At 35.6% G+C, this 72,089-nt stretch overlaps 2 pseudogenes; one reads left to right on the top strand and one right to left on the bottom strand.

Annotated features, from left to right (window-relative positions):
* Positions 1 to 27,955: 27,955 nt before the first annotated feature.
* Positions 27,956 to 28,054, bottom strand: LOC138818249 (U6 spliceosomal RNA; annotated as a pseudogene).
* Positions 28,055 to 45,371: 17,317 nt separating this feature from the next.
* On the top strand, positions 45,372 to 45,468 carry LOC138818248 (U6 spliceosomal RNA; annotated as a pseudogene).
* Positions 45,469 to 72,089: the final 26,621 nt, after the last annotated feature.

Below are 72,089 nucleotides of genomic sequence, written 5' to 3'. Positions count from 1 at the left end.
TTTGTCTTTTTTGCACATACCTTTTGAGTTCATAGTTGCTCTATTTCAATTTCATCTTTATAAACTAATAAGAACATTGTTTAACTATCACTTGTTGTTTGCACACACCCAGTGTCTGTATCAAGGTACTTTGTCTATTTTAAACAATAGGGTAGTACTCACTCTCTGAGGAGAAAAGATCCACAGTATAACACTATGCCCATCTTAGAGGGAGTAGAATTTAAAGCATTTTGAGACAAACAGTGATATTAGTAGTGAAAGCCTCGGAAGATGGCGGAGGAGAAGCTGGCGGCTAAACAAGCTCTTGCATAGAAAGCAGTTTTAGAGTTCAAGTGAACAGTCCTAAGCCAGAGAATCACACCATATGTGCCATCACAGGACAGAGAGTTAGGCCAGAGAAGGAAAATCCAGGCAAGGAGAGAAATCTGAGCTCTTGCCACTGCTGCGGTGGCAGAACCCACCATACTTGAATCACAGAGAGTGCGAGACCAAGGAACCAGCACTGCGGGCAAGCGGATTCTACTCAAAACCAGCAAGAACCAACAAGGAGCGGACATCTTCATCCTGCAGTTCTCATACCAGAAACAACCCAGGAACCAAGACTCGGCATGAGTAGAAGCCTGACATCCTGACTCCTTCTCAGGGAGCAGAGGAGTTAAGGCCACCCCTCCCCACCCAGTACCGGAGATCTCCATCTTGGATACCGACAAAGCTCAACGGAGCTGCTAGCTCCAACTCAGGCCTTTGAATAAAATTAGTGTCATTTAGCAGGTCACAAGAACTTAAGCCGACCTGCCAGACTCAGCTACACCCAGGGAAAAGACACCCAGCTCGGGCACCAGCCCCAGGAGTGGCTTTCTTCAACAGGTAATCAGAGCCATAGGCTGCCCCTCCCTTTAGCAGCCTCGACAATCAATTGAAATTCAGTAAACAGAAACCCTGAGAATGGCTCCAGGCTGGGCTCTGTGAGTTTCTCACAAACTAGCCCCCAGGAAAAGCTACTGTTTGCTGAAAGGCCTCAATACTACCCAGAATCTAGCCTGAACACAGCATCTCCAAATTTGAGGAAAAAGCCATCTCCCTCTTTTGTGATATTCAAAGCAGATCCTACTCCCATTGAACTAGCCTAGGAGGAGGAACGCAAAATTCTGGGTAAAGCAGAGGATTTTTCTCCCTGTTCAAACAAACTGACTTAAGAAATCAACCAAGCCACAGGACCACAAGCAGAACAGAGACTCCAACAAAAGGCTGGTTACAGACAAAAGGGAGATACAGATTTTTCCCACCCCTCCCAAAAAAAAAGAAAGAATTATTTTGTCTTTTTTTTTTGCTACTTTTCATAATTTTTTTTCTTTTCTAAAACTTTTTTTAAAATTTTTAACATTTTTGGAAAAAATTGTTTCTAGTAACTTTTTTTTCCTCTTATAATTTTTATTTTAGGGATCCATGTGTGTGTGCGTTTTTCTTTCTTTTTTTTTTTAAATTTCTTTTTGATTTTTGTGTAGCTCTACTGAACTTCTGATCTTTTTATCTTCCTTTCTTATGCTTTTCACCTTTTCTTCTCTTTCGTTCTTCTTTATGTGATTTAATTGTCCTGCACATCCTCAGATAAACCGGAAGTTGACTATATACTCTACCCCAATTGTGTGCACACTTACTCCACAAATTTATTACTCAATTCAAAATCTTTAAGACTTAACTTCCTTAATAGCAGTACTACCTCTTTATACCTATATAATATTTTAAGTATTTTTATTTTTAACCTTTTCACATCTCCTTTATATCCCTCCCATAGTCTCATTATATTCATGTTCTCTGAATAGTTTGTTTTTGTTCTGCATAATATTATTAATTATTATTTTCTATTTTTTCTGGTCTCGTTTCTTTTCCCTTTCTCTTCTTTTTTTCTCTCTCTCTACTTCCATCCTATCCAACCTATTTCCTGCTTTGAGATTAGGACTTAGTTAAGATAACTCTCCCTGTGCCTTCCCAGATCACTTTTTTCATATTTTTTTACCCACATCTCTCCCTAACGCTAATAATTTCTGGTTTTCCAAATTCATCTTTGGGTTCTTAGCCCATTAATATATAGTTGTTTGATGTTGAATAGATTTATCTGTTGAACTAGATTGTATCTGCAGACTATTGACTGTGCAAATTCAGACTTTGGTTGATGCTTGCCTTAAAATAGCATTCTAGCACAAAACTGGTGTTATTTTCATCCCAAATGGGCTGAGTAAGCCGGAAAAACACAAGCAAAATGGCAAGTCCGGGTATCTCAATTCCCACTCATGATAATCAGGAGACAAAACAGATAATGAATAATCCAGAGGAGAGTTCCAAAATAGCTCCACAAACACTGCTGGCAAACTTGATAAATGAAAAGATTGAAAACACACAAAGGACTCTGTGTGAGAGTGATAGGGAGAGAGAGGAGGCAAAGAAAAGGTCAATGCAGGAAACGATTGAAAACCTACAAGGGACTCTGTATGAGCATGATAGGGAGAGAGAGGAGGCAATATAAAGGTTTATTCAGGAATATCATGAGCGTGAGGAAGCTACTCAAAAACTGATAAATGAATTGCGTGAGCAGCTTGAGAATATGCAAAGAGAAAGGCAGGAATGGCGTGAACAGGTTGAGAACACTCAAAGAGAACTACAGGAATGGCAAGAAAAGGAGTGGGAGGAAGTTAAGCAAAGAATAATATAGGAATTGAGACAGCAGGATGAGAATACACAAAGATCACTAAAGGCATTCATGGGATCCATTAACAAAGAGCTGAAGGAATTCAGGGAGACAACAAAGGAAATGCTGAATGGAAACCAACAGAAGGAACGGGAGTCCAAGGAAACAATAACCAATCAATTAAATGATTTCAGAATAAACCCTGAACACCAAATTAAGGAAGTAAAAAATTCATACCAGATCTAAAACAAAGCTTCAACAAAGAATTTGACCAATCAAAGGTGACCAATTACAAGGAAAAGAAATAAAAACAAAGTAGAAAGCCTTGACAGCAGGTTAGGCTGTGTAGAAGATAGAATTTCGGGGATTGAAGTCAGCCTAGATAATATAGAGAAAGAACATACAAAAATCCAAGACAAGTACAAGAAATATGACAGAACTATCCAAAACTTGAAATACACCATCAAAAGGCCTAATCTAAGGACAATGGGTATAGAGGAGCATATAGAAATAGAAGTTAATGGTCTAGGAAATTTGTTTAACAGGATCCTAGCAGAGAACTTTCCAAACATACAAAAAGACAGGCCTATTCAAATACATGAGGCTTTTAGAACTCCAAATAGACCAGACCAGAATAGGACATCCCATCTTCACATTATAATCCACACAGGATCAACTCAGACCAAGGAAAAGATCCTTAAATCTGTCAAGGAGAAAAGATTAACCACCTATAAAGGGAAACCAATTAGAATCACCTCAAATTTCTTAGCAGAGAAAATCAAATCCAGAAGAGCCTGGAATGATGTATGCCATGCCTTAAAAACAAACAACTATCAACCAAGAATACTGTACCCAGCTAAACTGTCCTTCATAACTGAAGGCCAAATAAAAATCTTCCATAGCAAAGAAAAATTGAAACAACACATGACCACCGAACCAGTCCTACAAAAGATTCTTAAAGATGTCCTACACATAGAAAACCAACAAGACCACAATAAAGACCAAGAAACTGCACCCAAATTGAGAATCCAACAACCATATGAAGAACCCAGATTTCGCAGCCCCCAAGAAGGTGGATAACATGACAGGAGCTCCGGTATAACTCTCAGTCCCATGTCTTAACATTAAGGATTTAACTCTCCAATTAAGCGACATAGACTATCTAGTTGGATTAAAAAACAAGATCCTTCTGTCTGCTGCCTTCAGGAGTCACATCTTGCCCATAAAAACAAACACATTTTCAATGTAAAAGGCTGGAGCAAAATCTATCAAGCAAACGGCCCTCATAAACAGGCGGGAGTGCCAATCCTAATATCAGCTAAAATAGACTTCAAATTAAAATTTTTGAAAAGAGATAAAAATGGTCGCTACAAACTAATTAAGGGATCTCTCCTTCAGGAGGATATTACCATTCCAAATATCTATTCTACAAACAATGGAGGACCCAAATTTATCCAAGAAACACTACTTTCCCTCAAATCCCACATAGATCCAAAGATATTAATAGTTGGAGATTTTAACACACCACTCTCCCCACTAGAGAGATCAACTCGGCAAAAACTCAACAGAGAAACCGCAGATCTAAACAGCTGCATAGATCAACTAGATTTAACAGACATCTACCGAATATTTTATCCAGCAGCAACAGAATACATGTTTTTCTCAGCAGCACATGGAACATTTTCTAAAATAGACCACATTTGGGCCACAAAGCAAACTTGTCCAGGATCAGAAACATTGAAGTTATCCCGTGCATTCTCTCTGACAACAAGGGAATAAAATTAGAACTCAACACCAAAAGCCACCAAAGAAAGTCTAGTAATACATGGAGGGTGAACAACACACTGCTGAATCACGAGTGGGTCATGGAAGAGATTGGAAAGGAAATTCAAATGTTCAATGCTATTCAACAAAAGTGAGCACACAAATTTCCAGCTCCTCTGGGACACAGCTAAGGCAGTACTCAGAGGCAAGTTTATAGCACTGAACTCCTACATCAACAAATTGGGGAGATCTGAAACCAAACATTTAATGACACCTCTAAACCCCCTTGCAAAAGGGCAGCAAGATAAACGCCAATCCAATAGATGGAATGAAATATTTAAAATTAAATCAGATTAAAAGAATTAGAATCCAAAAAATACTGTAGAAAGAATAAACAAAACAAAGAGTTGGTTCTTCGAAAAAATTAACAAAATTGACAGACACTCAGCAAATCTTATCAGAAAAAGAAGAGAACACACCCAAATAAATAAATTCAGAGATGAGGGTTAAACCATTTTTACAGGCCCATATCAAGCAATGAAATAGAAACAACAATAAGAGGCCTCCCAGCTAAGTAAAGTCCAGGACCAGATGGTTTTTCAGCGGAATTCTACAAGGCCTTCAAAGCAGAGCTCACACCAGTAATCCTCCATATCTTCAATGAAAATGAAGCCATCATAACCCTCACCCCAAACCAGTCAGGGACTCATCAAAGAAAGAGAACTATAGACTCATTTCTTTGATGAATATTGATGCAAATCTTCTCAATAAAATTTTGGCTAATCGACTTCAACAATTCATCAAAAAATACACACCACTATCAAACATGATTCATTTCAGGGATGCAAAGCTGGTCCAATATAGGCAAATCAATTAATATTATTCATCACATCAATAGGAGCAAGAATAAGTACCACATGATTATCTCAATAGATGCACAAATACTTTCGACAAGATCCAACACCCCTTTATGATGAAGGTTTTGGAAAAATTAGGAATCCATGAAACATTCATCAATACAATAAAGACTGTATATGACAAACCGACACCCAGCATTATACTTAATGGTGCAAAACTAAAGCCATTTCCTCTTAAATCAGGAACAAGACAAGGATGTCCACTCTCTCCACCACTCTTCAACCTAGTATTAGAATGTCTAGCTACAGCAATAAGACAAGATGGAAACATAAAAGCGATCCAAATAGGGAAAGAAGAAATAAAACTCCCTCTTTGCAGATGACATGATCTTGTATATAAAGAATCCCATAGACTCCACTCCCAAATTACTCAAACTGATTCAAAACTTTGGCAAAGTAGCACGGTATAAAATTAACCCTCAAAAATCAATGGCTTTTCTGTATGCCATCAATGAGAAAAGTGGGGCTGAAATTAGGAAAGCAACTCCATTTGTAATAGCCTCCCAAAAAATAAAATACTTAGGAATTAACTTAACCAAAGAAGTGAAGGACCTCTATGATGAAAACTTTAAAAAATTCAAAAAGGAAATCAAAACAGAACTTAGAAAATGGCAAAAACTCCCATGCTCCTGGATTGGAAAGATTAACATCGTGAAACTGGCAATACTTCCCAAGGCTATCTACAAATTCAATGCGATACCTATCAAAATTCCAACCTCATTTTTCAAGGAAATAGAAGAGTGAATCCAAAAAGTCATATGGAACAATAAAAGACCCCGAATAGCCAAAACGAGCCTCAATGGAAAGAACACTGCTGGAGGAATATCAATACCAAATTTCAAACTCTACTATAAAGCCATAGTAATCAAAACAGCTTGGTATTGGCATAAGAACAGACCTCAGGACCAATGGAATAGAATTGAAAATCCCGAAATGAACCTACAGACCTATAGCCATCTAATCTTTGATAAGGGTGCTAAAAAAATAGAATGGAAGAAAGACAGCCTCTTCAGTAAATGGTGCTGGCAAAATTGCTTAACTACTTGTAGAAAACTAAAGCTAGATCCTTATATATCACCTTGCACCAGAATCAACTCCAAATGGATCAAAGACCTCAGAGTCATGAAGACACTCTGAAAACATTACAGGTTGGAATAGGAGAAACCCTAGGTCTCCTTGGCCCAGGCCGAAATTTTCTTAATAGAGACCCTGTAAAAACAACAAATCACAGGAAGGTTGGGCTTATGGGATTGCATGAAGTTGCAGAGTTTCTGCATGGCAAAGGACATAGCTAGCAAGATCAATAGAAAGCCAACGGATTGGAAGAATATCTTCACTAGCCATACAATGGACAAGGGTCTCATATCTAAAATATACTGGGAACTCAAAAAATTAAATCCCCCAACAACAAATCCTCAAAGAAAAAATTGCCCATTAAATAAGTGGGCTAAAGACTTAAAGAGAAACTTCTTTGAAGAAGAAAGAAGGATGGCCAATAGACTCATGAAGAAATGCTCAACCTCCCTAGCCATAAAAGAAATGCAAATCAAAACAACATTGAGATACCACCTCACTCCAGTTAGAATGCCAAAAATCAAGAACTCTAATAACAATTGATGCTGGAGTGGATGTGGACAGAAGGGAATATTACTTCATTGTTGGTGGGAGTGTAACTTGTTCAACCACTTTGGAAAGTAGTATGGATGTTCCTCAAAAGACTCCACATACAGTTCCCCTATGAGCCAGCAGTCCCACTTTTGGGCATTTACCCAAATGTTTACAAACAAGACCACACTAAAGCTACCAGCACAACTATGTTTATTGCAGCATTATTTACCATAGCTAAGATCTGGAACCAACCCAGATGCCCCTCAGTACATGAATGGATCAAGAAAATGTGGTATATATACACAATGGAATTCTATGCCTCCATCAGAAAGAATGGCATTGCCCCATTAGTTAGGAAATGGAAAGACTTGGAAAAAATTATATTAAGTGAAGTAAGCCAAGCGCAAAGAAAGATAGGTCCCATGATTTCCCTTATTTGCAATATCTAGTATATGTATGAGTCAAGCAGAAAAGGTCAGATAAGGTGATGTTAGGAAAATGAAATTTACGATATGTATTTAAAATGTTTTTTCTTTCATGCATTTCTTTCTAAGGCAATGATAAAATTATTTCTTTGTTGCTTTGTAAGTCCCTCCCCCACAGTATAACCCCTGCTTTCACTGTATTTGATATAGGTATAATTGGTGGAGGGGAAGGAGAAAAACAAGTCATTTAATTAAGAATACAGGTGGACCTGTTGTAACAATGAGAAGTACAAGCTGTCATGTCAAAAATGAACTTTACAACTTGGGTGGGGGGAGGACTGGGTGAAGGGGAAGGGAGGATGGGAAGGGATGTGAAGGGTAAACAAAGGAGAAGGCTACAATGCTTGATAAGGACAGTACTCACTATCTTGCCCATGTAATTGTAACCCCTCTGTACAGTATTTTCACAATAAAAAAGTGAGTGTACATTAGAGAGACTGCAAAAATAACATTAGGGTTTTTACTGTCTCTACCTATTAATGTAATTTTATTTCTTGGTATTGAAACTCTCCTCTTGTTATTATTGTATATAATCCAATTCAGTTTATAACTGTATTCAATGTGGGAACTCTAGCTTCAAAGAATTCTAAAGTTTTTTTCCTTTTCAATAACCTTATCATTGTCAGGCTACATTGTGGTCATCATCATCATCTTTATCAAAATTATTATTAGCATCATAAGTGCTAATTAGTGAAAGTCTTATATGTCCCTATGATTTTGCTATTATTTTCTTTTGATTAGTATTTGTAATGTTAAAACTGTGCATGCATCCATATTAAAATTTTGAACAAATAAAGAAACAAGAAAACTAAACCATATCAAGAGGCTTGACTATGTGTTTATAATAAATTATGGAATAGATTTTTGAAGCATTGCTAATTCTTAACCAGTATGAATTAACTTCCTCTCTCCCCCTCATTACACACAAATATTTAAGAGTTTGGACCGAACTTTTTCAAGTAATACACTGTAAATATTATTACAATGTCATAAGTAGATATAAAATTCCGTTGAAAGTAAAAGCTCTACTTTCTATTTTAATATTAATCATTTTATTCTAGGAAACTTTTACAAAAATAGACTGTATATATTTGAAATATAAAAGTTCAAAAATAGTAGCAAAAATTTTTATAGAGAGTCTGTCTTCAGAAATATTTGTATATATAAATATTAATGTTATGTGTAGAATGACATATATTTTTAGAGATTGTCATCAGAAATATATACATATATCTAAATTTATGTGTCGAATGATGTACACTATAGCGAAACAAAAATCTTAAATTTTTTTTTAAATATAATTAAAATAAAAAAAATACATTACACCAAGTGCAAATGACTCACTCTTATAATTCGACCTATTCTGGGTAATGAGATCTTAGAAATGTGTTTGAAAGTGGCCAAGACAGAAAAGTTCTTGTTAGATTCTTATCTATAATTAACCACTAAAAACATGAATTAGCTCTGTGCCTCAAGTTGGAGATTGCTGTCCTTGAGCATAAAAAGTCTTAAGGATAATGCCCAGGCCTTTCAAACAACAACAACAACAACAACAACAAACTGTATCACATTAATTTCACAAAAGCATCTTTTAACTGCTGTGAACATTTCTTAGAAACATGAGTACATGCCCCTGGAAAATGTTAAATAAAACGTATAGAATATTAACGTCTATTTTAAAGACATGACTATTTAGATTGTTTAAGATATTTAGGAAATGATAAGGAATTAAGAATAATGATGGGTAGGTAATATATTGGGAGTGGTTTGTCATTCTATTTTATGATAGGAATATAATGATATTTATAATGGTTATATAAAATTACTCTTGCTTTATATTTGAATTATAATAAATGATAAACATTTTTAAATGTTTCCAATGTAAAGGAATATCAATTCTTATGTAATTTCAAAGCAACTGAGAAAATTATTCCAAGGCTGGTTTGCTCAAAGACTGTATTTCTTTTCTTGTTCTAGTTTTCATATATTCATAGAAATTAAAATTCCCAAAATTCAATGGATTTTGGCATTCAGGAACATCTTCATAGATACTAATATTGGAATCCCTTAAGTGGAATAGTTTATTTCATTTGTTACTTTCACAAATAAATCAAGATGATAGTGTATTTTGTTTCTTTTCACTGCTATTGGCTCTTATCTTGAGAATACTTTTTCCCTAGCAAAGTAGAGAAAAACAATTGGATTGACCAAGTAACATATGGCTTTCATAAGATGCAGATGCATAGATTTGTGTCTTCTGTCATTTGCCAAAAGTTTCTTCCAGAAAAGGTTATCAATTATTTATAAGTGTTGCTTAATTCCTAGGTATTCCAGTTATCACATACACTTTTTGACTGAGTTATCTCTGAATAAACTCAAAATAAACACAAAAAATACTCAAAATGAACGGAAATCATATTATTGTTTTAAATGTTGCAGTTTACAAAGTTTTTAAGCAAACACAGAAAATATCTTTTTAGGTATTCTGCATTTTGTGTGAAGTATTTTAACAAAAGTTTTTTTAGCTGACATGTAATTCACTTGAAATATATAATCTCCTTTTATTGTATGAATTTTAGTGCTTTGGAAGTGAATTGTACAATCACAGGTTTTCCAAGCCTAATTTTCACAAATTTGCTATTCTTCAAATAGAAATGCTCCAAATTTTAGAACAGAAATTAAAGTAGATATAAAATTCATTTACAGGAATTTGTTAGGCATACATCCTATATAGTGAGCCTTTTCAAAATTTGTTTTTTGGGATTAATTCCAGGGTCTCACACAAAGTATTCAAGTGCATTCTCAATGAACCACATTCCCTGTCCAAATAAGTTTTTTACTTCTCTTTAATACATACATAGACGTGTAATGGATAGAACCTATTCAATTCTCTTTGACCTTTTGAAAACTTGCTTGCTTTAATGATTGAAGTATTTTACAAATTCATTTGCTATGTGGAGTATATCAATTTCTCCACAAGTGTATTACTATATTTGTGTCATCTTTTTATAGTATGGTCCTACTAGTGAGCTTTCTCTTTATTTATTCTTGGATACTAAAGAGGAACTTATTTCATATGCTCCTACTATTTACATATGTTCTTTAAAGAAATATCCTATTTGGGGTAAAGTTATATGGAATTAGGAGATATAAAAATACTTGGACTCAGAATCATTGTAGCATTAACATTGTAGCATTAACAAATATGTGTCCTCTATCTGTTAGATATGTTTCACTTCTGTTATATTGTCCTTTGAATTGTGAAAGATTATAAGTTGATATTATCCAGTTCATTCTTGTTTTTCTTTACACACTAATGTTTTACATGTCATATTTTAGAAACTTTTACTGATCCTATGCCATGAATTTTTATGTTTAGGTTTTATATGTTTTTATATCTCACATTTAGTTTGCTAATCATTTTTATTTAAAATTTTTAAATTTTTGTATAAGGATTGAGGTAGTAGTATAAGAATTTTTTTTTAAAATCTAGGGAGTCAATAGTGCCACTACACCCATTTAAAATTCTATTTTTATTTCATAAAGTCATGGCATCCTTTTCAAAATCTATTGACCATAAATCAGTGATTTTTTATTGTGAAAATACCATACAGAGGGGTTAAAATTACACAACAGTATTAACCAAAGCATACTATTTGCCGAGGAGAATTTAAAAGGTGTAATTTTTTATAAAATTGAACTTTTAATCCAACAAAATGAATACCAGGAATCTATCACTTGGAAGATGTAAGGGGAAGTCAAAGGGAAGGAATAAAGAGAGTTATGGAGGAAGAGAGTGAAGACATAATATTCAATGCAGATAGTATGAAACTAGAAAACATGAAAGTGGGGTGAGGTTTGGATGAGTATGAGAAGGTTATGTAAAGATCCATTGTACTTATAAACTGATTTGTGGAATGGAAATTCTTTTGAACAACTATTTAATGAAAATATAGTTGAAAACAATGGAGACATCTGATCTTTAACTGCATTCTCTTAAACCATGAATCAATATAATAGTTTCCTCCTCAGAAATTTTCTTTGCAGGCATTTTCCTCATAATGTCAAAAAACTGACCAATGCAATGAATATCAATATATCACATTGCAAATTGTAAATAGACACAATATAAAAATCACAGTAAAAATGTTAGAATTCATCACATGATAAAATAACAGGTAGAAAGTATCAAATGCTGAATGATAGTTTTTCCAAGTACTTTACCTATGGTATCTAACTTAATCCTCACAATAATCCCATAAAGTGGAACAACTTCCATTTTTAATTCTCAGATGATATTATTGAAATCTTCAGAATTGGAATTACTAGTACAGCGTTGCACACATGGTAAGTGTTAGCCTGAGGCCCATCTCCCACTCTATCAAATAACCTCATTTTATTTTATGACTAAAATACCAGCACTTAGTCTACTAATTCTAGGAAAATTTCCCAGAATTATTGTGTACACTCTAATAATATTTGACTTTATCTTTGTTAGAAAATAGGTAGCTGTAATATGAAAACTCCAAGCTCATAATCAATTTAAACATCCCTGGTGAAAGGAACTGCTAAAGTATAACATTCTTGATTTATAGCTCAAAATAGTAGAAATCATATTCTGTCCCTTCACTCAACACTGCACTGCCTGGGGACCCCATCTCTGTTTAACACCCTCATACCGAAAGAGTGTCCTGCCCAATTCTCGATGGAAACAGATTGCAGGAGTTATGGACCAATAATTTCCACATTGTAGCTCACCTAGGTTGTTTACCATTATAAATATTTTGATTGCTTTTTATACACAACATTCTGAGGAAAATGTACTACATTAAAATGTTATTAAGGGCTGGGAAGGTGGCTCATTGGTAGAATACTTGCCTTGCATGCATGAGGCCCTGGGTTCGATTCCTCAGCAACACATAAATAGAAAAGCTGGAAGTGGAGTTTAGGCCCCACAACCAAAAAATAAAATAAAATAAAATGTTATTAAAGCAAGACTGATATAAAAATCATCTTTGACCCCAGATAAATATTTTACCTTTCATATACCCCAAAAATGCAGTCTGAACTATCATTAATGTCAGGAACAAGAGGTTAAAAATCATAGACCTAAGACCTAAGCATGAATTAAAGACTCTCAACCTTGTCAATACAATTGGTTTAAAAAGTCATCAATACTACTGCATTTTTAAAATTTTCTTATGAAATGAAGATTCAATTATAAACTATTAACACTTGAAAATAACTCATTTTCTTGGGAGTAGGACACAAAGCATAAGATTAATCCGAATCATTGTAAAGGACCTTTATACTACAAATTCACTCCCATAACTACAATGATATGAAAAATAAATGAAGTACAGAAACACAAAGGAAATAATTTAACTGCATCATCTACATTCAAAGGACTCTGTTAATAGAAAACAAAGTTAAACTAATAATTAGCTTACCAAATTCACTTACATTCTTTTATTCTATTTCATTTAGTTTCATAAAAACTGGATTTTTATAAGATTATGCATAAAAAGCCAATATACCCACTTACATTTTCAGATCTTTATATTTATTTCAGAAATGTCTTTAGCTCTATAGTCAATGAAATGAAATAATACTAAAATATTCAAAGGGTTTTCCGAAATTGCAAGACTCGCTCTGGGATGTTATTTATATTGGAAAAGATATTCAAAAAGCCTTATTTGTTAAGTTGAGATAGTTACTCCCACAAAAGAGCCATTTGCCCTTTGCATGTACAAAACAACTTCAGATACATCCACTATCTGGAGATGACTCATGCTTTTTGTTCGTTTGTTTTTGAAAGAAATATCTAACAAGCATATCAACAATACCGATTTTCAGTCACTATGATTGGATATTCAAACTTGATAAATATTGGGTTGATTACCTGTTAGTGTGAATAGATATGATCTTACAAAGATAGTTATTTTCAACAGAAAGCCAGAATGATTTTATCTACTTTGTGTTTCATGGGTATAACCAGAGAGCAATACCTATTTGGTCCAGTTGGACAAACTCACTCTATGAACATATGTTAAAAGTATAACAAAATTAAGAGGTCAAATACATATTTTGTACCGACAGTCATCATACAGCACTAATTTACTACCTAAATATGTCTGATTCTTCTCACCTAACATATAATAAGAGCTGAAAGCATTCTCTTTTATCTAACTTAATATGGTAAATCCTTTGATTCTGATGATATTATTTGACAAATAAAATGTACAAAAGAGTGGTCCAACTGAAATGACATGACAGAATACTGATAAAGAAAAACATTGCAACAAAGTTAACTCTTTTCAGCTTCACCCTGTCCACATTGGCAAGCAACATTGCAACAGCACATGCACACATAAACACATACACACATATGCACACATGTACATACACCTATACATACATGCTAAATTCAGGATTTATTGTACAAAAAAAGTTCAAATAAAAAATTTATGATTACTACAAATAATAATTTGCCTTACTGCAAAAAATACACAATCCAGTCACCACAGATGTTACATTTTACATGCCTATCCACATGTGACCACTTAATTTATATTTAATTACTTAATTAACGAATTAATTCAATTATTTGTTTGGTGCTAATACTAAGGCTGGAATTCAGGGCCTGTCTCTGTCCCAGAATGTGTTATTTTTTTTGTTTTAGTTTTCTCATAGATATCATTTTAATGCTTGTACCACAGCTCCAGTTCTAGCATTTGTTGGTTTCTTTCAAAGCAGAATCTAATGGACTTTTTTTTTTTTTGGTCTGGTTTCAAACCACAATCCTCAGACTTCATCTTTCTGATTAGCTAGGATTAATGACATGAGCCACCAGTGTGGCTTCTGCTTTTTTCTCTATAGTTATCTAATGCACATACATAGATAGTAATTAAAAAATGAGAGTATAGAAGCAAGATGTACATGATGATTTTGTCCTGTCAGAAATTCAAGTTAGTAATGTAAATTTCTTCTTAAGAACATACTCAAAAATACCATGATATAGTATAAGAGACCTCACAATTGGACAAATGAGCTTTAAGAGCTTTCTAATAGATCCATTATTTATTGGTACCCAACATTAGAAAAAAAATGTATAATGTAGTACTAAAATAGATGTCCTTTACATGAATGACTAGTTACATTCCATGTTTTTTTAAAGGCACTTGTTTTCATCTAAAAAAAATAGGCCTGTCTATTTTCTTCATGTGGTTTCAATGATTTAAGGTGCTTAATGAGAAATAAAAATGCATTAGTAGTTGTTTGCTATCAATTAAATCTCACTTTGTCTTTTTGGAGAATATAATGATCAAAGCAATAGTTGAGAATCAGCAAGCAATTGTTCAGATTCATGCTTCCAGTGCAAGTGGATCAACAGTAAGTAATGCTCAATACCATTTTCCACAAAGTTTTGTCACAGATACAATCGGCCTGCCTTCTCTAGCTGCTTTCCTAGCCTGGACCTTTTCTTTCATTGTGCAGGAAAAGTGTGATTCAACTGATTTCAGTCAGTTCTGTTCCTAGAATTATCAAGGATTTAGATTCTTGTCTGCAATAAGATTAAACCTACGTCTCTTCATGTAGGCTGTAAAAAATGTATTTACCAAATTCAAGTAAATATATAAATTCTATTTCCATCTTTTTCAAAACATAAAATTCTGTTTGCTCTATAAATTGATCAGAGGCATGCATTTGTGGCTATCTAGGTCATTGCACATCTGTCTCTCTTCTTCTCTCTTTAATGTTTCTCATAGATAATAGGATTGCTCTATAATGATTGTAATTTATTTTGCTTTTATATTTTTGGTTGCATCATTTTACTTTCTGCTCTGCCATTTCCCAAATGATTTATATAGAAGGCATTATTTCATCTTTTCTCATTCATAGAATAATCTGCACATGAAGACACTACTGGTCCTTATTTTCAGTCTGTATCTTTGAATACGGAGGAAAATCTTTCCTCTGCTATCCATCAATTCCCTACTCTCCAGTTAGAATAATTTCGAATAGTAAAAATGTAAAAAGGGAAAATAAATCATGATGAAAAAACAGATGCAGAAAAGTCACAGGATTTTTCTGAACAGTTCAACTAATGTGAACTATTAGGGAAATACATGGACGCCTCATTCCCACTGTCACTCAAAGTCTCTAGTTAGGCAATTCTTAGGAATATGAGGAACTTGATGAAAAAGTGAGGAATGGTATCAATTGCAAAAAAAATGTAGTAGGATCCATGCAAACTTCTTCTTTGGGCTGCTGAAAATAATCAGGTTATTACATTGTGGAGACTACTTTCCAAAAAGGCCACTCATGTGAATACTAGGGATGACGATGAGTATACCCATATTCATCAGGAAGCCTACAGTGGACACATAGACACTGTCCATTAGTTGTTGGCTCAAGCAGCAGATATTCATGCAATAACTGTAGATGGTTGGACAACCCTGGGCAGTGCTTATATGTGGAATAATACTAGAGTGGCTTTTTTCTTACTTCATCATGATGCAGATACCAATGGCCCCCTTGCATCTTGCTGCTGGGAATAGAGATAGCAAAGACATGTTGGATCTGCTTCTGTTGAACCATTATGTCAAATCAGGTCTGAAAAACAACTTGGAAGAAACTGTATTTGATATTGCCAAAAGGATAAGTATGTATCACTATCTCTTTGAAGTTTTGCAAGGCTGCAAAAATTGCTCTCCTAAGTCATGATGGTTCGGTTAAGTTTATTAAATTTCAAAAATGCCATTGCATTCTTTGTTTCCATATAAAATATTTTCACAATCCAAATAACAACAATAGCTTATTGTAACAATTAATGGATTCCATGGAAGTCTTCCAAGTGAATTGCCTGACTTTGATGTCAAAATGTATTCAAGAGTTAGTTGTATACATCTATAATGATTTCTGGAGAGTTTTGCTATTTTTATTGTAATTAAGTGGTTACATAATTTCCCTAATTTCACAGTATTGTGGAATAGTGATGCTCAGTTAAAGTCACAAACACATTCTAACATTTCTGGAGCAAATTGTCTATCACAGTCTATAACATTTATGAGTTCTATGAGCTTTGCGATACAGTTATTCCTTCCAAATTTGTTGGTATGTACATTTTTTTGTTTTGTATAACATCAGCTGTTCCTGTTTTCCCATGGGTTTCCTCCCTCCCATCCCTGCCATTAACTTGCTTAGTTCATTTTGGTCAATGTCCAGTGCAGCTGATGGATTTTTCCCTGATTCCCTCTAGTTCTATGTCGTCTTCCTGGTTCCCCTCCATTGTACACATATACAACATACATGTGATCAGCAGCATGGGGTTATTTAGTAGAGATTCGATCAGATTGTTTCTTAAGTCCTGTTAAGTTTGTCGTATTACCTAACATTTTGGTTTTAACATCCACTTATCAGGGAGACCATGTACTGTTTGTCTCTTTGCTCTTGGCCTACCTTGCTCAACATGATCACCTTCTAGCTCCATCCATTTCCCTGCAAATGCCATTATTTTGTCATTTCTAATGGCTGCATAGTATTCCATTGTGTACAGATACCACAATTTTGGGATCCATTCATCTGTGGTGGGACATCTGGGTCGTTTCCATATCCTGCTTATTACGAAAAGTATGGCAATAAACATGGAGGTGCATGTGTCCTTGTATACTGGTTGCTGTTGTTCAGGATGGATGCCTAGAAGTGCTATGCCTGGGTCATAAGGGAGGTCAATATTTAGCTTTCTTAGGACCCTCCAGACTGTTTTCCAAAGTGCTTGTATGAGTGTACATTCCCAACAGCAGTGTAGTAGGGTTCCTCTTTCTCCGCATACCCACCAGCATTTGTCATTGGCTGGCTTGAGGATGTCGGACATCCTGACTGGGGTAAGGTGGTATCTCATGGTTGTCTTTATTTACATTTCCTTCAAAACCAGGGATGGTGAACATTTCCTAATGTGTTTCTTTGCCATTTTTATCTCTTCTTCTGAGAAGTCTCTCTTTAGTTCCCTTGTCCATTTAGTAATTGGTTTGTTAGCTTTGGGAGGGATTATTTTCTTGAGTTACCTGTATATACTGGATGTTAACCCCTTGTTGGATATATTGCTGGTAAATATTTTTTCCCAATTAATTGGTTGTCTTTCTAGCTTGGTTGCGATAGTTTTAGCTTTGCAGAAGCTTTTTATTTTAAGGCAGTCCCATGTTGTCGTGTCTCACTCCAATTTGTTGTGACCCTGGGACGCTGTTCATGAAATTCTTTCCTGGGCCTATAAGTTCAAGTGTCTCTCCTACTCTGCCTGGAGAGGTTTCAGAGTTTCAGGTTTAATACTAAGGTCTTTAATCCATTTTGAGCTGATGTTGGTGTATGGTGATATGCTGGGGTCCACTTTTATTCTTCTGCATATGGCCACCCAGTTTTCCCAGCACTAGTGGTTGAAGAGGCTCTGTTTCTTCCATCGTCTGTCTTTGGTTCCTTTGTCAAATATCCGTTGACTGTAGGCATGTGGATTTATTTCTGGATCTTCTTTTCTATTCTATTGGTCTTCGGGTCTGTGTTTGTGCCAGTACCATGCTGTCTTTGTTATTATGGCTCTATAGTAGAGTTTGAAGTGCGACATGGATATAACTCCCATGTTGTCTTTATTTGCTAGAATAGTTTTGGATATTCTAGGTTTTTGTGGTTCCATTTGAATTTTTGGACTGTTTTCTGTCAGAGAAATACATCATTGGGATTTTAGTAGGAATTGCACTGAATTTGTATATTAATTTGGGCAGAATTGCCATTTTCACTATGTCTGCCTATCCAAGAGCATGGGAGGTCTTTCCATTTCCTAGTATCTTCTGTAATTTTTTTCTTTAATTTTTTATAGTTTTCATTAAATAGTTCTTTTACATCTTTGGTTAGGTTAATTTCTGAATATTTTATTTTGGGGGATGTTATTGTGAATGAGCTTGCTTTCCTTTATTTCCCTCTCTGCTTGTACATTGTCAGTATACAGGAATGCAACTGATTTTTGTGGGTTTATTTTGTATCCTGATACTTTGCCGAAGTGATTTATGATTTCTAAGAGTTTGGGGATGGAATTTTTGGAATTGTGAAGGTATAGTATGATGTCATCTGCAAAAAGGGATAGTTTAATTTCTTCTTTCCATATACAGATCTTTTAATGTCTTTTTCTTGCCTTATTGACCTGGCTAAGAGTTCCAGGGCTATATTGAACAGGAGTAGAGACAGTGGGCATCCTTGCCCCGTTCCTGATTTTAAGAGAATTGGTTGTAGCTTTTCCCCATTAAGTATAGTATTAGCTATTGATCTGTCGTAAATGGCTTTTAATGTTTTAAGAAATATTCCTTCTATTCTTTTGCCTCCAGAGCTTTTAGCATGAATGAATGTTGAATTTTATCAAAAACCTTTTCTGCATTTGTGGAGATAATCATGTGATTCTTGACCTTGGCTCTGTTGATGTGTTGGATTATATTTATTGACTTACGTATGTTAAACCTCCCTGAATCTCTGGGATGATGCCTACTTGGTTTTAGTGTATGGTTTTTTTTATGCGTTTCTGGATTCTGTTAGCTAGAATCTTGTTAATGACCTTTGCACCTGTGTTCCTCAAGGAAATTGGCCTGTAATTCTCCTTTTTGGTTGGGTCTTTGCCTGGTTTGGGGATGAATGTGATATTGGCTTCATAGAATGTGTTTGGGATAGCTCCTTCCTTCTCTGTTTCTCTGAAGAGCTTGAAGAGTATAGGTGTTAATTCTTCTTTAATGGTCGTATAGAATTCTGTTGCGAATCCATATGGTCCTGGGCTTTTTTTGTTGTTGGAAGACCTCTGATTGCTTCTTGTATCTCCTTGTAGGATATTGGCTTATTTAATTGATTTACTTCTTCTTTGCTCAATTTGGGAAACTTGTATTTCTCTGAAAATGCATCCATTTCTGCCAGGTTTTCTTTTTTTAGAGGATATAACTTTTCAAAGTAGTCTGTTAAAATTGTTTGGGCATCTTGGGTACGTGTTGTGATTTTTCCCGTGGCATCCCTAATCCTGTTAAAATGGATTTCCTCTCTTCTTTTGTAAATTAATCTTGCCAAATATCTATCAATTTTATTTATTTTTTCAACCAATTTTTGTTTAGTTAATTTTGGCTATGATTCTCCAATTCTCTATTTCAATAATCTCCGCTCTTAGTTTGGTTATCTGGCTCTGTTTAGTAACTTTAGGTTCCATTTTTTCATGTTTTTCTAGCTGTTTTAATTGCAACATGAGATTATTTACTTGGTCTCTCTCTATTTTCTTGATGTGGGCTCTGATGGCAATAAATTTGTCCATCAGGACTGCTTTTGCTGTGTCCCAAAAGGTTTTTGCGAGGTATTTTCATTTTCATTGAGTTGTAGGAATTTTTTAATTTCTTCTTTAATCACTTCCATTACCCAGGCATTGCTTTGAAGTGAGCTGTTCAATTTCCATGTATTTGAGTAATTTCTGCAGTATGTTTTGTTATTGAGAACTAACTTGATTCCACTATGGTCAGATAGGATACAGGGGATTATGTTATCCATTTGTATTTGCTTAAGTTTCTTGCATGAACTATGATATGGTCTATTTTGGAGAAAGTACCATGAGCTGCTGAGAAGAATGTGTACTGTGTTGTTTTAGGGTGAAATACTTGGTAAATATCAGTTCTGCTTGAAGTATGGCCTCATTAATTCGATAGCTTCTTTGCCAATACTCTGGTTGGTAGACCTGTCCTTTGGTGAGATTGGGGTGTTAAAAGTTTCCTAGTATTATCATATTGGATCTATTTTTTTCTGTAAGTTTGAGAGTATTTGCTTAACATATTTGGGTGCACCGATGTTTGGGGAATGATAGGTAGATGATGGTAATATCCTCCTCTTGTATTGTTCCCTGTATTAATATGTAGTGTCCATCCTTGTCTTTTTGTATTGATTTTAGTTTATTTTTTTTTACTGTTGATTGGATCTTATTTAATTTTTTATTGTAAAGATACTATACGGAGGGTTACAGTTACATGAGCAAGGTAATGAGTACACTTCCTATTGAGCATTGTTACCCCCTCTATTATTTTCCCCCTACCATCCCTTCCTTCCTTACTTCCCTGAGGTTCTTTCATTTTAGTTGTGATTAAGTGATTACATAACTTCCAAATTTCACAGTATTGTGAAATAATGATGCTCATTTAAAGTCATAAGTTCATTCTAACTTTCCTGGAGCAAATTGTCTATCACAGTTTATAACATATAACGGTGTACAGAATACAACATACATGTGATCCACAGTATGGGGATATTTAGTAGTGTTTCGACCAGATGAGTGGGAGTTCTTTGTTTCTTAAGTCCTGTTAAGTTTGTCGTATCACCTAACATTTTGGATTTAGCATCCACTTATCAGGGCGACCATGTACTGTTTGTCTCTTTGCTCTTGGCTTACCTTGCTCAACATGATCACCTTCTAGCTCCATCCATTTCCCTGCAAATGCCATTATTTTGTCATTTCTAATGGCTGCATAATATTCCATTGTTTTTAGATACCACAATTTTTGGATACATTCATCTGTGGTGCTGCATCTGGGTTGTTTCCATATCCTAGATATTGTGAACAGTGCTGCAATAAACATTGAGGTGCACGTGTCATTGTATATTGGTTCCTGTTGTTCAGGGTAGATGCCTAAAAGTGGTATGACTGGGTTATAAGGGAGATCAATCTTTATCTTTCTAAGGACCCTCCAGAATGCTTTCCAAAGTGGTTGTATAAGTGTACATTCCCACCAGCAGTGTAATAGGGTTCCTCTTTCTCCACATCCCCTCCAGCAATTGTCGTTGGCTGACTTGAGGATGTCGGACATTCTGACTGGGGTAAGGTGGTATCTCATGGTTGTCTTTATTGGCATTTCCTTCACCACCAGGGATGATGAACATTTTCTCATGTGTTTCTTTGCCATTTTTATTTCTTCCTCTGAGAAGTCCCTCTTTACTTCCCTTGCCCATTTAGTAATTGATTTGGTAGGTTTAGGAGGGATTAGTTTCTTGAGTTCCCTGTATATATTGGATGTTAACCCCTTGTTGGATATATTGCTGGTAAATATTTTTTCCCAATTAGTTATTTGTCTTTCTAGCTTGGTTGCAATAGATTTAGCTGTGCAGAAGCTTTTTATTTTAAAGTAGTTCCATTTGTTGAGTCTCTCTCCAATTTGTTGTGATCCTGGGACTCTGTTCAGGAAGTTCCTTCCTGTGCCTATTAGTTCAAGTGTCTCTCCTACTCTGTCCTGCAGTAGTTTCAGAGATTCAGTTTTAATGTTAAGATCTTTAATCTACTTTGAGTTGATGTTGGTACATGGTGATAGGCTGGGGTCCACTTTTAGTTTTCTGCATGTAGCAGCACAGTTTTCCCAGCACTAGTGGTTGAAGAGGCTGTGTTTCTTCCATTGTATATCTTGGGCTCCTTTGTCTAATATCAGCTGGTTGTAGGCCTGTGGATTTATTTCTGGATCTTCTATTCTGTTCCATTGGTCTTCTGGTCTGTTTTTGTGCCAGTACCATGCTCTCTTTGTTATTATAGCTCTGTAGTATAGTTTGAAGTGCAGCATGGATATCCCTCCCATTTTGTCTTTATTCCCTAGAATTGGTTTGGCTATTCTAGGTCTTTTGTTGTTCCATATGAATTTTTGGACTGTTTTCTGTTTTTTAGTGATGTAAGTCATTAGAATTTTAATAGGAATTGCATTGAATTTGTATATTAATTTTGGCAGTATTGCCATCTTCACTATATTAAGTTGGCCTATCCAAGAGCATGGGAGGTCTTTCCACTTCCTAGTGTCTTCTGAAATTTCTTTCTTTATCCTTTTATAGTTTTCATTAAATAGTTCTTTTACATCTTTGGTTAGGTTAATTCCTAAATATTTTATTTTGGGGGAGGTTATTGTGAATAGGGTTACTCACTTTATTTCCCTCTCTTCTTGTACATTGGCAGTGTACAGGAAGGCAGCTGATTTTTGTGGGTTTATTTTGTATCCTGCTACTTTGCCGAAGTGATTTATGATTTCTAAGAGTTTGGGGATGGAGTTTTTGGGATCATGAAAGTATAATATCATGTTGTCTGCAAAAAGGAATAGTTTAACCTCTTCTTTCCCTATGCGGATCCCTTTCATGTATTTTTCTTGCCTTATTGACCTGGCTAAGGGTTCCAGGATCCTTGCCTTCTTCCTGATTTTAGGAGAATTGGTTGTAGCTTTTCCCCATTAAGTATAATATTGGCTATTGGACTGTCACAAATGGTTTTATTGTTTTAATGATCCTTCTATTTCTGTTTTCTCCAGAGCCTTTAGCATGAATGAATGTTGAATTTTATCAAAGGCCTTTTCTGCATCTGTGGCGAAAATCATGTGATTATTGACCTTGGCTCTGTTGATGTGTTGGATTACATTTATTGACTTACAGAATAAAATAGGTCCCAATATGATAATACTAGGAGACGTCAACACACCGCTCTCACCAAAGGACAGACAAAGAAGCTACCAAATTAAGTGAGGCCATACATCCAGTGGAATTAACTGACATATACCAAGTATTTCACCATAAAACAACACAGTACACATTCTTCTCAGCAGCTCATGGAACTTTCTCCAAAATAGACCATATCATAGTTCATGCAAGAAACTTAAGCAAATACAAATGGATAACATAATCCCCTGTATCCTATCTGACCATAGTGGAATCAAGCCAGTTCTCAGTAACAAAGCATACCACAGAAATTTCTCTAATACATGCAAATTGAACAGCACACTCCTTAGCAATGCCTGGGTAATGGAAGAGATCAGAGAAGAAATACATTTCCTATAACTCAATGAAAATGAAAAAAACCTCACAAAGAAACTTGTGGGACACAGCAAAAGCAGTCCTGAGGGGCAAATTTATTGCCCTCCTTGCCCACATCAAGAAAATGGAGACAGACCAAGTAAATAATCTCATGTTGCAATTAAAACAGCTAGAAATACATTAAAAAAATGGAACCTAAAGTTACTAGACGGAGCCAGATAACCAAATTAAGAGCAGAGATTAACCAATTAGAAAATAAAAAAAAAATTACAGCAAAAATTAACCAAACAAAAAGCTGGTTCTTTGAAAAAATAAACAAAATTGATGGACTGTTTGCAAGAATAATTAAAAAAGGAAGAGAGGAAATCCATTTTAACAAGATTAAGGATGCCACGGGAAAAATCATAACACGTACCCAAGATATCCAAATAATCCTAATGGACTATTTTCAAAAATTAATCTCTAAAGGAAGAAAACCTGGCAGATATTAATGCATTTTTAGAGAAATCCAAGTTGTCCAAACTGAGCAAAGAAGAAACCTATTGAATAAGCCAATATCCTATGAGATACAGGATGCTATCAAAACCTTCCAACCAAAAAAGCCCAGGACCAGATGGATTCATAGCAGAATTCTATAAGACCTTTAAAGAAGAACTAATACCCACACTCCTCAAGCTCTTCAGAGAAACAGAGAAGGAGGGAGCTAACCCAAACTCATTCTACGAAGCCAATATCATACTCATCCCCAAACCAGGCAAAGACCCAACCAAAAAGGAGAATTACAGGCCAATTTCCTTGATGAACACAGGTGCAAAGATCCTTAACAAGATTCTAGCTAAAAGAATCCAGAAACACATTAAAAAAATCATACACTATGAGCAGTTAGGCTTCATCCCAGAGATGCAGGGATGGTTTGACATTGTAATGATTTTAATGACAAGTTTATTTTGTCAGATATAAGGATTGCTACGCCTGCTTTCTTACTAGGGGCATTTGATTGGTAGATCCTTTTCCAGCCCTTCACTCTGAATTTGTTTGCATGTTTGGCTTAGAGGTGGGTCTCCTGAAGGCAACAGATGGATGGGTCATGTTTTAGGATCCAAACTGCAGTTCTTTTTCTTTTGGTTGGTGAAGAAAGCCCGTTAATCTTAAGAGATAGTATAGAGAGATGCATTATAGTCACTGTTTTTCTTCTTTCCTTTCCTCTGTCCTTGCTCAGATAGACTTCTATTAATGCCTGTCTGGGTGCAGGTCCCTGTTCCTGGTTGCTTTTCTCAGGTTGTGTTCCACCTCTTAGTAGTCTTTGTAATGCTGGCTTAATGTTTATGTATTAATTTAGTTTTTCTTTGCTATCAAAAATTTTCAGTTCTCCATCGAATGTGAATGCTAACTTTTCTGAGTATATCAGTCTGGGTTGGCAGTTATTGGCTCTCAGGGCTCATGGGTACTTTCCCAGACCTTTCTTGCATTCAGTGTTTGTGTGGAGAGATCTGTAGTGATTCTAATATTTTTCCTATAGTAGTATAGCTCCTTCTTCAATTTTGCTGCATGCAAGATTGTTTCCTTATCATTCAGATCTATCATTTATTCTATAATATGTCTAGAAGTGTTTCTCCTGGGATCCTGCATGTTAGGTGTTCTATATGCTTCTGTTATGTGGGTAAGATGTTCTTTTTTGAGATGGGGAAAATTTTCACCGATTATCTTGTGGAATAGTTGTTGCATTCCCTTGCTTTGATATTCCTCACCTTCTTATATGAAGGTTGAATTTCGTGGCACTATCTGCTTGCCCTTGAATTTCCCTTTGGTATAATTTAAGTGATTTTTCCATATCTGTCATTTTTTTGTTTCAGTTGATGTACTGTGTCTTCTGTATTCCATTTTGTTCACTCTGTTAACTGTGGCTTCCATTGTGGTTTGCATGGAGGAAATGGACTCATTGTTGATTTCAATGGATTCAATGTTGGTTTTCAAAATACTAATCTCACCTCTTAATAAGGTGTGCACTGCCTCTATTTTGTCACTTATCTCATAGCTTAGTGAGGTGTGTGCTACCTCTATTTTTGCATGCATGTCCTGTTTGATGTCCTGCACCTCTTTTGGTATTTCGACCTGGTGTTCTTTCAAATTCTGGTCTATTTCTCACTTTATTTCTTGAGTCATTGCCTCCAGCATGTCTTGGATGTAGTGTTTGTCTTCCATTCCTGCTTTGCTCCCAGTGGGGCTCTCCCCTGGGTTGCTGCTGGCTTTTAGAGATAGCTTGCTATCCTAGCTGTTGATAAACCTTGTAATATTTCTCTGTGATTTTCTCATGGTTATTCAGGGATTATTGCAGACTAATCTGAAATTTTGTTTTGGTCAATAGGTGTCTGTCTTTGCTTGGTTACTGTTTCTGTGCTGGTAGAGAGAGTCTGTACCTGATCTCGGTTCTGTTGGTGGCCGACCTCCAGCTGCTGGTCTGATCCACACAGGATTCTCAGCTCTCTGCTGTAGATCACTGGCAGTTCCCGCCTTTACATGGGATGAGCAGCCTAGACTGCTCCTGTTTATTCCTACAGGTGTTCTTGGCAAGTTCGGATGTGCTGGATGTACTCTCCCAGATGCTGGAGTCTGCTATGGTCTCCTGATGTTTTGTTTTGTTTTATATTTTTGGCTATTTGTGGGCTTGAACTCTGGTCTTGGGTGCTGTCCCTCAGCTCTTCAGCTCAGGGCTGGAACCCTACCATTTGACCCATAGCACCACATCTGGCCCTTTATGCTTATGTTTTGCTGAGGAATCAGATCCAGGGCCTCTTGCAATCACTGTACTGCTGAGCACATTACCAGCCTGAGCTCCTGACTATTATCGGGTGCTGGAGGCCTGTGTTGTTCAATTCCTAGCCTAGAATACATGGGTCAGGTTCTTGTGGGGTTTGAGCTTCTCTTGTCCTGAACCCCCTGCATCTTTTGCTGTCACAGGCATGATTACCAGGAGTGCAGTTCCCTGTTTTTCTCCCCTCTGCTGAGGCGTATGCTCAGCTTCTGATTTCAGTTGGGAGGAGTTGGTTATGTTGCTCAGGCACCAGATCCCCAGGCCTGGTCCCAGACCCCAGCCTGGGCACACCTGTTGGACCTGTGCTGCTGTGTATCCCACCTAGATTATGCAGCTTGGAGTACACAGTTCAAATTTCTTCCACCGTTGGGTGTCTTGACCCAGTGGTGCTGTTCAAGGCTTGGGCGTTAACGCTTCCTTCCAGGGTCTCTCTTGTTCTAGCCTGGCCAGCTGAGTGTGATCCATGGGCTGGTGGAGCTCTTGAAAAGTTTCTAGTTTTAGTGGGTCCTGTGGTGCAGGTTTTGGGGTAGGGGTTCTGGGGATTCCCACAAGCTTTTGAGGAATACACTGTCTCCCTTGAGGAATACACTGTCCCCTGCAGGGTAATCACCCTGGAGCTAGTTGTTTCTGTGTGATGTAGGTTGTTGGTTGCCATTGCAGTCACAGTTCAATTGAGGTGGTTGTGGGATAGGCTGAGAGGTGGTGGCTCTGTGTGTTTCTTTTCTGTCAGTGCCTCCATTGACACTGTTTGGGTCCGCTCCACGGGATGGGCCTCCGGCCTCCACCCGAGGGGTGGGGAGGGCCTCTGTGCAGGTACTGATTGCTGGGGTTTGTCTCTGTTTGCGCTCTCTGGATCAGCACCAGTTCCTTTCAGTTCTGCTCTGGTGTTCTGTGGGCATCTCATGTATCTCTGAGGTTCCTGCCATGGGGCTGAGTGGCTTTGGTGGGATGGAGCCTCTCTGCTCCAATGGAGAGTGATGGGAAGGGGTGGGATCTTTGTGTAAGTTCCCTGCTCAGAGGATTCTTCATTCGTCAAGATCAGCCAGTCTGACACTGTTACCTCAGGGGTCTTTGGTGCGGGTGATCTGCAGACAACTCCCTGTGTCTCTGGGCCACCGGCAGCTCCCACCAGGCTGGGCTGGCCATGGCTTGGCACGCTGCTTTGTGGCCAATAGACGTTGGGGGAGGCGTCTTCAAGTTTCTCTGTTGTGAAATTCTTCTATTCAATTTCTGTTTTTCTCTGGATGTTGATTTTTGTTGTTGTTGTCGGTCTCTTGGGGAGATTAAACGTTGGAACTCAAACTATCTTTTTGGTTTTGGAGAGCTGTGGCATTCCCCTACTTCCCCGTCACCGTCTTGGACCCCCTCGAGTTTTTGCTTTTTTTATTCAGAAATAATTTTAATTTATCTGTTGAAATGAGTACTAAAGAAACTAAAGATATTTCTGGTGCTTATGTGAAAAATTATACTTTAAAATATTCTGTATTCTGTTTGTATAATGCCCATAATCTATTTTATTCTTTCCTAGATATAAGACTTTGAATTCTACATTGTTTTATAATATATAGGTTCATTAATAAATGTGTCCTTTCAGATTGCATTCCATACCAAAACAGTTTAAGATTCCTTTTTTACTAGGTCCTTATAGTATATTTCTTTGGAATAAAATGACAATGTTGTCTAATTTTAAAGTTTTATTATGATTATGCTATATAAAGGCCTTTCTAAGGTGAAGATTTAATACACTGATGTCAAACTTTTATTTATATGAATTACATATATTGTTACACTTGTAATTTTGTAATCAACTTTTTAATAATTGTTTTTCATTTCTTGCGTCTGAAGAATGAAAAATCTGGAATAATTCACAGATTTTCATATCATCCTTTGCAATTGCCATGTTAATCTCTGTATTGGTGTAATTTGGGTACATGTGCTGCTGAAGCATGTAATGTCCTCTAAATTTAGGTAGTTAATGATGCAATATTTATACAGGATTATATCCTTGGGTGCCTGTTTGTAACAAGGAAACCTTATTGTTCCTAACAATGCTACTGATCTTATTTCCCTAAAATTCTGTGTATAATGGAAAATAATTATATTGTTCAGTTTGTAATTTTTTTGTCAATGACTATTTTAAATCTTTTTCATTTTAGTTTAATCATACATTGAAGCATTTTTAGCTAGGTCCAAAGGGGATGGCTTTTTCAAGTACTTATTTATTCAACTGAGTTTGCTCTGTGTAGCTAACGGATTCAAAGTAAGCCTTGCTTAAGAGCTACTTCTAAACTTCTGCAGCTGAAATTTTCCCAAATGCGGTCTCATTGGCACAAACGTCTACCTGACACTTTACCCTTCTTCCATGTAGGATCAGACCAACCAGAATATCTTACCCTGATCGCGTAAATTGTCTTACTTGAACAAAATAAATCTTAGTTCCAAGGGATCATAGAAAAATGAATATTTCAGACAGAACTTTTCAGATTGGAAGGTTTTTATCAAAATATAATTGTTTATCATACCTACCATTTCAAAAGTAGCTAAAGCCAAGAAGGTGAAAAAATTGTTCATATGCATGATTACCTAATGTCCTGGCCTATCTACCTTCCAACCAGGCAGGAACTTAGACTACTGCCTTTCTATCACCAAATATTGTCATAGCTCCAGGAGAAGTCCATATGTTTCTCCTTGTTATTAGGCCTTAAATTGGTAATGTTTCCCCTTGCCTCCAGTCTGTAAATGTACAAAAGGTAAAGGTTTAAGTCTAACTCTATCAAACACTGAGGTAGAGAAAATGGAAAAATACTTTAAATCAGAGTTGCTTTTGATACCCTAACCAAAACAGAACAATGCAAAACATGTGCCATTTTTTTATATTATATATAGTTATATATTTTATATTTATATGTGCTGATTTTATATTTCACACAGTGAAACTTACTAGAATCAATTGATAATTTGACAAATAAAGTGATATTTATTTATTCCTATAAATATAATTGGAATATAAATAATTAGGTTTAGAATATATATTAGAATATAAAAAGTATCAATGCAATGTCTTCGGTATACACTTGCGATACCTTCTAATTGCTCATGGTCTTCTGAATTCACATTGTTAAAAATCAATGTTGTTTTACTCTAATCTATAAGAGATTTTACTCTGATGCTCTGTTTATTGTTTTAACTCACTGGTCCCAAACTGTTTTTCTACATATTTCTGATGCATTCCTACATATTATACTCCAATTGTCCTAATACGATATCTAATCTTCTATAGACCCATGGGTCCTAATATCTTATGGCTTAGTTACCTGCATCATCAGATAACAGGGGCAAGACTTCTCAACTAGGCTTATGCAACATGCCAGCAGACAGTAACTGAAAATCCATCTCAATTTCTCATTTCTTATATTTCAGGGCTCCAATTCCTTGAGAAACAAGAATTAGCAGCAAGCAATTGTGTAATGTAAGGCAACTTAAAATGAAAGATGAAGTCTCAAAATGGAGAGAAATTACTATATTTCAAACTGAATTTACAGATGACCAGCCCATATGAGTGAACAAGATCAGAAAGTGTCACAAGATTATTTTTAATACCCCTCCCCTAATGACTAACGTAATATTTCAGTCCAGCATTAGTCGGCCCAAAAAATAGTTCCTGGAAGGATAGATCCGTGATTGATCTACCATGGTCAGGAAAACGACTTAGAGGTTAAATGTAATTCAGCAAAACATTAATTGAGAAGATCGTTTGTGCTTCAAAACACTGGTACTTTAGTACAACTTCGTTCTCTTGTATAAAAATGTTGTCATTCTCAAACCAACCTACATTTAATCTCCTGAAAGTGTATTCCTTTTCAAATAAACTTTTTGAAATCACACTTACCAAAATAACATTTGATAAGTAGATGACACTTAGTGACATTACAAGTTTTTCAAGTGTAGGGAGCAAGTTACAATACAGTTGATTCATTTACCCAGCACTAATGTCAGACAGGTTCAACCATTCATTAAAGTCTAGAAATAGTACCACGCACCATTTGTGTTGCTCAGTAGGTGCCTTCCAGAAATTTGTTAAATAGGTCAGCCTCCCATATTTCAACCCTAAACATTAGCTAATAAAGTAAATTTCATCACTTAATAAGGGGCATTTTAAAAAGTCACAAATACTTGCCTTATCATATGCTGTTTTGTTTTCCCTCTGTCTAACACAGTAAGAAATATGTCTTTAAGTCTTGAATATGGGTACTCATTTGAGATGTGACAAAATATATCTTCTATTTCTATCATATACTTCTATAGTAGTATATGTTACTTTTCTTCTTTTTCCAAAACTTATATGTAGTAGAAAGTTTTATTCCATGTAAAATAAAATAATCACACATATTGTACAAAACCATTTATAAAAACTGGTAGTTAAGAATACATTCAAAGCCATTTTTAAACTTTCTTGTTGACTAATGATTAATCTTGAAATGGATGAGAATATAATCATGTATAGGTGTTTCAAGTCTCCAGTCTTGCAAATTGTTATTGCAGATGAATGAATTATGGAAATATAAGCTGACATTAGTTCAAGTATGTGCAGGACTGAAACTCCATGGAATGTATATAAACCTTTCAAATATTAACAGACAGTTTAACAGAATGACTATCAGGAAGTTGAAACCAGAGAGCCATAATAGTAAAGACATAGAATGAATGAAAAATGGAACAAGGGGCAAGTACAGCTAGAATACTCAATGTACACATTTGAGAAAGGAAGTGGTAAATCGGAAATAAATCTTGGAGAAGGGGTGGTTGAGAATGATAGAAGGTGTCACTGTGATCCAGGAGCAATGGATAATTAGGTGGACAAATTTAATTGTAAGACACTTGCACAACCTTTGGAAATTCAGTTAAAAAACACAAAAACACATAAAAATCACAACCAAACAGCAATCTGTAGGGAGTATGAATATGACCTCTCAAAAATTTTAAGCAGTTAATGGAGGAAAGTCTTAGTAAAAGCAAACAAAAATGTTCAAAGAGGATAGTTTGGCGTAGGGGAGGATTCTGAACAGATTTAAATAGATTATCTAAGGTTATAAATCACCTATATCTGCTGCAAATATTATCTTTCTGAACTTGATACTCCAGTCCTGAGCCACAATTGATAGCTTGGAAATATGTAATGGAAGAAACAAGATGAAGAACCCATTACTCCACTGTAGAGAAAGCAATCCTCTATTTTTTCTCTCATCTCTCTTCACTACATTTTATTCATACTTTTAGGTCAATTCATTTTGAATTACATTTTCCTTCTTTATTCTGGCAAAGTAATTGGTCAAATAATTCACTAAAAGTTATTTGCCACTTTTTTTGATTATGCTGTTTAATTGACTAAGCAAGTCCATTAAATTTTCCTCTTGCATTTTGTTGCCATGAAACAACATCTATGTTAATGAGGACAAATCTAATGTAAAAATTGTATCCAGAAAACCAGTCCAAGAAACTGTGATTACAAATACTTGGCTAACTTTTTTCTTTTTCCTTTACCTTGAAAGTCTTCTTGTGTCTAAATTGCCCAGAAAAATAGGTACTCCATCACTTTTTCTTTCAATCAATTCTAAACTCAAGGATATATTTTGCTAACAAGATGCTTAGAGGAAGCCAAAATATACTCCATTTTTTATTCTCACTTAAGACTCTCCTTAGATACCATATCAGGAACAGTGAAGTTTTTCTTTGCAAAACTTTTTCAATATATTATTTTTCTCTTGTTCTTGCATTTGCTCACCAAGATGTATGGAGAAGAATAGAGGTAAATCACCCATACCTTAGAAGACAGGTCTGTTACAAAAGGACAATGCTTCTGTGTCCTACTTCTATGCCCTCCTCTCAGCAATTTCCTGATTTCCAATTAAACACAGCTTCTTGGCTATTGAAGCCTCACCCACTGCTTCATCTTCATAGTTTCTCTTTTAAAACTCTTTTAAGGGTAGAGACCCAGCTATATACAACCAATCTGAAAAAGATCCCAAACCTCAAAATCTAAAGGAGTTTTATGACTCTTCAGGAGGACGATTGGGAGACCTAGGACCCCCCATGCCAATCGTTTGATCATCACATTCCTGCCTCGGTTTGTCCCCTTTCCTATTGGCCAATATTCGTCGCTGTAACTGATCTGGATATGACCAGGTGTCAGGAATGGTAGTGGTTACAGCCCCGTTCATTTTTTGTCTAGGAGACAACTCCTCTGCTACTTGCACTCTCAGCAATCACTGGCAACCCAATGACTCATATCCTTTTGCAGGTTTTGTACGTGTTCCTCCATTTATTGTTCTGGCTACTAATGACTCTCAGTTTTCCCAGGTTCAATTGATTCATCCGTGCACTAAAAGAGCAGTAGGATTGATCCTTGCAATCAGTGCGCAATCATCGCTACAGTGGCTTCAGCTACCACCGCCGCTATATTGCTGTCCCAAAGCGTGTCCACCGTGCAACAGATAAACCAGCTCATCCCTCAACTGTCATCCATAGAATTATAACATTTACAAGTTGCCAATCATCTTAAGGGAGGCCTCCTTGTGCTCCAACAACAAATAGACTTGCTCCAAGAACAGATTACGTTTCTTTGATTACAACAAGGAGGACTATGTAATGCTATGACTACTTCTGTCTGTCAGCTTTCCACTCCCGCACCCAATTTCACTGAACTTAGTAACTACATCAAAGTCCCTAAGTCCCTTAAGTAGTTAAACTTCAACCAAAACCTGCTGCATGATGTTACCCACCTAAACCAGACCACCATTCAGCTTATTCCCGCTGTCTCCCTTTTAGAAGATGTGCTTAAAAAGTTACAACAATGGTTTTCGCCATCCTCTCTGGTCATCTGGGGAGGCCGTGCACATGTAGGGCTTACTCTCTTAGGAATTATTAAATGCTTGCACTCCCGGCAAAAATGCCTCCAATGACGGGTCACCATAATGACGGTCCTTTTAAAAGAAAAGGGAAAATTTGTGGGTAGAGCCGGTCAGAACTGGTTGAGTCAGCTAGAGTAGCAGTTGAAGCACACTTCCTGCTCATAGAGACGGGACCCACAGGCACGTCTGCCTAGCTTTACAGCCATGAGCTGTCCATGCTCCCTACATGCCCCCAGGGGACCAATCAGTGTCTGTCACCAAGCAATGCCCATGATCAACTCCCCGCTAAGTAATTGGCTTGGAAGGACTCAGGAGGTTGGGAAAGCTGGGCCTATAAAATCCCAACCCTTGTGCAGAAATAAACCAGACCTGCTTAAGCCTGTTCTCCCAATGTGTGTTCCTTGAGTGCGTCGTTCACACTTACCTCCTGCCGGAGATCTAGCCCTACAATGTAGCAACGGGGGAGGCCTTATAGTCCTTCACCTTCATTAGACTTTTTTTGAAGCTAAGAATCTGTGATTAGTTGGAAATCAGGCAAGAGCTAAGAGGAGGACAGAGAAATAGGACATAGGAGCATTGTCCTTTTGTAAAAGACACTGTCATCCATGGTATGGGTGATTCAACTCTATTCTTCTCCATACATCTTGTTGAACAAATGCAAGATGAAGAGAAAAAAATAATCTATTGAAATAATTTTGCAAAGAATAACTTCACTGTTCCTGATATGGTATCTAAGGAGAGTCTTAAGAGAGAAGATAAAAGTGCAGTATTCTTCTGTTTCCTTTAAGCATCTTGTTATCAAAATATCTTTGAGGTTATAAGTGATTGATCCAAAAATTGGCAGAGTACTTATTTTTGAGGGCACTTTAGACACAAGAAGACTTTCAAGGTAAAAGAAAAAAGAAAAATGTATAGGTAAATATTTGTGATCACAGATTCTTGGACTGGTATTTTGGAGACAAAGTTTTACATTAGAGATTGTCCTCATTAACATTGATGCTGGGTTTCTGTGGCAACCAAATGCAAGGAGGAAGTTTAATGGACTCGCTTGGACAAGAAAACAGCATGATAAAAAAATGGCTTATAATATTTAGTGAATTATTTTGACCAATTACTTTGCCAGAACAAAGAAGGAAATATTTAATTCAAATCACTTGAATTAAACTTATGAATAAAAGTAGTCAATATAAATTAGAGAAAACGTAGAAGACTGTTTCCTCTCCAATGGAGTAATGGGTTATTGATCTTGTTTCTTCCATTCTATCTTCACAAGCTATCAAGTGTGGCTCAGGACTGGAATATCCAGTTCAGACCAAGAGAACTCGCAGAACAAAATATTTGCAGCATATGTAGGTGATTTATAACCTTAAACAATCTATTTAAATCTGTTAAAAATTCTCCTCTATGGGCTGGGAAGGTGGCTCAGTGGTAGAGCGCTTGCCTTGCATGCCTGAGGCCCTGGGTTCGGTTCCTCAGCACCACATAAGCAAAAAGAAAAAAAAAAAATTCTCCTCTACCCCAAATTGCTCATTTCGAACAGCTTTGTATGCTTTTCCCAAGATTGTCCTTCATTACCTATTTAAAATTTTGAGAGGTCATAATCGTACTCTATAGAGACTGCTGTTTGGTTGTGCTTTTTGTGTGTTTTTGTTTTTTGTTGTGTTTTTTCACTGAATTTCAAAAAGTTGTGAAAGTGTGTTACAAAAATGTCCATCTAATTGTCCAATGTTCCGGGATCAGAGTCATTCCTTCTATCATTCTCAACCAACCCCTTCTACAAGATTTATTTCCGATTTACCACTTCCTTTCTTACATGTGTATATTAAATATTCTAGCTGTACTTGCCCCTTGTTCCATTCTTCGTTCATTCTATAGCTTTATTATTATTCCTTTAATATTATTAATATTAATTCAATTTCCTGATAGTCATTCTGTTAAACTGTCTGTTAGTACTTTGAAAGGTTTATATACATTCCATGGAGTTTCAATTCTGCATATACTTGAACTGATGTCAGCTCATATTTCCATAATTCATTCATCTGAAGTAACAATTTGCAAAACTGGAGACATGAAGCACCTAGACATGATTTCATTGCCCTCCATTTGGAAGATTAATCTGTAGTCAACAAGAAAGTTTAAAAATGGCTTAGAATATATTCCTAAATACCAGTTTTTATAAATGGCTTTGTAGAGTGGTGTGTGATTATTTTATTTTACATGGCATAATATTTTCAACTACCTATAAGTATTGGCAAAAGAAGAAATCTAAAATTTACTACTGTAGAGGAAAATGATAGAAATAGAAGACAGATTGTATGTTTGTCAAATCTCTGATGAGTACCCATATTCAAGACTTAAAGTCATATTTCTTACTATATTAGACATATAGGGAAAACATAAAACACCATATGATAAGGCAACTATTCATGACTTTTTAAAATGTACTTATGTGATGAAATTTATTTATTAGCTAATGTTTTGGTTTGAAATATTGGAGGCTGATCTATTTAACAAATTTTCAAAGGCACCTACTGAAAAACACAAATGGTGGGGGGTACTATTCCTACACTTTAATGAATGGTTGAACCTGTTTGGCATTAGTGCTGGGTGAATAAATCAACTCTATTGAAACTTGCTCCCTACACTTGAAAGACTAGTAACCTCACTAAATATCATCACTTGTATAGTGTTATTTTGGCAAATGTGATTTTTAAAAGTTTATTTGAAAAAGAATATACTTTCAGCAGATTAAATGTAGGTTATCATTTGTTTGAGAATGACAACATTTTATACTACAGAACCAAGTTTACTGAAGTACCAGTGTTTTGAAGCACTAAGGATCTTCTCAATTAATGTTTTTTGAATTATATTTGACCTCTATTTCAAGTATTCCTAGCATTGGTAGACCAATTATGGATCTATCATTCAGGAACTATTTTTTTGCCTGCTGATACTGGACTGAAATCATTCATTAATCATTAGGAGAAGGGTATTACAAATAATCTTGTGACATTTGTGGTCTTTTTCACTCATATGGCATGGTCATCTGAAAACGGAAAGTTTGAATTACTGTACTTTCACATTTTGTGATTTCATCTTGCATTTTAAGTTGCCTTGCATTTCCCAATTGCTCACTGCTAATTCCTGCATTTCAAGGAATTGGGGCCCTGAAATATAAGAAATGAGAAATTGAGATGGGTCTTCAATTACTTTCTCTTGGCATGTTGCATGGGCATAGGTGGGAACTTCTGCCCTAGTTATCTGATGAGGCGGATAACTGGGACCTGGGATCCTAGGACCCATGGATCCTGTAGAAGAATAATACCTTTTAGACACCATATCAGCAAAATTTGAGTATAATCAGTAGGAATGCTTCAGAAATATGGAGAAGAGTTCCGGGAAGATGGCGGAGGAGAAGCTGGAATCTGAACAAGCTCTCGCATAGAAAGCAGTTTTAGAATTCCAGTGAACAGTCCTAAGCCAGAGAATCACACCAAGTGTGCCATCACAGGACAGAGAGTTAGACAAGAGAGGGGAAGCCAAGGAAACGCATCAGCTGCTGCTCCGGCGGCGGGGTCGCGGCAGCAACCACCGCCACGGAGTCATACCTGAGACACAGAGAGTCGGGACGAAGGAGCCAGACGCAGCGGACGAGCAGATTCTACTCAACACCAACAAGAACCGACAAGGAGCGAACATCTTCATCCTGCTGTTTGCAGACCAGAGACGACCCAGGATCCAAGACTCGGCGTGAGTACAAGCCCGACATCCTCACTCCTCAGGGAGCAGAGGAAGGAAGGCCACCCCTCCCCCCCCAGCACCGGTGATCTCCATCTTGGATACCGACAAAGCTCTGAGGAGCTGCTAGCTCCAGCTCAGCCCTTGGAATAAAACGAGTCATTTAGCAGGTCACAAGAACTTAACGGCGAAGTGACCTGCCAGACTCAGCTCCATCCAGGAAAAAGTCACCCAGCTCAGGCGCCAGCCATCGGAGTGCCTTGCCTCACTGGGTAACCAGAGCCAGAGGCTGCCCCTCCCTCTAGCAGCCACCACAATCAATTGAAAAACAGAAACCCTGAGAATGGCTCCAGGCTGGGCGCTGTGAGCTTTATCACAAAATAGCCCCAGGGAAAAGCTACTGTTTGTTGAAAGGCCTCAATTCTACCCAGAACCTAGCCTCATCACCACATCCCCCTCTTTTGTGACTCTCAAAGCAGACCACCCTCCCAGAAAACTAACCTGGGAGGGGGATCTCAAAATCTTGGGTAAAGCAGAGCATTTTTCTGCCTCTTCCAACCAACCGACTTAAGAAACAAATCAAGCCACAGGACCTCAAGCTGACCAGAGACTCCAACAAGAGACTGGTTGCAGACAAAAGGGAGATACAGGATTCTTCCCACTCCTCCCCCCCCAAAAAAAAAAATCAAAAGACTTTTTTTTCTTTTTTTTCTTTTTTTTTCTTCTTCTTCTTCTTCTTTTCTTTTTTTTGCTTGTTTTTTGTTTTTTGTTACCTTATATATATATATATATATATATATATATATATATATATAAATTTTTTTCCCTTCTAAAACTTTTATTAATCTTTAATTTTTGCCTCTTCTGAAAAAATAATTGTTTTCCAGTAACTTTTTTTTTTCTCATCTTATAATTTTTATTTTAGGAATACGTGAATGAGAGTTTTCCTTTCTTTTCTTGTCTTCTTTCTCTTTTTCTTTCTTTCTTAATTATCTTTTTGTTTTTTATCTAGCTCTACTGAACTTCTGATCTTTCCTTCTCCCTTTCCCATCCTTAAAGATTTTCACATCTCCTCTATGTCCCTCCCCTTCTCTCAACATATTCACATTCCTCTCTAAATAGACGGTCTTTTAACCTCTATAATAACATTAATTTTTACGTTTCTATTCTTTTTCTGGTCTCTCTTTATTCCCCTTTCTGTCTCTTCTTTTTTTCTCTCTCTCTACTTGCATCCTACCCAACCCATTTCCTGCACTGTGATTAGGACATAGTTAACTCTCCCTGTGCCTCCCCACACCAATCTATTCCCATTTTTTACCCACATCTCTCCCTAATCCTAATAATTTCTGGTTTTCCAAATTCTTTTCTGCGGTTCGAAGTCCTTTAACATATAGTCGTTTGATGTTGAATAGATGTATCTGTTGAACTAGATTGTATCTGTAGACTATTGACTGTACAAATGCAAACTTTGGTTGATGGTTGCCTTAAGATAGTGTTCTAGCACAAAACTGGTGCAATTTTATCTCAAATGGGCCGAGTAAGCCGGAAAAACACAAGAAAAATGGCAAATTCGGGTATCTCAATTCCCAACCTTGATAATCAGGGATTAGAACAGATAAAGAATAATCCAGAGGAGAGTTCCCAAATAGCTCTACAAACACTAATAGCAAACATGATAAATGAGAAGTTTGACAATGTACAAAGGACTCTGTATGAGCGTGATAGGGAGAGAGAGGAGGCATCCCAGAAGTTTATACAGGAATATCATAAGCGTGAGGAAGCTTCTCAAAAACTGATACAGGATTTGCGTGAACAACTTGAGAATACTCAAAGAGAAAGGGAGGAATGGCATGAGCAGGCAGAGAACACTAAAAGAGAACTGCAGGAATCCCACAGAAAGGAGGAAACTAATCAAAGAGTAATTCACGAATTAAGAGACCAGGTAGAGAATACACAAAGATCACTAAAGGCATTCATGGAATCCATTAACAAAGAGCTGAAGGAAGTCAGGGAGACCACAAAGGGAATGCTGAATGGAACCCAACAGAAGGAATGGCAGTCCAAAGAAACCATAACCAATCAACTAAGTGATTTGAGAACAAACACTGAACACCAAATTAAGGAAGTAAAGAAATTCATACAAGACCTAAAACAGAGCTTCAACAAAGAACTTGAAGCCATCAAAGCTGACCAATTAGAAGGAAAAGAGATAAAAAACAAAGTAGAGAGTCTTGACAGCAGGTTAGACCATGCAGAAGATCGAATCTCAGGGATTGAAGACAGCCTAGATATTATAGAGAAAGAACATACAACCATCCAAAACAAGTCCAAGAAATATGATAGGTCTATGCAACACCTGGAAGATACAATCAGAAGGCCCAATCTAAGGATAATGGGTGTAGAGGAGCACCTAGAAACTGAAGTTAATGGTCTAGGAAATTTGTTTAACAGGATCCTAGCAGAGAACGTCCCAAACATACAAAAAGATAGGCCTATTCAGATACAAGAAGCTTTTAGAACCCCAAATAGACCAGACCAGAATAGGACATCCCACCGTCACATTATAATCCACACAGGATCAACCCAGACCAAGGAAAAGATCCTTAAAGCTGTCAGGGAGAAAAGGTTAATCACCTATAAAGGGAAACCAATTAGAATTACCTCAGATTTCTCAGCAGAGACAATCAAAGCAAGAAGAGCCTGGAATGACGTATGCCATGCCCTAAAAACAAACAACTATCAACCAAGAATACTGTACCCAGCTAAACTCTCCTTCATAACTGAAGGCCAAATAAAAACCTTCCATAGCAAAGAAAAATTGAAACAATACATCTCCACCAAACCAGCCCTACAAAAGATTCTTAAAGATGTCCTACACATAGAAAACCAACAAGAACGCAACAAAGGCCAAGAAACTGCACCCAAACTGAGAATCCAAGAACCTTAGGAAGAACCCAGCTTTCACAGCCCCCAAGAAGGTGGATAACATGGCAGGAACTCCCAAATACCTCTCAGTCCTATCTCTTAACTTTAACGGACTGAACTCTCCAATTAAGCAACATAGACTGTCTAATTGGATTAAAAAACAAGACCCTTCTATCTGCTGCCTGCAGGAGTCACATCTTGCCCGTAAAAACAAACATATTTTCAAGGTTAAAGGCTGGAACAAAATCTACCAAGCAAACGGCCCTCATAAACAGGCGGGAGTTGCAATCCTAATATCAGATAAAATAGACTTCAAATTAAAATTCGTGAGAAGAGATAAAGAAGGTCGCTACATACTAATTAAAGGATCTCTCCTTCAGGAGGATATTACAATTCTAAATACCTATTCGCCAAACAATGGAGCACCCAAATTTATCAAAGAAACACTACTTTCCCTCAAATCCCATATAGATCCAAAGACATTAATTGTTGGGGATTTTAACACACCACTCTCCCCACTAGATAGTTCAACTCGGCAAAAACTCAACAGAGAAACCACAGATCTAAACAGATGCATAGATCAACTAGACTTAACAGACATTTACCGAACATTTCACCCAGCAGCATCAGAATACACGTTCTTCTCAGCAGCACATGGAACGTTTTCTAAAATAGATCACATTGTAGGCCACAAAGCAAACTTGTCTAAATTCAGAAACATTGAAGGTATACCCTGCATTCTCTCTGACCACAAGGGAATAAAATTAGAACTCAACACCAAAAGCCACCAAAGAAAGTCCGGTATCACATGGAGGCTGAACAACACAATGCTGAACCATGAGTGGGTCACGGAAGAGATTAGAAAGGAAATTCAAATGTTCATGCTATTCAACAAAAATGAACACACAAATTACCAGCTCCTCTGGGACACAGCAAAGGCAGTACTCAGAGGCAAGTTTATAGCTCTGAGCTCCTACATCAACAAATTGGAGAGATCGGAAACTAGCAATTTAATGACACATCTAAACCTCCTTGAAAAAGAGCAGCAAGATAAACCCCAATCCAGTAGACGGAAAGAAATAATCAAAATTAAATAAGAATTAAATGAATTAGAATCCAAAAAAACTATAGAAAGAATCAACAAAACAAAGAGTTGGTTCTTCGAAAAACTTAACAAAATTGACAGACCCTTAGCAAACCTTATCAGAAAAAGGAGAGAACACACCCAAATTAATAAACTCAGAGATGAGAATGGAAACATCACCAAGGAAACAACCAAGATTCAGAACATTATAAGGGAATACTTCTCAAAACTTTATGCTAATAAGTTTGAGAACTTGACAGAAATGGACTTTTTCCTAGCAAATATTGACATGCCAAAACTAAACCAAGATGAGTTAAACCAACTTAACAGGCCCATATCAAGAATTGAAATAGAAACAGCAATAAGAGACCTCCCAGCTAAGAAAAGTCCAGGACCAGATGGTTTTACAGCGGAATTTTACAAGGCCTTCAAAGCAGAGCTCACACCAACACTCCTCCAAGTCTTCAATGAAATTGAAAGAGAAAGCTCACTACCGAACACATTCTATGAAGCCATCTTAACCCTCATCCCAAAACCAGGCAGGGACTCATCAAAGAGAGAGAACTATAGACCCATTTCTTTGATGAACATTGATGCAAAACTTCTCAACAAAATTTTGGCCAATCGACTTCAACAATTCATCCAAAAAATCATACACCATGATCAAACAGGATTCATTTCAGGGATGCAAAGCTGGTTCAATATATGCAAATCAATTAATATTATTCATCACATCAACAAGATCAAGAATAAGAACCACATAGTTATCTCAATAGATGCAGAAAAAGCATTTGACAAGATCCAACACCCCTTTATGATGAAGGTTCTGGAAAAATTAGGAATCCATGGAACATTCCTCAATACAATAAAGGCTGTATATGACAAACCTACAGCCAGCATTATACTCAATTGTGAAAAACTAAAGCCATTTCCTCTTAACTCAGGAACAAGACAAGGATGCCCACTCTCTCCACTTCTCTTCAATCTAGTATTAGAATGCCTAACTACAGCAATAAGACAAGATGCAGACATAAAGGGGATCCAAATAGGGAAAGAAGAAATAAAACTCTCCCTCTTTGCAGATGACATGATCCTGTATTTAAAGAATCCCATAGACTCCACTCCCAAATTACTCAAGCTGATTCAAAACTTTGGCAAAGTAGCAGGGTATAAAATTAACCCCCAAAAATCAATGGCTTTTCTATATGCCAACAATGAGAAAAGTGTGGCTGAAATTAGGAAAGCAACTCCATTTGTAATAGCCCCACAAAAAATAAAATACCTAGGAATTAACTTAACCAAAGAAGTGAAGGACCTCTATGATGAAAACTTTAAAATCTTGAAAAAGGAAATCAACACAGAACTTAAAAAATGGCAAAACCTCCCAAGCTCCTGGATTGGCAAGATTAACATCATGAAAATGGCAATACTTCCCAAGGCTGTCTACAAATTCAACGCGATACCTATCAAAATTCCACCCTCATTCTTCAAGGAAATAGAGGAGGCAATCCAAAAATTCATATGGAACAATAAAAGACCCCTAATAACAAAAAGGCTCCTCAACGGAAAGAACACTGCTGGAGGAATATCAATACCAAATTTCAAACTCTACTATAAAGCCATAGTAATCAAAACAGCTTGGTATTGGCATAAGAACAGACCTCAGGACCAATGGAATAGAATTGAAAACCCAGAAATGAACCTACAGACCTATAGCCATCTAATCTTCGATAAGGAAGCTAAAACAATAGAATGGAAGAAAGACAGCCTCTTCAGTAAATGGTGCTGGCAAAATTGGTTAACTACATGTAGAAAACTAAAGCTAGATCCTTATATATCACCCTGCACCAGAATCAACTCCAAATGGATCAAAGACCTTGAACTCAAAGCAGACACTCTGAAAACATTACAGGATGGAATAGGAGAAACCCTAGGTCTCCTTGGCTTAGGTCGAAATTTTCTGAATAGAGACCCGGAAGCACAACAAATCAAAGAAAGGTTGGACAAATGGGATTGCATAAGATTGCAGAGCTTCTGCAGGGCAAATGACATAGCTGGCAAGATCAATATAAAGCCCACCGATTGGGAGAAGATCTTTACTAGCCATACAACGGACAAGGGTCTCATATCTAAAATATACTTGGAACTCAAAAAATTAAACCACCCAACAACAAATCCTCAAAGAAACAACTGCCCAATAAATAAGTGGGCAAAAGACTTAAAGAGAAGCTTCTCTGAAGAAGAAAGAAGGATGGCCAATAGACACATGAAGAAATGTTCAACATCCCTAGCCATAAAAGAAATGCAAATCAAAACAACATTGAGATTTCACCTCACTGCAGTTAGAACAGCAAAAATCAAGAACTCTAACAACAACAGATGCTGGAGGGGATGTGGACAGAAAGGAACCTTACTTCATTGTTGGTGGGAATGTAAACTTGTTCAACCACTTTGGAAAGCAGTATGGAGGTTCCTCAAAAGACTTCACATAGATCTCCCCTATGATCCAGCAATCCCACTTTTAGGCATTTACCCAAATGTTTACAAACAAGACCACACTAAAGCTACCACCACAACTATGTTTATTGCAGCATTATTTACCATAGCTAAGACATGGAACCAACCCAGATGCCCCTCAGTAGATGAATGGATCAAGAAAATGTGGTATATATACACAATGGAATTCTATGCCTCCATCAGAAAGAATGACATTTCCCCATTTGTTAGGAAGTGGAAAGGTTTGGAAAAAATTATATTAAGTGAAGTAAGCCAGGCCCAAAGAAGCATAGGACCCATGGTTTCCCTTATTTGCAATATCTGGTATAGGTATGAGTCAAGCGGAAAAGGTCAGATAATGTGATGTTAGGAAAATGAACCCTTAAATATGTATTTTAATGTTTTCGTTTCTTTCATGCATGTGTTTCTAACGCATTTATAAGATTATTTCTTTGTTGCTTTGTATGTCCCTCCCCCACAGTGTAACCCCCGCTTTCACTATATTTGATGTCAGTATAACATGTGGAGGAGATGGGGACAAACAAGTCGTTTAAGGATTCAGGTGGACCTGTTGCAACAATGAGAAGTACAAAATGTCATGTCAAAACCAGCTTTACAATGTCGTTGTGCGGGGGGAGGGGGGTATAATTGGGTGGGGGGAGGGGGGTAAAATTGGTTGGGGGGAGGGGGGAGGCGGGGAAGGGAAGTGAAGGGTAAACAAAGGAGGAGGCTGCAATGCTTGGTAAGAAATGTATGCATTATCCTGCCCATGTAATTGTAGCCCCTCTGTACAGTATGTTCTCAAATAAAATAAAATACAATTAAAAAAAAAAAGAAATATGGAGAAAAACAATTTGGGACCAGCGAGTTAAAACAATAAACAGAGCAGCAGAGTAAAATCCCTTATAGATTAGAGGAAAACAACATTTTTTTTTTACCATGTGAATTCAGAAGACCAAGAACACTTAGAAAGTATCACAAGTTTATACCGAAAACCTTGCATTGATACTTTTTTATATTCTAATATATATTCTACTCCTGATTATTTATATTCCAATCTATTTATTGGAATAATATAAATTAATTTATCAAATTATCAATTAATTCTAGTAAGATCCACTGTGTGAAATATAAAATCAACACATATACGTATAAAATATATAATTATCTATAAGAAAAAGTTTTGCATTGTTCTATTGTGGTTAGGGAATCAAAGGCAACTGTTTTAAAGCATTATTCCATTACCTCTACCTCATTGTTTGGTAGAATTAGAACTAAAGCTTTACCATTCGAGGATGTACAGCTTAGAGGCAAGAGGAAACACTGTGATTAAAAAACTACTAATTTAAGGCCTAATAACGAGGAGAAACATATGGACTTCTCCTGGAGCTATGGAATATATTTGGTGATAGAAAATCAGTGGTGTAACTTCCTGCCTGGTTGGATGGTAGTCAGGCCAGGACATTAGGTAATCATGCATATGAACAATATTTTCACCTTCTTGGCTTTAGTTACTTTTGAAATGGTAGGGTGCAATAAACAGTTATATTTTGAAAAAATACCTTCTAGTCCGAACAGTTCTGTCTGAACTGTTCGTCTCTCTATAATCCCTTGTAATTAAGATTATTTTTGCTCCAGTAAGACAATATATGCTGTCAGGGTAAGACATTCTGGTTGGGCTGTTCCTACATGAAGCAAGGGTAAAAGGTCAAGGAGACATTTGTGCCAGCAAGACCTCATTTGGGAAATTTTAAGCTGCAGAAGTTTAGAAGTAGCTCTAAGCAAGGCTTACTTTGAATCCATTAGCTCAACAAAGCTAAATCAGTTAATAAACAAGTACTTGAAAATCCATCACCTTTGCACCTATCTATAAAGGCTTCAAAGTATGATCAAATTTCAAATGAAAAAGACTTAAAGTAGTCATTTACAAAAACTTGCAAATGTGAGCAATCAAACAAACAACATAAGTTTTTTCCACATACACAGAATTTTAAAGAAATAAGATGAATAGCAATTTTGGGAACAATAAGGTTTCCTTGTTACAAATAGGCAACCAAGGATATATGCCTGTCTTAAGATTGCATCATTAATTACTTAAGTTTATAGGATACTACATGCTTCAGCAGCACGTCTAACCGAATTACAATACAGAGATTTATATGGCTCTTGCACAAGGATGATATGAAAATTTGTGAAGTATTCCATATTTTTCATTATTCAGATGCAAGAAATGAAAAACAGTTATTCAAAAGTTGATTACAAATATACAAGAGTAATAATATGTGTAATTCATAGAAATAAAAGTTAATTTGACATCAGTGTATTCAATCTTCACCGTTTTAGAAAGGCCTTTACATAGCATAACCTTTATAAAACTTTTGAAATAAGATAACATTGTCATTTTATCCCAAAGAAATAAAATTCTATAAGGACCTAGGAATTAAAAGAATCTTAAAATGTTTCTATATGGAATGCAATCTGAAAGAACACATGTATTAATGAACGTATGGATTATAAAACAATGTCAAATTCAAAGTATTATATATAGGAGCGAATGAAATATATTATGGACATTATACAAACAGAATACTAAATATTTTAAAATATACTTTTTCAGACAAGCACCAGAAATATCTTTAGTTTCTGTACTACTCATTTCAACAGATAAGTTAAAATTATTTCTGATTTAAAAAATCACAAACTCTATAGAAATCATTATAGATGTATACAAACAACTCGAATATATTTTGACATCAATGTCAGGCAATTCACTTGGAAGAATACCATGGAGTACATGAATTTTTAAAGTAAGGTATTGCTGTTGCTTTGTATTGTGAAAATATTTTCTATGGACACATAGGATGGACTGGCAATTTTGAAATTTAAGAAACTTAACTGATCCATTAGGACTTAGGAGAACAATTTGTACAGCTTTCCACAACTTCAAAGAGGTAGTGATACATACTTATCCTTTTGGCAATATCAAATGCAGTTTCTTCCAAGTTGTGCTTCAGACCTGGCTTGATATAATGGTTCAACAGAAGGAGATCCAGCGTATCTTTGCTATATCTATTCCCAGCAGCAAGATGCAGGGGGTCAAGAGGCCTTTAACTTGGCCATTGGTATCTGCATCATGATGAAATAAAGAAGCCACTCTGTTATTATTCCATGTATAAGTACTGTGCAGGGATGTCCAGCCATTCGCAGTTATTACATGAATATCTGCCTTGAGCCACCAACTCATGGACAATATCTAAGTGTCCACTGTAGGCGTCTCGATGAAGAGGGGTATACTCATCGTCATCCCTAGTAATCACATGAGTGGCCTTTTTGGAAAATAGTCTCTGCACTGTAGTAAGGCGATTATTTTCAGCAGAACAAAGAAGAAATTTGCTTGGATACTATTTCATTTTTTTCTTGCAATTGATACCATTTCTCACTTTTTCATCTTGTTCCTCAACTTCATCAGAATTGCCTAACCAGAGACTTTGAGTGCCAATGAGAATGAGCTCTCCATGTATTTCCCCAATAGTTCACATTGGATGAAATGGTCAGAAAAATCTGGTGAATTTTCTGCATCTGTTTTTTTCACTATTATTTATTTTCTCTTTTTTCATTTTTACTATTCTAAATTATTCGAACTGGAGAGGAGGGAATTGGTAGAGAGCAGAGGAAAGATTTTCCTCCGTATTTAAAGGTACAGACTGAAAATGAGGACCAGTGTTTTCTTCTTGTGCAGCTTATTCTAAGAATGAGAAAACAGGAAATAATGTATTCTATGTAAATAAATTGGGATATGGTAGAGCAGAAAGTGAAATGATGCAACCAAAAATATAAAAGCAAAATAAATTAGGATAATTGTGGAGCAATCATATTACCTATGAGAACCATGAAAGGGAGAGAGGGAGAGACAGATATGCAATGATCTAGCTAGCCACAAAATCCATCCCTCTCATCAAATTATAGAGCAAATAAATTCATTTTTTAAAAGAGATGGAAATACAATTTAAGATCAGATATCTCCATTGTTTTTAATTATATTCTTATTATCTTAAATACTTGTATAAGGGAATTTTCATTCAACATATCAGTTTTCTAAGTAAAATGGATCTTTATATAACTTTTCCACACCCTTCCAAACCTCGCCCCACTTTAATTTTTTCTAGTTTCATACTATCTGCATTGAATATTATACCTTCACTCTCTTCCTCCATATCTCTTTTTATTCCTTCCTTTTGACTTCCACTCACATATTCCAAGTGATAGTTTCCTGGTATTCATTTTGTTGGAGTAAAGTTCAATTTTATAAGAAATTACACCTTTGAAATACTCCTCTGCAAATAGCACGCTTTGGTTAATATTTTTGTGTAAACTTGTATAAATTTCTAGCTTCCAAATATGGCTCTGACTTAGTTCCATTAATATATTTTTAGATCTATCCTTTTCGTTGCAAATAATGTAAGAGTCTTCAAAATGGATGGGTTCAATCCAATTGTGTATATGTGCCACACTTTCTCTAATCATCACTCTGCCAAAGGGCATCTGGGCTGTTTCCTTAACTTGGCTACGGTGAATAGTGCAGCAGTGGACATGATTGTGAAAGTGATTTTACTGTTACATTTTGGAATAATTCATCACTTCCTTTGTGGGAGCAATACTCTATCCAGTTACCCAGAATAAGAACATCCTTCCCTTCATCTTCATCACATTGAATTGCAAGTCCTCAAAAACACACTTACCCATACAGGTCTCAATAAGCTAAAACACCACTGTGCCCATATTCTTTCAAAACATTTTTCTCATAATTGTACATATAATTTAGTGAGAACCTTCTATGTACTTTCCTAATGTGGGAATGAGGGACATGACAGAGTAAACGTAAGAAATATGCAACTTAATTAGCTATTATCATATTTAAAATCATGTTCAGCTCTAATTCATAGCCTCACATAATATTATTTTAATCTTTATTTGATTACTTCATCTAACCCGTAAATTAAATCAGGTGAGTTAAAAGCAAAGGCAAAAAGTGTGGTTTTATTTTGACACTCATGTGTGAGGTTGCACAACATGGGCAAATAGATGGATTGGAATTAATAGCTCTTATCCTTTTTGTTAACGTAGAGATGATTTTCCCAACCTGATTCTTGAATTCGTATTCCATTCAACAACAAGAAACATGTAATAATTTCCTTTGTTTTGCTCCTTATAAAATTTTTTCCATTTTATTTTATAATGGATGATTTCATAAATGTACTGTAGATACAAAAATATGTTAAAATATTTCTATCCATATGCATTGATATATACATACTCACATATATTATGCAGGTTATAATGATAATGTATAATTTCAGTAACTGTACAATTTACTAAATTATTAAAACTATCGACAGCTCATGCCTGTCATCCTGGTTACTCGGGAGGCTGAGATCTGACAATCATTGTTTGAAGCCATCCTGGGCAAGAATGTCCAGGAGCCTCTTATCACCAAACAACCAACAGAAAATCAGAATTGGAACTGTGGTTCAAATAGTATAGCGGTAGCCTTGAGAGAAAAATCTCAGGGACATCATCCAGGTTCTTAGTTTAAGAAGTACAATCTACCCAAATAAAATCTATTTAATTTACACCTGTGTAATTAAAGTATTTCCATCACCCAAATGCACAACCATGCTCATTTGCAAGGTAACTCTGTTTTGTGTGAAGTACCATAAAATATTTTCACTTAAGTTGAAAGCATTGGAATGTGGGTTCATTCTATCTCTCTCATGCATTTTTCCACTCAAATATTCAAATCTTACAATTATTCCAATTATTTAAAATCATAGCTTTTTACTTTCATACCCAAATATTAGAGTTTGAATTGAGTGTCTTGTGCCCCCTAAATGGGTGTTCTTACCACTTTGTTATGTCCCCAGCTCTAAATTATCCTGATTATTTTTCAGATCCTTGTGTATGACGTTGGGCTCAGTCCATGTTATGTTATTCTTCCTGGAATTTAGAATAACAGGTGCATGGCATTGTGTACTGATTTTTCTGTCCAGTCTGGGCTTTAACCTCTATCCTCAAGAGTAGACTCCCATGTAGTCAGGATTTTCATAAGTTTGTGATAGCTGATGTTGTTTTAAGTCTTTGCATTTCCTGCAGGTTCTTGACTACTAAATTAATTTGTTTTCTTGGGTTGTGTTGTTTCATTTGAATGTATGTGTTGAGTTGTTCCTCACTTGTCCTTTTGTTTCTTTCAATCAAGTTCTTACCTAAAGTGCTGAGAAACCAATTCTTCTTTTTCATGATAGTCAAGGTGAACATGATTTATTACAAAGCAATTTCAGTAATATTTAAACATCTTCATATCTATGGATGGTACATAAATGATAAGTGCTGCGATGGGTTTTTTTTTTCACAGCAGTCTTTGCCATGCACAGACAGATCATCATAAAATCTATGAAGATAATAAAACTACAGATGCAAGCAAAGAGAAGAAAAACCTATTATTAATTGTTTGACAGAGGCTTGCGTTTTAGTGAAAGAAATACGTTGCTTGATGCAAGATTTCACAAAATTGTATTTCTAGGGGGAAGCTAAACAACCATCTAATTCTACAGAATTGAGGGAGAAGAATCAAACTCCTGAATAGTTTACATATGGGTCAAATAAAAGCATGCTTCTAAAAAGAGAGTTGACTTTAGAGAAACGTGATGAGTTCTATGTAAATAGATGCTTAGCTGATTTTGTTAATTTGTAAACTAATACTGGGAAATAGGGTACAGCAAGGTAAAAAAAGAACTTCGCATTGAAATACTCATGTGTGTGTGTGTGTGTGTGTGTGTTTGTGTGTGTGTGTGTGTACATGCACGTGTATACACGCATGCTCATGTGCAAGTGCTAATTTATTCATTCATCATCCCTAAGATTCTGTGTCCAAGGATAGTGGTTTACCACTTGAGGCATTGTTCCACTTCTGGTTTTTTGGAGATAATCACATGTATTTTCATGATTGGACTGGCTTTGAATAGTGGTCTTCATATCTCAGCCTCCAGAGTAGCTAGCTAATCTTACTCAGCCTCCAAGTAGCTAGTTAAAATTGGGCCTGTCCTCTATACTTCACTGCTTTTTTATTCTTGTCCTGAGGTGTTCACATGCCTAAGTCATATATATGTCTAGTTGCTTTAAGAAATACTCTTATTGCTTGGCACCAGGGGCTCCCATCTGAACTCTTAACTACTGAGGAGGCTTGAGAACAGAACCCAGGCCAAAAGTTTAGTGGACTTCCTTCTCAATATATAGTTGGGTGCATTGGATCATTTCCACCATCCTGCACTATCTACATGTTAAGATTGGAAGGGCTGCCGAATCCAGGCCAGCCAAGTTAGGAAGCAAGACAATTTGGTGTGCACCCCTTATACCCTTGATAATGGGAAGGCTAAAAATTCAGATCAGATGCATGTTCTTTTGAAAGGGAACCCATATCCTAAAATTAACCAATGATATGACACCACTCTACAAAAACAATACCCAAATTGAACACAATTTCCCACAACCAAAATAAGCATATACTTTAACATGCAAAAACTTAGTACAATCTGCTCTTTGCTCTAATATCAGCTTCATCTAATTATCATATGATGTGACAGAATAGTTTCTTCATTAAACTGATTATATATTTTAAGAAACCTAGAAAATTCTTTCTCACATATTAAATCCAACGAATGGCAAATTGCCTCATTTCTTACCTATTTGGCTACTACTATAAGTTCATCTTATGATTATTATTAATAGTAATATATTCAGATTTATTAATTTACTATGTAACAGTTTTTAAACTTTTGGCTTCTCTGCTGAAGTCGAAGTATTTAAATAGTATCATCAAATTATATTACTTGGGTACTTAGGGCAGTTTTTTAAAAAGTTTTAAACCAATGGTTTCTAGTAATTCTGTTTTTTTTTGGGGGGGGGTGTCGGATCATGGGACCTGAATTCTGGGCCTGGGCGCTGTTCCTCAAGGCTAGTTCAAGGCTAGCACTCGACCACTTGATCCACAGTGCCACTTCCAGTTTTTTTTTCTGTTTATGTGATGCTGAGGAATTGAACCCAGGGCCTCAAACATGCAAAGCAAAAGTTCTACCACTGAGCCACCTTCTTAGCTCTCTATGAATTCTTAATTGGTATATTATTTAGTTTATTTTTAATTTTAATTTAATTTAATTGTAAAGGTAATTTACAGAGGGGATACAGTTATCTAAATAAAGTAATGAGTACATTTATTATGGAAGGAACATATTTATCGCTTCCATTGATTTTTTTGCACACTCAAAAAAAAAACTACTGATGCTGTTCCTGTTGATATTGACCAATGGGTACTTTTCTTTCTTCATGCATTTTTTATTATAAACTTGATATACAGAGGGCTTACAGTTATTTAAGTCAACTAAAGAGTACACTTCATTTTATTTTCTAAATTTTGAATTTAATTATTTTCTTTTGTTTCTTTAGGGTTATTCTTTTTTCAGAGTTATAGGATTAGTTAATTTAGTTTTGCATAATTTTAACATATGTAAATTATTCAGAGATATATTTTTTGCTTTCAAAACAGTTAACATGTGAATATTTAAAAAATATTTTCTTAAATTTTATATGGTTGATGAATTTAAATAAATTTAATTTCTTAAAGTTCTAAACATATTTGTTCAGGTAATGAATACTGTATTTTCAAGAAGCACATACTTTATTAAAAAAGGCTGCACTACATGGTCACTTTTTGGAAATATTTATAGTTGAATTAAAAAAAAAAAACTGAGCTGGAAGCCGGGCGCTGGTGGCTCACGCCTGTAATCCTAGCTACGCAGGAGGCTGAGATCTGAGGATCTCGGTTCAAAGCCAGCCCGGGCACGAAGAGACCGTGAGACTCCTATCTCCAATAAAAACCACCAGAAAACCGGAAGTGGTGCTGTAGCTCAAATGGTAGAGCGCTCGCCTTGAGCTGAAGAGCTGAGGGACAGCGCCCAGGCCCAGAGTTCAAGCCCCACGGCCGACCAAAAAAAAAAAAAAAAAAAAAAAAAACTGAGCTGGGCATAGTGATTTGTGGTTTCCTTTTTCTAACTATGGTGGGAAGTGTAAATAGGGTTTGTAATTTGGGAAAGACTGGGAAACTTTGAGACCTTATAAAATTTCCAGAGTGAAATGATTAGAGATATAGCTATGCCTAGCAAGATATAGAGCACCTGGTTATCATATACTAAATCTTGAGTTAAAACACCAGTAACATCAATCTTTTATCAAAATAAAAGTATACATGTTTCAAAATGTTTATTATTTAAAACTTGTTTGCAAATTTCTCATGTCTTTTATTTCTTAATTTTAAATTTACTTAATCTATAAGAATCCAAGTATCTTGTGACTGTTTTATTTCTACTAAACTTTTAATAGTATGAGCAATATTATGATTTCATATATTAAAATACTTTTACTGTTTGTGATAATTTTCCCTGTTTAATATGATAATAACAATATTCCAAATGTGTGTATGTGCTATGTGTGTGTGTGTGTGTTTATGTGGGTTTTGTGTGTGTGTGCTTTGTGTGTACTTTGTAATGCTTGGGAGATCACACAATTGCTTCACATATGTTAGGCCAAAGTTTTATTACTGAACTATACTGTCTAGTTATAATACAAATTGTGTTTTAAGTTATGACTTTTTAAAATTTTCATTCCTAGTATGCTTTTCCAAAATTATATATGATAAAATGTGATCCATCTTCTATCCACATTAGCAATTGTTAGTTTTATTCTTTCTCTTATTTCTTTGGAAATGAATTATATTCCTATTACAACTTTTTTACATTGTAACAGCTCTATACAATGCTTTGTTTTCTATTTTATTTTTTCCATGTTATCTGACTTTCAGTCCAAACTATCAGGTGGATTAAAAAGAAACTTGATTCAGGACACTTTATTTTTCTCCTTCTCTTCTCTGAAATCTTTCTGTTTTTTGAAACAATACCAATGACATACAGCTCCTATGTGATCCACCATTCTTCCCTATCTCTCTCTCTTCTGCAGTACAGCTCAAGTCGTTATCATTCAGCTTTATTATGCTATAATGTTATCTAAATTTTAACTCATTCCTAAATTAATTTTAGTTGTTTGAGCAATCTCTAAAGACATTTATCTATATATAATATCAGGGGTTTGTGTTTCCACAAGGTGCAAAATATGAGTGACTATCAAACATCCAGATATCTCTGGAGTATATTGGTCCACCTGCTCAATAATCCCGTATGTAAATTCAAGGAATTCATAACAATCTTGTAAAATGGTGTAGCTTGAGCCTTCATACAAGCTTTGAATTGTATTACCATGTTTAGTGAAGATAACCTAGTTCTATTATAAGAACAGACGCATAGAAGAAGGTAACAGATTTTTCAAAAATTAATTCTTAGTTTTATGTTCCACAGATTTTGAAAAGGATGCCATGAGACTTTATGAAATAAAAACAGAATCTTAAATGGTTGTATTGGCACTAATGCCTCTCTAGATTTAAAGAATGATCTTAGAATATTACCTCAATCCTTTTTTTGTGTGTATGTATGTCGGTCATGGGGTTTGAACTCTGGGCTTGGGAGTTGTCCATGTGCTCTTCAGCTCAAGGTGAGCACTCTACCGCTTGAGCAACAGCAAAACTGCCAGTTTTCTAGTGGTTTATTGGAGATAAGAGTCTCATGGACTTTCCTGCCCAGGATAGCTTTAAACCACCATCCTCAGATCTCAGCCTCCTCAGTAGCTAGGATTACAGGCTTGAGCCACCAGCACCTCGCCTACCTCAAACCTTACAAAGAATGATTATCAAACTAAATGTGAGATGTAAAAACCTGTAAAACATAAATGTAAAAATTCATGACATCGGATTAGTAAAGGTTTCTAAAAATTTGACATGGAAAACATTAGTAGCTAAAGAGAAGCAAGAACTGGATTATATCAAGTGATAACCTTTCATAATTCCAAGGACACTATAACAGAAACGAAACCATATCCAACAGATAGAGGGCATATATTTGTTAATGCTACAATATTAATGCTACAGTGATTCTGAAACTTAAGTGTTTTTTGGGAGGGGTCCGGTTGTGGGGCCTGAACTCTGGGCCTGGGCGCTGTCCTTCAGCTCTTCAGCTCAAGGCTAGCAATCTACCACTTGAGCCACAGAGCAACTTCCTGCTTTTTTTTTGCTTATGTGATGCTAAGGAATTGAACCCAGGGCCTCAGGCATGCAAGGCATCGCTCTACCACTGAGCCACCTTCCCAGCCCCTGAAACTTAATTATTTTTATATCTTCTAATTCTATAAATTTTTTTCCTGGATAGTATATTTTATTAAATAACATATGCAGATTAATAGTCAATAGGAGGGGCATATGAAATAAGCTCCTTTTTAGTGTCTAAGAAATAATAAAAACTCACTAATAAGTCCATAATATTAAAAGAGGACACAAAATATAGTAATGCATTTGTGGAGAAATTGATATACTTCTGATAGTGATCAATTTGTATAATACTACAATCATTTTAGCAAATAAGATTTCAAGTCTTCAAAAGGTGAAAGAGAATTTTATAGGATCCAGGCATTACACTTCTATGAATGTATTAAACAGAAGTAAAAAAACTTTTTTGGATAGAGAATGTAGTTAATTGACAGTGAACTTGAATAGTATGTGTGAGACCCTGGAAATGATCCGCAAAAAAAGTTTTTGAAAAGACACACTACAGAGGATGTATGCTGGGCAAATTCCTGTAACTGAATTTTATATCTATTTTTAATGTCTGTTCTAAAATATACAGCATTTCTATTTGAAGGAATGTAAGTTTGTGAAAATCGGGCTTTGAAAACCTATGAAGGCACAATTCACTTCCAAAGCACTAAAATGTATACAATAAAAGGAGATAATATATTGTAAGTGAATTGCAAGTCAGGAAAAAAAAACTATTGTTAAACTTCTTCACACAAAATGCAGAATAGCTAAAAAGATGTTTTGGTGTTGGCTAAAAACTCATTGTAAACTACTGCATTTAAAACAAAGATGTGATTTCTGTTTATTTTGAGGGTATTTTGTCCGTTTGGGTTTATACAGAGATAACTCAATCCAAAAGTATATGTGATAACTGGAATACCTAGGAATTATGCATCAATTCTAAGTAATTTTTTATTATTTTTATTGTGAAAATACTGTACAGATGGGTTACAATTACATGGGCAAGATAATGAGTACATTTCTTATCAAGCATTGTAGCCTCCCCCTTTGTTTCCCCTTCCCATCCCTTCCCATCCTCCCCCTGTCCCCCACCAAATCCTCCCTGCTCCCCCGCCAAAGTTGTAAAGTTCATTTTTCGACATAACGACTTGTACATCTCATTGTTGAAATGAGTCCACCTGTATCCCTATTGTTTTCCCATGGTTTCCCTTATTTGCAATATCTAGTATATGTCTGATTCAAGCAGAAAAGGTCAGATAAGTTGATGTTAGGGAAATGAACCCGAAGGTAGGTATTCAAATGTTTTCTTTTCTTTCATGCGATTGTTTCTAACACATTTATGATTTTTTTTTGTTGCTTTGTATGTCCCTCCCCCACAGTATAACCCCTGCTTTCACTGTATTTGATGTCAGTATAATTGTGGAGGGGAAGGGGTAAAACTTCTAAGTAATTGAGAAACTTTTCTGGAAGAAACTTAGCAAATGACAAAAGACACAAATCTATGCATCTGCATTTTATGAAAGTCATATGTTACATGCTCAATCCAATTACTTATCTCTAGTTTTCTAGGAAAAACGTATTCTCAAGATAAGAGCCAAAAGCAGTGAAAATAACAAAATACACAATCATCTTGATTTATTTGTGAAAGTAACAAATGAAATAAAATAATTCCACTGAAGGGACTCCAATATTAGTGTATGTGAAGATATTCCTAAATGCCAATATCCATTAAATTTTTGGAATTTTAATTTCTACTAACATAGGAAAACTAGAACAAGAAAACAAATATAGACTTAGAGTGAACCAGCCTTGAAATCATTTTCTCAATTGCTTTGTATGTCCCTCCCCCACAGTATAACCCCTGCTTTCACTATATTTGATGTCAGTATAACTTATGGAGGAGATGGGGGAAAACCAGTTGTTTAAGGATACAAGTGGACCTGTTGCAACAATGAGAAGTACAAATTGTCATGTACAAAACGAGCTTTACAACGTCGGTGCAGGAGGGGGTGGGGGGGAAGGAGAAGGATTGGGATTGGGGTGGAGGGGGAAGCTGGGAAGGGATGTGAAGGGTAAACCAAAGGAGGAGGCTGCAATGCTTGGTAAGAAATGTATGCATTATCCTGCCCATGTAATTGTAACCCCTCTGAACAGTATGTTAACAAATAAAATTAAATTAAATTTAAAAAAAAGTATTGACACTCCTTTGCTTTGGAAATCATTTAACAATATTTATCACTTATGATAATTCAAATACCAAGCAAGAGTAATTTTATATAATCATTATAAATATCATTTTATTACTATTGTAAAATAGAATAAAAAAATCAGTCCCAATATATGACGTATCTATCATTATTCTTAACTTCTAATCATTACCTAAATATTTTAAACAATCTAAATAATCATGTCTTTAACATGGACGTAAATGTTCTATACATTTTTACTTAACATTTTCCAGGGGTATGTATTCATGTTTCTAAGAAATGTTCACAGCGGTTAAAAGATGCTTTTGTGAAATTAATGTGCTACATTTTTTGTTGTGGGTGTTGTTTTTAGTGGTTAATTGAAGATAAGAATCTAACAAGTAATTTTCTGTCTGGGCTAGTTTCGGAAACAATTCTAAGATCTCAGCACCCAGAATAGCTCTTATTATAAGGGTGAGTTACCGGCACTTGATTTCATGAAGTTTTTTTTTTTTTTTAATTTTAATTATATTTTGAGATACTTGTTTCACTATAATATATATCATTCTACACATAAATTTAGATATATGTATATATTTCTGAGGACAAATAATCTCTAAAAATATACTATTCTACACATAACATTTATATATAGAGAGAGAAGACAGATATAGACAGAGAAAGAGAGAGAAGACAGATTCGCTCTAAAAATTTTATGCTACTATTTTTGACCTTTTTCATTTCAAAGATATAAAGTCTATTTTTCTAAAAGTTTCCTAGAATAAAATAACTAATATTTCAATAGAAAGTAGAGTTTATTACTTTCAAGGGAATTTTAGATATACACATGATATTATAGTAACATTTACAGTATATTACTTGAAAAGGTTCTGTAGTTAGGGGAAGAGAAGAAGTTAATTCATACTGATTAGGAAATTGCAATGCTTCAAAAAATCTATTCCATAATTTGTTATAAGCACATAGTCAAACTACCTGATATGGTTTAGGGTTTTTTTTATTTGTTCAAAATTTCAATATGGATTCATGCACAGTGGTAACATTAAAATTATTAATCAAAAGACAAATAATAAAATCATAGACACATATCCAACATTCAATAATTAGCACTTATGTTGCTAATAATAATTTTGATGGGGAGGCTGATGACCACAGTGTAGCCTGATAATGACGATGTTGTGATTGAAAAGGAAAAAAAAATACGTAGATATCTTTGAAGCTGGATTTCCCACATTGAATGCATAGTTATAAACAGCGTGGGATTACATACAAAAGAATAAGAGGAGGAGGGCTGGGAAGGTGGCTCAGTGGCAGTGTGCTGGCCTTGTCTACATGAGGCTCTGGGTTTGATTCCTCAGAACCACATAAGCAGAAAAAGCGGGAAGTGGCACTGTGGCTCAAGTGGTAGAGTGCATTAAGCTGAAGAGCTGAGGGACAATGCCAGGCCAAGAGTCCAGGCCCCATGACGAACCAAACCAAACAAAACAAAACAGAATAACAAAAGGAGAGTTTGAATATCAAGAATTACAATCACATAAACAGGTACAGACAGTAAAAACCCTAATGTTATTCCAGCAGTCTTTCTAATGTATATACACTCACTGTTCTTGGTGGTATTATTTTCTTATAAATAAAATCATTTATTTCCACATTTTGATGGACTAAGATGTAGGTTTCAACTTAGTGTGATGATTAGTTCAAATAACATTCTCATATAGATACCATTCAATAACCAATGTTTTCAAATGATATATTAAGAGTATGTTCTTCATTACAGTTGTAAGTACATGACACAATTTACATAATACTACTTACATATCTGCAGTTACCATAAAAGGACACAAGTTGCAGAGCCAGGAGTTAAAATTTATTTTTATTTCTGCATGAAACTATTTCTGACTTTATAACAACAAACTGAATTTGACTCTTTCCTTATTGGTAAGCTAAGGTTGAAAATGTAAGGACTGTTTACTTTCTTTTTCCTTGCTCTAGAAGTCAAAAAATATATTCTTCAATATTTCTGGCAGATTACATCCATTAAATGTAAGACCAACATTCAATGTTGTGAGTAATTAATGGTACTAGAATTTTTGTCTGAGTTCTTCGCTCTGTGTGCTTACAAGGAGACTCATTGGGTGATGGAGAGGACCAATATGAAAAGACTAGGGAGAAATGCATACTTAGTAAACAGTTGTTTTAGGACTGAGTGACTGGTGATGAGTATTTGCAATAGGCTGGTGTGTCAGGGTCATAAAAAGAAGTACATAGAAATTACATTAGTGACAGAAACTGAGAAAATCTTGGTCATTCATCTTATCTAATGGATGGAGGTAGAGTAAGAGGAAATCTAAAGTTTTTCCACATCTCTGTCTCCTAACTCTGTTAGTTACATTCTTGGTGATAAGGATGGATTTAGATGGATTTATCTTGGTGATAAAGATGGATTTAGAGGAAAAAACTCTCTGATAGTTCTAAGATTTATGTTAAACAGATGCAAAGATAGGTCTGTTTGGACATCATCAAAATATTCATAACAATGAATATGAAAAATAATAAAATCAGGGACATTATTAAAGGGAAGAGGAAAAGGAATGTTCTGAGGAAAGTGTGAAGAATGTGAGTACCAGAGTGGAAAAGATTGGAGGAAAGTGATAAATAAGGAAACAAAAAAGGAATAAACACAGATTTACAGAAGAAAAGGAAGGAAAGAATTTTCAGGAAGATATTGAAGGAAACCTACTATTTGGATTTGAAAAGTAAAAGGGCATAGACAAGTTCAATAAGAACAGTGTTTTGGTGAAAGTTATATTGATAAAATGTTGAGATGTGAATATGAGGACAAAATTCTGGATAGATTAATTCAACAGATCCTGTTGATTCTAAATGTTGGGAACAAATGCTTTAATCCTGACCTTAGAAATATTATACAGATATAACTGTCATGAACTTTTCTTAGTGGTATTATGTGAATATTTTTGAAAACTTTATTTAGCTAGGAGATTATAGATTGAACTACAGCACAAAAAAGCCTAATTTCTCCTACAGTTCCAATTAGTGACCCATCTATGCATATCAGTTTGGGATTTTATTGAAATATATTTAGATATGTTTGGATATCTTATCAGCCTACTCATTATAAATGTAGGACAAATAACACCAAGTATTAGGTTGAACATACAGCTTTAATGATGTGACTGAAGACTCCTGGAATTGATTTCTCTTTAGAATAGAAAATGCCTCAATAGCAATTGACACATCATAATTGCCATATACACTATCGAAATCTAAATCTTGTTAGGTATATCTCCATGCTGAAATAACACTGTCAACCAACCTGACACAAATTCTTATATGTAGGAAAATGTTCTTATAAACTTCAAGCTTTTATTGAATGGAAAAATTCAGACATTACTCTCACCACTATGATTAAATGCCTAACAAGATAAGACCTTTTGCTTTAATGCTTTTCTTTCACTTTCTCATACACATTGTCAAGTAGTGAAGAATTCTGATTTAACAATAAGACAATCGTGACTTGTATTAACACAACATCTAGGATCTAATGTTAATTTGGATGCTTACTAATTAGCTCCAAATTTTGTGGATATTTAAATTTCTCCTGGGTAAACTAATGAACTCCATGAAAATGTCCCTAAGGAGCCTTTCAATTCTAATATCACTGTCTCAAAATGCTTTAAATTCTACATTCTTTAATGTGGGCATAGGGTTATTTTGTGGAACTTTTCTCCTCAGAGAGTGAATATTACCGTATTGCTTAACATGGACAAAGTACCTTCTAGACTGGGCGTGTACAAACAAGAAGTGGTAGTTGAACAATGTTCTTAGCAGTTTGTACAGATGAAATGGAAATAGATCAACTATGAACTCAAAAGGAATGTGCAAAGAAGACAAAGGTACAAAGTAGAATTTGCCAAGAAAAGCTAAAGTATAATTTCAAATAATGTGCTCAGGTGTGAGGGTCTGTTCAAAGTACAAGTTCAGACAATGTAGTTGGATATCTTGGGCGGAAAACTGCTTTAAACTGTTCTGGGATAATTGTACAAGTAGAAGCCCCTAATTCTGACTCTAATCAGCCACAACATCATCAATTTACCAAGTGCAAAGTGAGAAAAAGAGGGCTGATCACAGTTAGTGTTGAAACAATGGCAATAACATAACTTTTCTTGTAAGTGTTCATTTATTTTGGAGCAGTTAAGTAGGGGAAAGCCAAGTAAATATTTTGCATGTACCTAAATTAAGTGGGACATATTATATTGGTATCTCTTTAACTTGGAAGTTATAGATTATGTCTTTTTGTACTCTAACTTGGGATAATGATCTGCTGTCAGTTATTTTATTCTCTTACCATTTTTTTGCCCTTCAATTTACATAATTATTATTTCAAGAGACATAATTGAGCTTGCATTTCTAAATTCTTCAAATTTATCTGAACTACTTCATACTTCTGACAGCCTCCTATATCTTTCTCAAGGGAAACATTTTTTCACTACCATTTTTATCCTACATGATATTGGATATCTTCCTGGCTAATTCGTGCAAGATATACATCAGGCTCATCCTATATCTCAACATTTGTACCTCCATAAAATACTATCTTACCTAGAAATCATGATATTAGTATATCTGTTGAGGCAGCATCTGTCATTTTTGAATGGCATTAAGTGATACTTACATGCAATCATGTTTTAAAACAATATGCTAATCAGTAGATGAATAAATTGACAAAATATGGTTATATATGTACGGTGTACTTCTATGCTTTCTATTCATAAGGAAATGGAAAAACATGGAAAAATCCTACTAAAAAAATAAGCAAGAAACAAAGAAACAGATTTTATGGTTTCCCTCATTTGTAATAACTAGGAAATATCTGATAGTCTTAGCAGATGAGCAGAAAGAATCAATAGCTATGTATAAATGATCATATAAAATGATGCTGAGAGGTTTTTCTTTGTGGTTGTTGTTTTTAATGTACTATGTGATTTCTTTTTTCTTTTGTGTTTTCCCCTATGGTTTGTCCATTGTTGTATTTGGATTCAATATCCAAATACAATACAATTGTATTGTATATATATTTATCTTCATTTGGCAAGGGAAGCAGAACAATAAAATGGCGAGACTAAGGACAAAAGGCAAACCATTGCAATAGCAATAGTCACAGGACAATATGTTGGAAATTTACATTACAATTTGTGAGTGGTATTGGGATGAAGGAAAAGTGTGAGAAAAATGAGGGAGGGGGTAAAAATTTCGACATGTTATATATTCAATAGCTTACAATTACTGCAACCCCGTCTATATATCACCTTGACAATAAAATTAAGCTAAAAAATGAGCTACATAAAATATAATTTCACTGTATTGGTATAGTAAATATTATTTTATGTTTATTACCTTTAAAAAATGAACATTTTGGTTGCTAATTTGAATTACCTCTTTCTTTATCAGACATCAATTGGAATGTTATCAAACTATACAGTATTTTCAGAATATACTTGGCATTATTTGGAATAAAACATTATTTTTAGTTTTGTCTCATATTAAAACAGAAAACCGTTCAATTCTATGGAAACTCCTAACTTTGAAAACTTACTAATTGTTAAGAGGAGAGAATATATCTGTTCCTCAACATTCCTATGACTACTAACTACTCATTTTCAAATTCTGAACATGCCATACCAGAGACATTCAAAAGAGTACCTGTTTGTACTTTATTTAATTCTGCAATAGATGCAGTTTTCATTGAGGCATTACATATTTAAAAGTCAACAGAAAAAATAGACACATTCTTGTAGAGGATAAAACTATGAAGTAACTATAATAATTAATTTCTTTTTTTTATGGTAAGTCGTGGGGCTTGAAATCTGGGCTTGGGCACTGTCCCTGCACTCTGCAGCTCAAGGTGAACTCTCTACCACTTGAGCCACAGTGCCACTTCCAATAAAAATTCTGTAAGGGTAAACTTTTGTTCATCAGATTAACTATTATTTCTATGACAATCAATCCCAAGTTTTTATGCCATAAAGTCATCCTAGCCCAACAGTTTCCAACTTGTAAGGTGCACATTAAAATTCCCTAAATTCACATCATGACTAGTTTATCAATATTGTGAAAAAAATACTACACTTTTGCTAATGTGATGCCCTTCCTATTGTGGAAAGAATAATACACTTAACTTTGCTACATCATTTTCCCAACAGTGGTATTCTTGAGATCAGAACACTTGCAAATAGAATTTATTTTTATTTTATATTTATTTTACTATATATATATATATTATCTATCATAGATATTCAGGAGGTCTGTATATCTTAATATTAAGATTTGAAGATTATGGTTGAAAGCCCACCCAGGCAGGAAAGTTCCTTGGATTCTTATCTCCAATAAACTCATAAGGAAAAGCCAGACCAAAGTGGCACTGAGGTTCAAGTGGTAGAGCAGTAGCCTTGAGCAAAAACAGGCTCAGGGACAGTGCCCAAGCCAGGGGTTAAGCCCTAGGACAAACCAAACAACAAAAACAAAATTTAAAAACCCCTCAAACACAGCACTTTTCTCATTGTATACAGAGGTACATAATTAAGAAATTACTTCCTGTGCTATGTAAAGGTAGAAAAAAATGTCACATAATTACTCTCTTCATACGATGTTACACCAAAGTCTCAAAAGATTGCTCTTTTCCTATATTTATGAATTAATATCATCAATTTGTTGACAATTTGTCTAGATTATTCACATCATCATTTTACAAATGAACTGTTGGAATTATCTATTAACTAAGTTCTTATTATACCTCACTTGAAAGACTACTCTAGTCAATTAGAATGCCAGAATCATTTGTGAATTTGTAAATTAAATCTTTTATTTGAAAAGAATTTTGAAGTATCCTATAGAATATTAAATTACAAACAAAAATTATCTATTTTAAATCTAATTCTAATTTAGGCAAGTCTACAATGTCCTATATTAAATGAACTTTCCTATTTCTCCAGGCTTTGACTTTTGTAATTCTTCATCATTTCTTTGGAATCTAACAGAATGATGCTTACATTTTCAAATTTTTGGTTGGGAATCATGAGCTCTTTTGCAACTAGAAATGTTATGTAATTAAGACAACATTTAAAACACAACTGAGGATTATATTTGAGTTGCATTTCTATAGGAAACTTGAATTCTCAAAACATAATGACAAAATTAGCCCAAATTTCCAACTGTGTCTTTCTTTCTTGTTTATTTTTTATTCCTTTCTTGGTTGGTTTTATTGAGACAAAATTATATTCTGCTACTTAGCCAAAGTTTCATATCAGCTCAAGTAACTTGGGAGTGGAGTCCATTTAATACAAGATCATGACATCTTCATGATTTTTTTCTTTTTTAAAATTTATTATTTTTTCTTGTGAAAATACTGTACAGAGGGCTTAAAATTACCTGTGCAAGACAATGAGTACATTTCTTGTCAAGCATTTTAGCCTCCTATTTTGTTTCTCCTATCCATCCCTTCCCATCCTCCCCCAACGCCTCCACCCAATCCTCCTCACCCCACCAAAGTTGCAAAGTTCGATTTCGACATAATGACTTGTACATCTTATTGTTGCAATGAGTCCACCTGTATCCCTATTTAAACGATTTGTTTTTGCCCTTCCCCTCCAGAAATTATACCAACATCAATACAGTTAAAGCAGGGGTTATACCATGGGGGAGGGACATACAAAGCAACAAAGAAATAATCTTATAAATGTATTAGAAACAAGCCCATGAAAGAAAAAAAAACATTTGAATACATATCTTAGGGTTCATTTCCCTAATATCAACTTATCTGACCTATTCTGCTTGACTCAGACATATTCTAGTTACTGCAAATAAAGACCATGGGAGCTAGGTTTCTTTGGGTATGGCTTATTTAACTTACTATATTTTTTCCAAGTCTTTCCATTTCCGAACAAATGGGGCAATGTCATTCTTTCTGATGGAGGAATAGAATTCCATTATGTATATATACCACATTTTCTTGATCTATTCATCTACTGAGGGGCATCTGGGTTGGTTCCATATCTTAGCTATGGTAAATAATGATGCAATAAACAAAGGCGTGCTGGGAGCTTTAGTGTGGTCTTGTTTGTATTTCTTACAGGGACGCAATAATTTCAGGACATTGATTTAATTAATAGTTTATTAAGGATGAAAACAATAATATTAATTATATGGAAGCATAATAAATACCCAAGAATTGTTAGGAATGTGGTCTATATTACTGAATAATGGATAGACACCTCTGGCACACTATAAATATATATATTTTTATTAGCATACTACGATGTGCGTGCCAATCTGTTCTTATTTTGTCAACCAAAGGGGCTCAATCTCAGGTCCTGGGAAATGCCTGTCAGCTCAGTTTGTCCCAGGATGGCATGTTGACACTCAATCATTCATGAATTTGGCCCTGTAGGCCATGAGTTCATATGCCTGCACTCCCAAACAATGAATTGTGGAGTACAAAACAGATGGTGACACTTGTTTTCCTTTCTGTGAACATACTGCGTGTCAGGTATGAAGTGGAATACATATGCAGTCCTATATCCTATGTAATCAATGTAATCAATATTCTATGTGCCATACTATTCAATAAAATAACTGGTTACTACATGAACAAAACAAAAGGTAAAATGAATAACTACACTGAATGCAATATGGAGTCAATATATGTATGTAAATATAAATCATATATTTAAAATGTACACAAATAGAATGTTTGCTAGTGGTGGGGATCGATTTCAGGCGTAAAGAACAGACTTAAATTTCTTGACTTCAAGAAAGCAAGCTTCCCCTTCCTACACAGTGCAACAGAGTTACCCAGACCATGAGTTGCAATCCCAGTCCTGGCAGAAAAAAATGGCATCTCTATGCTATGTGACAACCAATTCTTAGGTATTTCATTATTTCTCCTTTTAATGAAAGTAATTTTTTAAACACTTCATAAAGTATTGATTAATATCAATCAGTATCCTAGAATATAATTGTATATAATTTTATCATAGAATCATTCAAGAATTGCCCATTCAATCATGACATACATCACATTCCATTGGTATTCATATGGATAAAAATGAGTTCCTTGGGATATCTTCATCCTGCAGTTTGCGGACCAGAGACAACCCAGGAACCAAGACTCGGCGTAAGTAGAAGCCTGACGTACTCACTCCTTCTCAGGGAGCAGAGGAGGGAAGGCTACCCCTCCCACCCCCCAGTACCGGAGATCTCCATATTGGATACCGACAAAGCTCAACGGAGCTGCTAGCTCCAACTCAGGCCTTTGAATAAAACTAGAGTCATTTAGCAGGTCACAAGAACTTAACCTGACCTGCCAGACTCAGCTACACCCAGGCAAAAGTCACTCAGCTCGGGTGGCAGAGCTAGGAGTGGCTTTCTTCTCTGGGTTATCAGATCCAGAAGCTGTCCCTCCCTTTAGCAGCCTCGACAATCAATTGAAATTAAGTAAACCGAAACCCTGAGAATGGCTCTATGCTGGGCTCCGTAAGTTTCTCACGAACTATCCCCCGGAAAAGCTACTGTTTGTTGAAGTGCCTCAACTCTACTCAGAACCTACCCTCATCACAGTATCTCCAAACTTGAGGAAAAAGCTATTTCCCTCTTTTGTAATACTCAAAGCAGATCCTACTCCCATTGAACTACCCTGGGAGGACGATCACAAAACACTGGTTAAAGCAGAGCATTTTTCTGCCTGTTCGAACAAACTGACTTAAGAAACCAACCAAGCCACAGGACCAAAAGCAGACCAGAGACTACAACAAGAGGCTGATTAAGGACACAAGGGAGATACAAGATTTTTCCCACCCCTCCCCCAAAAAATTAAAGAACTATTTCCTCTTCTTCTTCTTCTTCTTCTTCTTCTTCTTCTTCTTCTTCTTCTTCTTCTTCTTCTTCTTCTTCTTCTTCTTCTTCTTCTTCTTCTTCTTCTTCTTCTTCTTCTTTTTGGTACTTTTTATAAATTTTTTTCTTTTCTAAAAATTTTTAATCTATAATTTTTACCTTTTTTGAAAAATATTGTTTTCTAGTAACTTTATTTTCCTCTTATAATTTTTATTTCAGGGATACATATGTGTTTGTGTTTTTCTTTCTTTGTTTTCTTTTTTTTTTAATTTTCTTTTTGTTTTTTGTTTAGCTCTACTGGACTTCTGTTTTTTTCTTCCTTTCTTATTCTTTTCACCTTTTCTTCCCTTTCGTTCTTCTTTATGTGACTTAATTGTTGTCCTGCACATGCTCAGATAAACCCGTAGTTGATTATTAGACCTTATCCCCCATTGAGTACACACTTAACCCACAAATTTATTACTCAATTCAAAACCTCTGAGACTTAAATTGCCTAATAGCAGTACTAACTTTTTATACCTATATAATATTTTAAGTATTTTTATTTTTAATTTTTTCACATGTCCTTTATATCCCTTCCCTTCTCCCATTATGTTCATGTTCTCCTCTGAATAGTTTGTTTTCGATATGCATAGTATTATTAATTATTATTTTCTATTTTTCTGGTCTCTTTTCTTTTTTCTTTCTCTTTCTTCTTTTTCTCTCTCTCTCTCCTTTCATCTTATCCAACCTATTTCCTGCTTTGAGATTAGGACTTAGTTAACTCTACCTGTGCCTTCCCACATCACTCTATTCCTATTTTTAACCCACATTTCTCCCTAACCCTAATAATTTCTGGTTTTCCAAATTCATCTTTGCGGTTCATAGCCCATTAATATATAGTTGTCTGATGTTGAATAAATGTATCTGTTGAACTAGATTGTATCTGCAGACTATTGACCGTGCAAATACAGATTTTGGTTGATGCTTGCCTTAAGTTAGTGTTCTAGCACAAAACTGGTGCTATTTTTATCCCAAATCTGCAGAGTAAGCTGGAAAAACAGAAGAAAAATGTCAAGTCCGGGTATCTCAACTCCCACTCATGATAAGCAGGAGACAGAACAGATAATGAATAATCCAGAGGAGAGTTCCCAAATAGCTCTACAAACACTGCTGGCAAACATGATAAATGAAAAGTTTGAAAACATACAAAGGACCCTGTATGAGCGTGATAGGGAGAGAGAGAAAGCAAACAAAAGGTCAATGCAGGAAAAGTTTGGAAACCTACAAAGGACTCTGTATGAGCATGATAGGGAGAGAGAGAAGGCAATCCAAAGGTTTATACAAGAATATCATGAGCGTGAGGAAGCTACTCAAAAACTGATAAAGGATTTGCATGAGCAGCTTGAGAATACTCAAACAGAAAGGCAGGAATGGCGTTAACAGGCTGAGAACACTCAAAGAGAACTACAGGAATGGCATGAATGGGAGTGGGAGTAACCTAAGGAAAGAGTAATACAGGAATTGAGAGTACAGGATGAGAATACACAAAGATCACTAAAGGCATTCATGGGATCCATTAACAAAGAGTTGAAGGAAGTCAGGGAAACCACAAAGGGAATGCTGAATGGACCCAACAGAAGGAATGGGAACACGAGATAACCATAGCCCATCAAGTAAGTGATTTGAGAATAAACAGTGAACACCAAATTAAGGAAGTGAAGAAGTTCATACAAGATCTAAAACAATGCTTCAACAAAGAATTTAAAGCCATCAAAGCTGCCCAATTAGAAGGAAAAGAAATAAAATACAAAGTAGAAAGTTTTGACAGCAGGTTAGACCACGCAGAAGATCGAATCTCAGGCATTGAAGAAATACTAGGTATTATAGAGAAAGAATATAAAACCATCCAAGACAAGTCCAAGAAATATGATAGATCTATCCAAAACTTGGAAGACACCATCTGAAGGCCTAATCTAAGAAAAATGGTTGCAGAGGAGAACCTAGAAACAGAAGTTAATGGTCTAGGAAATTTGTTTAACAGGATCCTAGAAGAGAACTTCCCAAACACGCAAAAAGATAGACCTATTCAGATACAAGAAGCTTTTAGAATTCCAAATAAACCAGACTAGAATAGGACATCCCACCATCACATTATAATCCACACAGGATCAATTCAGACCAAGGAAAAGATCATTAAAGCTATCAAGGAGAAAAGATTAATCACCAAAAAAGGGAAAGCAATTAGAATCACCTCACATTTCTCAGCAGAGACAATCCAACAAGAGTCTGATATGATGTATGCCATGCCCTAAAAATCAAACAACTATCAAGCAAGAATACTGTACCCAGCTGAACTCTCCTTCATAACTGAAGGCCAAATAAAAAACTTCCATAACAAAGAAACATTGAAACAATCCATCGCCACCAAACCAGCCCTACAAAAGATTCTTAAAGATGTCCTGCATATAGAAAACCAACAAGACCACAATAAACACTAAGAAACTGCACCCAAACTGAGAATCCAAGAACCATAGGAAGAACCCAGTTTTTGAAACCCCCAAGAAGGTGGCTAACATGGCAGGAACTCCCAAATACCACTCAATCCTATCTATCAACATTAATGGAATTAACTCTCCAATTAAGCCACATAGACTGTCTAGTGGAATAAAAAAAAAACATCCTTCTGTCTGCTGCTTTCAGGAGCATACTTATTAAGGGATCTCTCCTTCAGCAGGATATTACCATTCTAAATATCTGTTCCCCAAACAATGAAGCACTCAAATTTATCCAAGAAACACTACTTTCCCTCAAATCCCACATAGATCCAAAGACATTAATTGTTGGGGATTTTAACACACCACTCTTCCCACTAGAGAGAACAACTCAGCAAAAACTCAACAGAGAAACCGCAGATCTAAACATCTGCATAGATCAACTAGATTTAACAGACATCTACCGAATATTTTACCCAGCAGCATCAGAACACACGTTTTTCTCAGCAGCACATAGAACATTTTCTAAATTAGACAACATTTTAGGCCACAAAGCAAACTTGTCTAAATTCAGAAACATTGAAGTTATACCTTGCATTCTCTCGGACCACAAGGGAATAAAATTAGAACTCAACACCAAAAGCCACCAAAAAAGTCCAGTAACACATGGAGGGTGAACAACACACTGGTGAATCATGAGTGGAAGAGATTAGAAAGGCAATTCAAATGTTCATGCTATTCAACAAAAATGAGCACAAAATTTTCCAGCCCCTCTGGGACACAGCAAAGGCAGTACTCAGAGCCAAGTTTATAGCTCTGAGCTCCTACATCAACAAATTGGGGAGATCTGAAACCAACAATTTAATGACACATCTAAACCTCCTTGAAAAAGAGCAGCAAGATAAAACCCAATCCAGTAGATGGAAATTAATTAATTAATTAATTCTGACTTATCAGAATTAAATGAATTAGAATCCAAAAAAAACTATAGAGAAAATCAAAAAACAAAGAGTTGTTTCTTCGAAAAAATCAACAAATTGACAGAAACTTAGAAAATCTTATCAGATAAAGAAGAGAATGCACCCAAATAAATAAACTCAGAGATGAGAATGGAAACATGACCATGGAGACAACCAAGATTAAGAACATTATAAGGGAATACTTCTCAAAACTTTATGCTAATAAGTTTGAGAACTTGACAGAAATGGACATTTTTCTAGCAAATACTGACATGCCAAAACTAAACCAAGATGAGTTAAACCATCTTAACAGGCCCATATCAAGCATTGCAATAGAAACTGCAATAAGAGACCTTCCAGCTAACAAAAGTCCAGGACCAGATGGTTTTAAAGCTGAATTCTACAAGGCCTTCAAAGCAGAGCTCACACCAATACTCCTCCATGTCTTCAATGAAAATGAAAGAGAAAGTTCACTACCGAACACATTCTATGAAGACATCATAACCCTCATCCAAAAAACAGGCAGGGACTCATCAAAGAAAGAGAATTATAGACCCATTTGTTTGATGAACACTGATGCAAAAATTCACAACAAAATTTTGGCCAATCAACTTCAACAATTCATCCAAAAAATCATACACCACGATCAACAGGATTCATTTCAGGGATGCAAAGCTGGTTCAATATATGCAAGTCAATTAATATTATTCATCACATAAACAGGAGCAAGAATAAGAACCACATGGTTATCTCAATAGATGCAGAAAAAGCATTAGACAAGATCTAACACCTCTTTATGATGAAGGTTTTGGAAAAATTAAGAATCCATGGAACATTCCTCAATACAATAAAGGCTGTATATGACAAACCTACAGCCAGTATTATACTTAATGGTGAAAAATTAAAACAATTTCCTCTTAACTCAGGAACAAGACAAGGATGTCCCTCTCTCCACTTCTCTTCAATCTAGTATTAGAATGCCTAGCTACAGCAATAAGACAAGATGCAAACATAAAGGGGATCCAAATAGGGAAAGAAGAAATAAAACTCTCCCTCTTTGCAGATGACATGATCTTGTATTTAAAGAATCCCAAAGACTCCACTCCCAAATGACTCAAGCTGATTCAAAACTTTGGCAAAGTAGCAGGGTATAAAATTAACCCCCCAAATCAATGGCTTTTCTGTATGCCATCAATGAGAAAAGTGGGGCTGAAATTAGGAAAGCAACTCCATTTGTAATAGCTCCACAAAAAATAAAATACATAGGAATTAACTTTACCAAACAAGTGAAGGACCTCTATGACGAAAACTTTAAAATCTTGAAAAAGGAACTCAAAACAGAACTTAGAAATGGCAAAACCTCCCATGATCCTGGATTGGAAAGATTAACATCATAAAAATGGCAATACTTCCCAAGGCTATGTACAAATTCAATGTGATACCTATAAAAATTCCAACCTCATTCTTTAAGGAAATAGAAGAGGTAATCCAAAAATTCATAAGGAACAATAAAAGACCCCGAATAGCTAAAATGCTACTCAACGGCAAGAACACTGCTCGAGGAGTAGCAATATCAAATTTCAAACTCTACTATAAAGCCATGGTAATCAAAACAGCTTGGTACTCGCATAAGAACAGACCTCAGGACCAATGGAATTGATTTGAAAACCCAGAAATCAACCTACAGACTTATAGCCATCTAATCTTTGATAAGGGTGTTAAAAAATAGAATGGAAGAAAGACAGCCTTTTCAGTAAATGGTGCTGTAAAAATTAGTTAGCTACTTGTAGAAAACTAAAGCTAGATCCTTATACATCACCTTGCACCAGAATCAACTCCAAATGGATCAAAGCCCTCGGAGTCAAAGCAGACACTCTGAAAACACGACAGGATGGGATAGGAGAAACCCTAGGTCTCCTTGGCCCAGGCCGAAATTTTCTTAATAGAGACCGGGAAACACAACAAATAAAAGAAAGGTTGGACAAATGGGATTGTATGAAGTTTCAGAGCTTCTGCATGGCAAAGGTTATAGCTAGCAAGATCA

This window comes from Dipodomys merriami, unplaced genomic scaffold, assembly GCF_024711535.1.
Source record: "Dipodomys merriami isolate MVZ:Mamm:240054 unplaced genomic scaffold, mDipMer1.0.p SCAF_720, whole genome shotgun sequence".
Taxonomy (NCBI): Eukaryota; Metazoa; Chordata; class Mammalia; order Rodentia; family Heteromyidae; genus Dipodomys; species Dipodomys merriami.
This window is presented reverse-complemented; position numbering and strand designations above follow the sequence as displayed.